The following is a 72,089-nucleotide window of genomic DNA, read 5'->3' on the forward strand; positions in this document are numbered from 1 at the left end:
AACACACCTAATGTAGTGTATTTGATCATGTGCACCAAATGTTCCACTGAAAATCTGTATGTTGGAGAGACCGGCCAGAAACTCAGAATGAAAATTAATTCACATCGCCATACAAATAAAAAACAAAGAATGGACCTTCCCGTGCCAAAACATTTCTGCCAGGAAGATCATAATATCACCGATCACATGAAGATTTTGATTTTAAGAGGGAATTTTAAATCAAGGAAACAGCGACTGAATCATGAATACAAGTGCATGACCCTATTTAACACTCTGGATAATGGAATGAATGCATCATATGGGTTCATGTCATTCTATACAAATCACTGAACTAAGACAGCCATAAAGATAAAGAACTTGGGAACTGTGAATTGTTTATATTTATATGTATATAGTAATGTAGTATGTATATAGCCTCTTCCCCCTCTCTCCTGAAATCCTATCCCTATGTGTCCAGTTGTACATAAATATGCAGCCTTCAGAAAGTGTTTTTAGATATATCTGAAGAAGAAGCCAGGAAGCTTTGAAACGTTATATTCTGTCATCATTATGAGTTAGCCATAAAAAAAAGGTATCACCTACTGAAGACTTGCAAGTTTTTTGTTTTTTTTATATTTCATACCCACTGGCTAACACGGTACAAAAACAAACATTTTCAATATACCAAATGTTAGGCTTTGGGGATACACAGTGTGGATAGCTGGATTGAGCGTGTATAGCCTGACAATTGCTGTGTATCCCTGTTAGATTTTGGGGGTACACAGCGTGAATAGCTGGATTGAGCGTGTATAGCCTGACAATTGCTGTGTATTCCTGTTAGGTTTTGGGGGTACACAGCGTGAATAGCTGGATTGAGCGTGTATAGCCTGACAATTGCTGTGTATTCCTGTTAGGTTTTGGGGGTACACAGCGTGAATAGCTGGATTGAGCGTCTATCGACTCCTCTCCCTGCAGTATAGCTCTGAAAAGAGCTGTTGTTGTTATTCAGTTTTTCCATGCCTAGCAGAATCTAATCCCTCTCTAGCCCTCAGCAGCACGTCTGTCCCTACCTCTCACCAAGCCGCAAAATGAGACGAAGATGGCCGACACTATTCTTATGTATCAGAGGTCACGTGTTTTCGTCAGCCAATGGGTTTTTCCAATTTTTTTTTCAATTCCTACGTTATCGTAGTTCCTGTCCCACCTCCCCTGCACAGTTATTGGTGCAAAAAAAGCACCAGGGAAGGTGGGAGGGGATACGAATTTTTACTGTGTTTGCCGCGTGGTATTCGATTGGAATTGAATGCCTTGAACAGCCTGATATACGATCGAATACCTATTCGAACGCCGTTCGCTCATCTCTAGTTTTTAATGGTAGAATCCCTTTAAAGGGTCAAACCCTTTATGGGGGCACAAATAAGGTATTATTAATTAAGGGGATACACAGGGGCTTTATTAATTTAAAGATACATGCAGGGGTATTATTCATTGACAGGGGATTGTCATATTATGTTGGTTCAGTCCAGATGGAAGAGACAGGAAATATGAACAATTAGTCAGAGATGTCACCTGTAAGCCACTACAAGTTTCCTGCATTTACTTAGATCAGGAGTGTCCAAACTTTTCCCAAGTACCTGCAAAGTCAATGTGATTCTGGCTAATCCCATTCATACAGAACAGAAAAATATCTGCTGCGGACATGCTGCAATTTTAAGAACCATTGCGTTTTTGTAGCTCACATGTTAATTATACAAACGGAAGCACTGGCGTTTTCCATATAGTTACAACGGAAGTAGAAAGTCTGCAGAAGAAAACTCAGTAGACTTTCTGTGAAAAGTCTTGTGGGAAAAACTGATGCCTTTCCGCCACGATTTTTCCTGCAGAAATATTTGGCAGTGGATTGCTACATGCTCAGCTCCACTTGGCCACTTCTCCTCAGGTCTGCAAAACCAGTGTTAACAACTGGATCGGCAAGGCCGTGGAAAACCAGGATGCATTCACTTACTGCTCCCCACTCTTTTTCCCTCTTCAGCCTTCAATGGGACCTTTGCTGTGCACATCAGATTGTGAGAACGTAATGTGTGGCTCATGCGTGCCGCCTGCTGGATAAAGAGAGAAGAGAAGGCCGTGAGCAGGAACGGAGATAGGTAAGTTAATAGGACATGAAAATGGGGTAGAGATGAGGGGTGCATGAAACTGGGAGTAGATGGAGGGAGGGCATGAAATGTCACGGGACATCCGTGCATTATTAAAGATGGCCAACACCACCAAAGACTGCAGCGGAGCCGGAGACAGGTAAGTAACTTTTTTTTTATGTCTGTATCTCCCCTCAGTCTCCGATTATTATACTCTGGGTCTGAAAATACCCCAGAGTATAATAATTGTTTGTGGGTGTTCATTATGGGGCATAATCCCGTGTGCAGGGGCCACAATAGGGTATAATACTGTGTGCAGGGGCCACAATGGGGTATAATACTGTGTGCAGGGGACACAATGGGGTATAATACTGTGTGCAGGGGCCACTATGTGGCGCTAATAGAGCGTGCAGGACTGCGGCGGGGGGGGGGGTTGGTCGGTCAAGGTCTTCGGGGTCGGTCAGGAAGGAAAGGGGGGGGCATGTCAAAAGCACGCCACAGGGCCCCGCCATTTCTAGTTACACCACTGGTCCATACATTATATAATGCCCCTTAGTAGCCCCTCACAGTATAATGCACCTAAGTGGCCCATATAGAGTATAATGAACCTTGGTGTCCCCCCAGACAGTATAATACCGCCTTCAAAGCCCCCCCCCCAGTATAATGCCCCTTTAGTAGCCCCTACACAGTATAATTCCTCTTAATGGCCTTAATAAAGTATAAAAACCCCTGAGTGGTCCTATACAATATAATGTCTCATTATTGGCCCCAACACAATAGTCTGCCCTTTTGTGGCCCCACACAATATAATACCCCTTAGTGAACCAATCACAGAAATAAGTGACTGCTAAAATGGCTGTGAGGTCCCCACACAGTAAAATGCCACCTTAGGCTAAGGGCCGGATAGAAGCAGACAGAGGGCCGGATGTGGCCCGGGGGTCCCACATTGCCCAGGTTTGAGATAGAAACTGAGATACACGGCAGATAAATTCTATAAGGGCTAGTAAACATGTGAAAACAGCGTGGCAAATTTTGGTCCGGAAAAAAATGCTTCCTAATTAGGAAGCAGGGTTTTTTACATTAAAGCGTTTTTTTTTTACATTGAAGCGTTTTTTGAAGCGTTTTTCTGGAGTGGGTTTTCCCCTCCCCTAAAGTGAATGAACCGTAAAAAAAAATGTGATGCGTTTTTTGCAAAAAAAACCCCCACAATGCGTTTTCCGCCTCCATTCACATGAAGAAAGGTCATGTCGCTTTATTTTTCTGCTAGCGGTGAAAAAACGCTAGCAGAAAAATGAACGCTAGCGGTCTCCATTGACCACCATTGTATGGAGGCAGATCTTGAGGCAAAGTCCACGGTCAAAATCCGCCTCATTGCCCCTGTGTGAACTAGCTCTAATACTGACTTCTTTATTTAAATTATACAAGGTGATAAATCTAGATGTTTCCAGATAAAGTCAGGATGGTGAGAACAGAGACTGAGCCCGGAATCTGTCTCCTGATGCAGCAGGAAATCCTCTTATTCAGTGAACGCGTCTGACTGCGGAAAGTTTGGTGAAGTATCAAGTTCGAGGGCGAGAGTAGAGACCAGCCGGTAATCTGCCTCCTGGTAATCTTCTCTGCTCCATGGTGTAGACAGCGACATCAACACTTGCTTGATATTTATTCTGAAAGAAAAGGTGAAAACAATGAAGGTCAGACCCCTCTCTATAATTGCAGTGACCCCTCCCTATAATAGCAGTGACCCCTCCCTATAATAGCAGTGACCCCTCCCTATAATAGCAGTGACCCCTCCCTATGATAGCAGTGACCCCTCTCTATAATAGCAGTGACCCCCCCCCCCCATATCATTTATTACAATCAGTACATTAATGAACTTAGATAAGTCAATGGCTACTTACCGGATAGAACAGGTTGGCATGCCGTGGTCAAGTACCAGGGTCACTGACAATTCTCAGGGTTTGGCAGTGACTACTGGGGAGGACCTGGGTCTGTCTTAGGTCTCTCTGAAGGTCAGGGCAATCGCTGTGCCCACCATGGACTCTACATGTCGGCCGACATGGAGTCATTACTTGACCATTTTGGGGAATCCTGTTATCCTGCCATTCTGCAGGCAGGATATAAGATGGTTTCTCATTTTCTTGTGGTCATACATGACTGTGGGGTCACCATCTTCTGCTAGGAACTCGTAGGCAAACGCTATAGCAAATACCCCACAGTCATAGTTATTCCTCTGCTGATCCACATTCAGAAATATCAGGTTCTTCAGGGGCTCGTGGACCACGTCACTGTAGATATTAATGATCTGCTCCCGGATTGATGGAGACAGATTTTTGGTCTTGATGCTGTCGGCCACTTGGATTTTGCCATCTCTGAAGCAGGTGGTCAGCCAGTGCACCCTGTCCTCATCGTAGTGGATTTGTACCGCTTTTTTTAGTACAATGTAGCCTGGAAAGAGAAGAACGGCGGAGGGCTGCAAGCCATCGAAGTCCTCATATTGGCGTTGTAGGATCTCCTGGGCTTTGTTGATGATGTCATCATCCAGCATTCCGTCTTCTCCTGTACTCCTCAGAATAGATAAGTGCTCTGGAGACAGCTTGTTCATGTTGTGCTGTCTCCAGGTCTCAGGCATCTCCACTTGGGGTGTTTTCTTCTCCGGGTTCCCTAGAACTTTTGCAGATGGATTAATAGTGTTTTCCTCTGCAGATTTTTTGGCTGGTGGGAAGGTCCCGGGCTGACTCTCCTTGGAGGTTGGTGCCTTTCTTTTACGGCTGACTCTTTGTCCTTCACCTGATGCGTTCACATTTTCATCAAGCATGACCATTCTTACTGGGTCTTGTTTTGGACGAGTCTTTACGTTGTGTCCTCTCTTTTGGGTCTTTCTTGTCCTTTTAGCAGGCGGTGGTTCTTGGACATGGAATGGCTCCTTGGCATCCTTGGATATAAGGGGCCCCTGATGTGTAGTTTTTAGATCAGCAGTTACAGCTCCACTTTTTGCAATAGTTGCAGTGGAGTCAATGTCCCCTACTATGTAGGTTGGTGTCTTCTCACCTGTGTCTTGGCTGATGGCACGAATGAAAGAGCCAATTGACTTGCAGGATGAGAGAACGGTGTCCAGCAGCCGCTGGGCATGACGATGGCGACGTCCATGAAGCCTCATGATGACGTCTGTCACGTTTTTTTCTCTCTATCAGTAGTTGCGAGTATCCGGTACGGAGTATCACACTGTTCTGATGAGTGGGCTCTGGGCTCAGTCCTTTATTGGCTGAGGTCATTGTGATGTCATCAGAACTCCAGGCCCCGAACATTCCGTGCAGATTTTGACATCACAGCTCAAGGCCCCCGAACATTTCATGCCATCACAAACCTCTTCCAGGATGGAGACCAAACTATTTTAACCCTTTAATGGCCTGAGATTTGTGTTCATGATATAAGATATTTGGATTTAATTAATTTATTGGATGCAGCTTTTCTATTTTTAAGGTTCCAGATCATTTTTACCTATTTTGTCATGACATATAACTCTTTGTCTCCACAGCAGAAAACACAAATCAGCTGCTGCGGAACCCCTTTTTAAAGAGTAAGACTGAATCCACGTAGTGGAACGTTTCAATGCAGATTTCTGCCAATTTGATTTGTACCTCTCACTTCTCATCTATGCATTAAAGTGATGAACCCCCCCACCCCCGTGATTCCCAGATCTCAGCATCAGAAAGAATACGAGGGCCCATTTCAAAATTCACAAGAACAACATGCTCATTTTTTTCTGCTGTTTTTTTTTTCTACTTTGTGTTTTCAAAACTCCATCCATGTTTTTTTCTATCTTTATACTATAATGTATTTTTAGACTATGCTTATTTATATTTTTATATCAAACCATATTATAACATGTATAATATAATATAAATTAAATGTAAAACATTTTTAAAAAATTACCTTATACTGTACTTTTCTGCAGAATTTAATACACAAGCTAAGGCTCAATTCACACAGTGTTGAAGGCCCTGGACCGTTCAGGAAGAGGGACAGGGACTGCATGGCAGAAGTTCAGTTTGGCTGGGATGTCTTAATGGAGCTGTAAGGTACCCACAGAGGAAGCCGTCTTACTGGACGTTACTGTTCTCTTGTTGATGGTGTTGCGGTTTAGGGGATGGTCGGCCAATGTGGCCATAAAACTTCTGGCTGGGGTGTCATTTATGGTCAAAATACTTAGTGTCAAAGGGGTGGTCCAAAGAGTCAGTACACTGAGCCATCAGGAGTCCGGTTTCCCTGTCGTTATTGAGTAGACTCATGTCCATGTTACCCGGAGTCTGCTCGGGCGCAGTGGTGGTGCGTTTGTTTTGCACACCATTTGCGTTGGCCTTTTTGGCAGCCCCTCAGTGAGTTGGTTAGCGCCAGCAGCAACAAGATCGGTGGGTGGTGGGCTTGATCCACATATGCATCCAAGGCTCTAAAACGGCTTTATTCAGTAGAGGTACCTGGTTAACCATTCAAACGTTAGGGGACTCCATATGTCCTGTTGCTTTAGTTCGGGATTACGTTGGTCACAAGCCCCCTGGTGATGATTTCCTGTTACAGGAATTGGGCAGCCCCTTGACATTAATTTATTTCCATATTTAAACATTGTCTCGGGGAACTAGGTCTGGATCCAAAGTCGTTTGGTTCCCATTCCTTCCGGATTGGGGCAGCTACTGTTGAGGACACATGTGGTGCAGATGCAGAAGGGATTAGGTGGCTGAAAAGGTGGAAGTTGGACTGTTCTAAGTCATACATCCGCCTTGATCTGCTCCCGCTTTACCCTCATGTCACCTGATTATCGCATAAGTCATAGTGCATGTCCCCCCCCCCCTCTTGTTATACTTTCTTCTCAGGTCCTGTGACCGTCTTCATTTTAGGACACTCCTACGTCTTCTGGGCCGAAAAGAGAGCTGCGGTATGCCCCTGCAGCCTAGATCTAGGCCTGGCCAATGTCCTGATCCAGTGGAGAGGGGTACTTGGGTTACGGTGGCAACAAATCTTGCCATTGGCTGTTCGTATCAGTCATCATTGCAAAGGCCCAGTCCTGCTCCTTATCCATGTGGGAGGCAATGACTTGGGCCATGTCAAACTGGGATGAACTTGTGTCCCTAATCAAGCAGGACTTGGCCAAGCTAGTGGATTTCTTTGTAGGGTGATCCTCAACTGGTCAGAGATTGTGCCACGGCGTTCCTGGTGGGGCGCTAGGGGCCCCCAAGTGATAGAGTGAACAAGGAGGGTTTTAAACGTAAGGGTTTCTAAATATATATGTTCCAGTGGCATAACTACCGCCATAGCAGCGGAGGCAGCTGCCACAGGGCCCGGGACATTAGGGGCCCGGTGACAGCCGCTACCGCTGCTATCATTATACTCGGGGGTCTTTTCGGACCCCCGAGTATAATGATTGGTGGACCGGGAGAGGTAAGAAACATAAAAAACATGTTACTTACCTCTCCACGATCCTGCCAGGCCTCCTTCCTGACGTCCTTTCTGACATTTGTTTCTAACAGTGTTTTTTTATGTTTTTATTCCCCCGGGTCTCCGATTATTATACCCTGGGGTCTGAAAAGACCCCAGAGTATAATAATTGTTTATGGGTGTCCACAGTGGGACATAATACTGTGTGCAGGGGCCACTAAGGGACATAATACTGTGTGCAGGGGCCACTATTGTTGATAATACTGTGTGCAGGGGCCACTATTGTTGATAATACTGTGTGCAGGGGACACTATGGGGAATAATACTGTGTGCAGGGGCCACTATGGGGGATAATACTGTGTGCAGGGGACACTATTGGGGATAATACTGTGTGCAGGGGACACTATGGGGGATAATACTGTGTGCAGGGGACACTATGGGGCATAATACTGTGTGCAGGGGCCACTAAGGGACACAATACTGTGTGCAGGGGCCACTATGGGAGATAATACTGTGTGCAGCAGCCACTATGGGGGATAATACTGTGTGCAGGGGACACTATAGGGTATAATACTGTATGCAGGAGCCACTATGGGGGATAATACTGTGTGCAGGGGCCACTATGGGGGATAATACTGTGTGCAGGGGTCAGTAAGGGACATAATACTGTGTGCAGGGGCCACTATGGGGCATAATACTGTGTGCAGGGGTCAGTAAGGGACATAATACTGTGTGCAGGGGCCACTATGGGAGATAATACTGTGTGCAGGGGCCACTATGGGGGATAATACTGTGTGCAGGGGCCACTAAGGGACATAATATTGTGTGCAGGGGCTACTATGGGGGATAATACTGTGTGCAGGGGCCACTATGGGGGATAATACTGTGTGCAGGGGTCAGTAAGGGACATAATACTGTGTGCAGGGGCCACTATGGGGCATAATACTGTGTGCAGGGGCCAGTAAGGGACATAATACTGTGTGCAGGGGCCGATAAGGGACATAATACTGTGTGCAGGGGCCACTATGGGAGATAATACTGTGTGCAGCAGCCACTATGGGGGATAATACTGTGTGCAGGGGACACTATAGGGCAGTGATGGCGAACCTTTTAGAGACCGAGTGCCCAAACTGCAACCCAAAACCCACAAAATTTTCGCGGAGTGCCAACACGACAATATAGACTTAATACTATGCGGATCCACAATTGCGGACAGTTACTGACCAAAAATTACAGTCATGTGGGGCTTTACAGAGCTTTCAATAATACAAACAACGTTGTACTGAAATGTAAAGGTCTCGGCATTTGGTACTTTGAACAATTAATTTTCACTATTTACATCGCACAGGATCTGTTTTATAGTTACCGTGTAATATTCTTACATCCTGTACTAATATCACGTCTGCTATAAAACAGATACTGTGTGATATAAATAGTGAGGGGACCCCAGACAGTATTATATGCTCTGCAGTGGGCCCACCACACAATATTATATTCTCCACAGTACCACAGTAGCCCCCCAGTGTTATATGCTCCGCAGTAGGTGTCCCCCCCCCCACAGGATTATATGCTCCACAGTGGCATCCACACACAGTATTGTGTGCTTATAAATAGGCCCCCCCCCAGTATTATATGCTCTTTAGTACACCCCCCAGTATTATAAGCCACCCCAGTATTATACACTCCCCACAGTATTATCAGCCCCCTCAGTATTATACACTCCCCCCAGTATTATACACTCCCCCCAGTATTATACACCCCACCCAGTATTATAAGCCCCCCCAGTATTATACACTCCCCCCAGTATTATACAACCCACCCAGTATTATAAGCCCCCCCAGTATTATACACTCCCCCCCAGTATCATACACCCCACCAAGTATTATAAGCGCTCCCCCCAACATCATATACACAGTGAGCCACTCTCATACTCACCCCTGAAGAGCCGCCGGCATCCACCTTCTTGTCACTGGCGGCGCTGATGACGTCATCGCGCCCGCGTCGGGGCAGAGGTCAAACTCTGCAGCCAGTGTAGGCCGCGGTCGCGCGATCCACGGCCTACCCTGACAGCTTTCAGCTGTATGTGCATTTGCACATACACCTGAAGGCAGTGATCGCTCATCAACGGGGAATCCTGTACCGGATTCCCTGTTGGCGAGCGATCCGGGCGACCGCACGCGTGCCAGCATGGAGGGCTCTGCGTGCCCTCTCTGGCACGCGTGCCATAGGTTCGCCATCACTGCTATAGGGTATAATACTGTATGCAGGAGCCACTATGGGGGATAATACTGTGTGCAGGGGCCACTATGGGGGATAATACTGTGTGCAGGGGTCAGTAAGGGACATAATACTGTGTGCAGGGGCCACTATGGGAGATAATACTGTGTGCAGGGGCCACTATGGGGGATAATACTGTGTGCAGGGGCCACTATGGGGGATAATACTGTGTGCAGGGGTCAGTAAGGGACATAATACTGTGTGCAGGGGCCACTATGGGAGATAATACTGTGTGCAGGGGCCACTAAGGGACATAATACTGTGTGCAGAGGTCAGTAAGGGACATAATACTGTGTGCAGGGGCCACTATAGGAGATAATACTGTGTGGAGGGGCCACTACGGGGCATAATACCGTGTGCAGGGGCCACTATGGGGGATAATACTGTGTGCAGGGGCCACTATGGGGGATAATACTGTGTGGAGGGGCCACTACGGGGCATAATAGAAAGTGCAGAAATGCGTAGGAGGGGGTCGGTCAAGGTCTTCGGCATCGGTGGGGGGGGGGCATGTCAAAAGTTTGCCACGGCCCCGCCATTCCTAGTTACGCCACTGCCATGAAGTAAACAGCACCTGTGCTGGACTCAGGGGACTGCTGTGTACTATAATGACAGGCTGCAAGCAACACTGACTGGCAGCCACATTTATGACACAATGAGTCAGTTAGCATTATTTTCTGCCTTTATTATGTTCACGGAGGAAGAATCATGAGAATGCCGACTACACCCACACTATTACTAAGAGCACATAGCAGTAGGCAGGCAGTCCGGCGGATCTCCGGATCTGTGTGCTCAGCAGTAACGCGGCCCTCTCATCAGCTGAGCGCTTTCGCGTTTGAACTCTTTTGGTCCTCTTCCGGCTCCGTATAGTTGTAGCGTATTGTCCCGTTTTGCTGTACACAGCGGATCTGTACTACTGCTATAGCGACCTCCTGTATACACAGCGGCTCAGGTAACCGGCCGCTGTTAATGACGCGGGCTCGGTGCTTGAATACGGATGAGCGGGCTGTGCGCTGCCGGGTCACAGCTTTTCCGTCGGGTACGGGTGAGTAACGAGCAGCCAGCAATGATTGTTTATCACATTCCATGTTCGCTTGGAGATCTATGCAAAACTAATGCAGAGGGGCCATGGCAACCAATCACAGCTCTGCTTTTAGTTAAGAAAAGACTGCCGTCTGAATAGTTACTAAGGGCAACTGCGGTATGTAGAAGCCAGTGGTGTCATCCCTGATATTCAGGATGTCTATGTGTGTATAAGATGCAGACATTGTGCATAGGGAGCAGTATGGCCTGCCTGACCATAGGGATACACTGTAACGCTAGTTACTACAGGCAACTGCACTATATACCCCAGGGCATTGGGATATATGGCGGACTACTGATCACTAAATTGCACCCACTCTTGGCCACCCAATGAGACAATAGGTGCTGTAGGACACGGAGTCTAAGGCCCCACGTTGCAGATATAGGCTACAGTCACACCTGTGTTGGGTGATCTTTCTGGGACTTTGGCCCCCTCTGCTCTTAAAATATGCAGAGAGAAAAGTCCTGCAAACAGGGCTCCTCTCCACCAATTCCGGCAGACTCCATTACAGTCTATGGTTTCCACAAGTAAGGGCACCTTCACACGGAGTTTACGCTCCATGTATTCTGTCCATTTTGCACATGTAAAAATACGCGTGTAACATGTAGTTAGCCATTCAGTTCAGTGGCTTTTTCGTATAACGCGTGTATTTTTACACGTGTAAAAGGGACAGAATACACGGAGCATAAGCAGAGAGGGTTTCCATTTTTTTCGGTCCCGAAGAACAGAAACCTAAACGCTAGCGTTGCCTGCATTTTTTTTTCTTTTTAACGCTAAAGCCAGGAGTAGCTACAAAACGAATGGGAGATATCTGGGAATTTCTTATCCTTTTCTTGTTTTCTCAATCCACTCTTGGGTTTGGCTCAAAAAAAACACAGCAAGAAATAAAGCTGCTTTTCTGCAACATCAGGCTTTAGCCTAAGGCTAGGTCCACATTTTCACAAGGGGTTAAAACACACACAAAAAATGACGTTACCTGTATTCTGTGGCTCAGTACTATCACAGCGATGCCAACTTTATATAGTGTTTTGAAATGTTTTGATACATTTTTTTAAAAAATGTTAAACTATGCAAAATAGGAAAAACTATTTGTGTTGCCATATTGTAACTTTTTTTATATTTATGTGCATGGAGCTGGGTATGGCGTATTTTTTATGTGGAACAAGATGGCGTTTTTATTAATACCACTTTGGGGAAGGTCTGATAGCTTGATCACATTTTATTCCATTTTTTTTTTTTTTTATGGGAGGCAAAAAGTCGAAAAAACAGCTAATTGGCCAGTTTTTATTTTTTTCCCCCCACTAAGCCATTCACCGTGTGGGATAAATATTGTAATAGTTTAGTAGTTCGGGCATTTTGGAGCGCCGGGATACCTAAATTGTTTGTCTAGGGAAATGGGAGGTGATTTAAACATATATTTCTTTATTTATTTTTTATACTTTTATGAGCAGACCCCCCAGGGACCTTGGATCCCTAGGGTGTCAGATCACTCATACCATTCATTGCAATACTAATGTATTAATGACAAGCCTGGGAGCCTTCAATAGGCTCCTAGCTGTCATAAAAACTGATCACTGCCCTCTGATGAAGTTCTGGAGGGCGGCGATCATGTAAAGATGGCGGTGCCCATCAAACATGACTGCAGCATCTAAGGTGTCAACAGCTGTGATCAGTGTATTATACAGCTATCACCCCCAATGTATGGAGAGAGCTCAGCTCCTAAGCTCTCTCCATACACCCCTTCATACCCAATCATACACTCACTGGCCACTTTATTAGGTACACCTGTCCAACTGCTCGTTAACACTTAATTTCTAATCAGCCAATCACATGGCGGCAACTCAGTGCATTTAGGCATGTAGACATGGTCAAGACAATCTCCTGCAGTTCAAACCGAGCATCAGTATGGGGAAGAAAGGTGATTTGAGTGCCTTTGAACGTGGCATGGTTGTTGGTGCCAGAAGGGCTGGTCTGAGTATTTCACAAACTGCTGATCTACTGGGATTTTCACGCACAACCATCTCTAGGGTTTACAGAGAATGGTCCAAAAAAGAAAAAACATCCAGTGAGCGGCAGTTCTGTGGGCGGAAATGCGTTGTTGATGCCAGAGGTCAGAGGAGAATGGCCAGACTGGTTCGAGCTGATAGAAAGGCAACAGTGACTCAAATAGCCACCCGTTACAACCAAGGTAGCCAGAAGAGCATCTCTGAACGCACAGTATGTCGAATTTTGAGGCAGATGGGCTACAGCAGCAGAAGACCACACCGGGTGCCACTCCTTTCAGCTAAGAACAGGAAACTGAGGCTACAATTTACACAAGCTCATCGAAATTGGACAATTGAAGATTGGAAAAACGTTGCCTGGTCTGATGAGTCTCGATTTCTGCTGCGACATTCGGATAGTAGGGTCAGAATTTGGCGTCAACAACATGAAAGCATGGATCCATCCTGCCTTGTATCAACGGTTCAGGCTGGTGGTGGTGGTGTCATGGTGTGGGGAATATTTTCTTGGCACTCTTTGGGCCCCTTGGTACCAATTGAGCATCGTTGCAACGCCAAAGCCTACCTGAGTATTGTTGCTGACCATGTCCATCCCTTTATGACCACAATGTACCCAACATCTGATGGCTACTTTCAGCAGGATAATGCGCCATGTCATAAAGCTGGAATCATCTCAGACTGGTTTCTTGAACATGACAATGAGTTCACTGTACTCCAATGGCCTCCACAGTCACCAGATCTCAATCCAATAGAGCATCTTTGGGATGTGGTGGAACGGGAGATTCGCATCATGGATGTGCAGCCGACAAATCTGCGGCAACTGTGTGATGCCATCATGTCAATATGGACCAAAATCTCTGAGGAATGCTTCCAGCACCTTGTTGAATCTATGCCACGAAGAATTGAGGCAGTTCTGAAGGCAAAAGGGGGTCCAACCCGTTACTAGCATGGTGTACCTAATAAAGTGGCCGGTGAGTGTATATATGTATGTGATTTTGCATGAAGTGGTGAAAGGGAGTCTGTCACCAGAAGCAGATAGATTAGGGTCACCTGAATCTGTTTTCCCTATTGCCCCTACTGGAATTTTACTCTCTGCTCCAGAAAACCACCCCTAACTGCTGCCTCCGTCCCCACACACACCATTGCTTGAGTACAGCTTCCACTTTGTCAGACCTTGGCTGCAATTAGGGGTTCAGCGCCATTTTTCTCCATGTGAATGCACCCTTACAGTTTTTCTGTCAGAGCTGTTAGGGTGCCTTAGACACGTATACACATGTCCGAGCGCGGCGCTTCAAAACAGAGCCCATTGATTTCAATGGGTGCCCATATACACTTGCTACCCATTGAAATCAATCGGAAGCTTTTTTACCTATTGATTTCAATGGATAGCGCACGTATATCGGCACCCATTGAAATCAATGGGCTCTGTTTTGAAGTGCCGCGCTCGGACACGTGTATACGTGTCTAAAGGAGCCGCGCGCTACGCCGTGTGAAGGCACCCTTACCAATACATGATGTCTGCTTGTGCCTTCTAATGGGGTCACCGCTGAAATCGGGTGTGACCTCTACACAAATGACATTTGACTTCCAGTGATTGGCTGAATGGAAACATTACAAGTATATGCCATCAGACTGAGCTTCTCGCTCAGGAACAGAGGGGCTATACTGTTACCTGCAACTGCAATAACTTGGGCTCAAGGTTAGTTATTTATTTTAAAGCCCAAAATGTTCTTTTTTCATGTGTCCATCTCAGAATCTTTCCTTTTTTTTTGTGTTGTTGCTTTGTCATGCACATGTATCGGATCTGTTCAGCAATGTACACTGTGATGTCTCTAGGGCCAACCCTGTAAACAGATTTTGCTGGTTCTCATCAGGTCACATAGAGACTGTACACAGAAACCTACATCGGCGGAGTTCACTGTAGGCAGCACTAACCTGTGGCTAACTTCATGCCGACCTTACAATAATATGTATATATAGACAAATTCATGTTCTTTATGTGCGACTCACCTGCGATGTTATTGACACCCTGGATATGACTATTCTAAACTCTTAATGCTATTGGGGATTGAATAAAGGGGCTTTTGGAAATCTCAGGACTGTTTCTACTGTCATATTATAGAGAGGATAAGCTATTATTTTCAGATCAGTATCGATCTAGTTCCCAGACCCACCAATTCTGAGAGTGAAGGAACCATAGCACTGGCTTAGTTCTGCAACCCCTTCCCAGATTTATCCTGCACGGTGGCGCCATTGGCCAAGACATAAGAGTGGGTCTCTTCCAATGAGAATATTATAGGAAAACTCCTTTTTTGGAGCGTAAAGATAAAATAATAATGTCTTCTAGATGTGTCAGTTATTGTACAATATAGAAGGGACTACTTATTCATTTGCATGTCTCTTAAAGGGGTTGCCTAGGGAGGAATGCTTTACTTACCTGGTCCCGGGATCACTGATTCCTGGGCAACTCCTTCAAGTGCTTAAAACATATGTCAAGCAATAAAGGACATATGGAAAAGCTGAGTTAGGCCGGGGCCGCACGGGATGTAAACGCCGCAATTTGTCCCCAGCGGAGATGCTGTGGGAAAAATCGCGGCGTTGTATAGTGCTGGCAAAGTGGATGGGATTCATGCGAGTCCCATCCCCACTTTGCAGAAAAGATTGCAGCGCGGACACGCTGCGATTTGTAAAGCCGTTGCAGCATGTCAATTATATCGACGGAAACGCCGGCGGCTTTCCCGTAGATATAATGGGAAGAGAAAGTCCGCGGAGGAAAACTCTGTGAACTTTCTCTTCTAAGTGCTGTGGAAAGAATCGCAATGCGATCACACAGCGGTTCTTCCCGCAGCGCTTTATCATTGCGTTTACGGCCCGTGGGGCCTTAGCCTTAAGGGGAACTCTGAATGGTGGTTGTTGCGTTTGTGAGCTCCTGTTTACAATAGGAAATTCAGTTTTCATTTAACACCTTCTGATAATTTCTTTTCTTTTATTCCTGTAGGTTTTCAGAAGCAGTAAAAGGGCTTCATTTCAGAAACTAGAGCCCAGCATGGGGGACAGGGAAAACGCCTTAATGTATATAGTCGGGGCCAGAACAAACGCTGTGAACTGTGGACGAGTAACCCTGCACTGAGGATAATGGATGTCATTACAGAGTAGACTCTTCCACTACCTTTTTATGGCACCTACCGGTTTTACCTTTATTATTTGCCATTATAAGTTACATATACTATAAACTGTTGCTGCTTCTGATATTCATGCATCATTATATCCAGAAAGGCCCCAATGCTTGTAAACCAGAATACTTCATTCTGGAAGAAATATCAGTAACTTATCTTTGGGTCACAAGCATCCTGCAGGCCCCCAACCACGCTGTTTCTGGTAAGTTCTTTTTTAGATAACACTCTGAATGTTTAGAATAAAGAAATTCCAATATATACTTTAAGATCAATGTCGGGGTAAATTTCCCAAATTATTTAATTTTTTTTTATAAATAACCTAAGGCTGGGTTCATGTAGAGTTTTTGGGTCAGGATTTTGACACAGAATCCACCTCAAAAAAACGCCTCACAATAGAGTCCTATGTAATCCGCTAGCATTTTTTTTTTCCGCGAGCTGACCTTTGCTCAGGCAGATTGAAAAACCCAACGGGAGTCAATGGGAGGCGGAAAAACCACGTCAAAAAACGTTAGCTTTTTTTTCAAGGTCCAAACACTGTGCTAGAGGGGAAAAAAAAAAAAATGCTACAAAAAACACCATGTAATAAACGGCTTCAAAAAACCTTTTCCTAATTCCTGAAGCTGATTTTTTTTCCTCTCCAAAATCCTGCCCAAAAACCTTGAGAACCCAGCCTTAAGCCAAGACTGGCTACAAAAGGAAGTAGAAATATATAGGAAGATCTTAGGGTTAGTTCACACGGGCCTAGTGTCCGCGTATTTTGGTCCTGATTTTGACAAGGGAAGCGCGTCAAAATCAGGACCAAAATGCGACTGCTGCGGCTAGCGGCTTCCCACTCCGGAGTAGGCCCAAATGAATGAGCCTAGTCCAGAGGGATTGTCTTGACGCAGACGCATTGAGGCGATTTCTGCCGTGGCGTTTGCCTCAAGAAAGGGCACCTCGCTTCTTAATTTTTCCACAAGCGGGAACAAACCGCTAGCGGAAAAAGATCGCTAGTGGTCTACATAGACCTTTATTGTGAGGGAACGGATTTTGAGGTAGATTCCGTGCCAAAATCCGGCCCCTCTTGCCCCATGTGAACTACCCCTTATAGCCTAGCCCTATATCCTACCTTCTGCTCAATCCACTCCTACGTGTGGCCTCATCCTAATTGTATGTTTGGTAAGTTCCAAAAGTCTTCAAAAAAGCTTAAGGTTCCATTTACATGGGAAGTCAATTAGTGTTTGTTTTCATGCAGCGATCAATATCAGCAAGGGAAAGGTCACAGTATTTTGCAGGCTCAATTTGAGGCAGAATCTATCTCAAGTCTCAAAAAATGCTTCCTAGTTCTCCCATTCATTTAATTGGGAGTCGGGAGCAGATTTATGTTTTTTTCTTTTAGTGGATTTTTAAGTGAATTCCAGCTCAAAAATCCACCTACAAAAAAAACTTTGTGAATCTACCCTAAGAAAGAAATATGTTAAATAACAGCACCTTTCCTTTTACCTAGATGACCATCTGCAGAAAACCATCTGGTAAGACAGTGCCCGACAAAGAGGGGGAGGGCACCGTAACTGAGCCCCCTCAACATTTTCGGAAAAATGGTTGGAGTTGGCCTCCACATGCATTGCAGTTTGTGGCCTGGTTCACTTATCTGCTGTTCACTATCATCGGATTTGGCATTCTTGTTCCGCTCTTGCCTCGGCATTGGGTGGCTGCTGGTTATGTTGTATCCTTTTAATACAGAAGACTATCATTCAGATTATCATTCATCAGATTTGGGTATTCTGGAATCCAGGTTGACAGGTTATAGGTTGCTGTGTAGTCTGCTGACAGGTCAGTAGGACATTGCTCCCTATTATTATCTGGAAGCTAAAGGGAGTGCCTTATAATTACAATCTATTATACAATTACAGAGAGAACACAATGCGTGGTGTAAAACTGTAACATAATATTGTGTGTGAAACCTAATTACAGAAGTATTTTCACAAGTCCGGAGTAAAGCTAATCTAAGCATCTTTATAAAGTCCTAGTCACCTCTTAGATCTCCTGCCGCTACTCCCTGGATTCCCTGCTGATCTCCTTACTACTCCAGCCATGATGTAACAGACTTGTAACCATAGCAGTCAGTTTCTATGTGCAATGGTCTGTCTCAAAAGGAAGTAGGAAACTGCAAGGGTCAAGACCAAGAAAATGTTGGAACCAGAGCTACAGGGCATCAGTGAGGCATGTAAATATTTGGGCTGACTTTAGAACCCGAGCTAGGCTGCTGATGCCAAGGCAAATAAAATCATGGGATACATCAAGATAGGCCTTATCATAAGGATATAGTTTGGCCTCTATGCAAATCACTAGTTAGACTTTACATGGAACACAGTACAGTTTTGGCCACCTGTATATAGGAAGGAGCTATCTGAATTGGAGCAGGTGCAGAGAAGGGCAACCAAGGTAGTTAAAGGGATGGGCGGATTTGAGTCCAAAGACAGGTTATTCAATATGGAAAGTAATGATTTAGGTGCAACCTAATTACAATGTACTAATATATGAATGGACAATGGATGGATCCGTATACCCCTAGGCACGTAACGGGAAAGCCGACAGTGTGTTGAATTCGGCGCACTGACAGCTTTCTAGTGATATAAAAAAATTCAGGTGCCCGAGGACATGAATGGTCCTCTTTAAGCACTAATACCAGTGATGTCATCAGAACCCCTATAATGTTCTGTTGGTGACGTTGTACAGTTGGTGTGAGGGTACAAAACATGATTTCAATGGGATGCTGATTTTTTTTCCTAGTAGAAAAAAATAATCATCGTTCTCAGTCTTCAGGTGGATTCCGCTTGATAAGTCTCATTGAAGTGAAAGGGAGGTGTAAAAATAGCACCTATCAAGGCTGAAATTGGATGGGAAATTTGGTCAAGTTCATAAAGCTGAATTTTTCAGCTATGTGAACACATGATAAAAATTTTCCTAGCTGAAAAATTCAGCGTCAGAAACCTAGTTTGACATGTGATTGGCTTAATAGAAACCACCTCAAGAAGAGTTAGGACTGAAAGAGGAGATGTCCACTATGGCAGAAGGCATAGGAACGGAGAGAGGAAGATGAGTGGTGATGGAATAACAATCTATCCAACGGGATTGCATTTTAAGGAATTTTTCATGTTTATCTGACTATATTCATAAAATTTCCTCATAACTATGTACCAGTTTAGTCTACATTTCACCATGGAGGAGTCACAGGTGAGGTTTTCGGGGGGTTTTGCACACAGAGGGTGTAGTTTGTTTTGTGCCTAAGGGGGCATTCACACTACGTAACGCCGGCGTTACAGCAGGGCTGCCGAACACTTCCCATTCATTTCTATAGGAGCCGGCATACGAGCAGGGCTGCTTCTTTCACTCCGAGCAGTCCCATTGAAGTGAATGGGAAGTGCCGGCGTGTACGGCTCGGCATGAGCAGAGCTTGCCGTATACGCCAGCACTAACCATTCACTTCAATGGGACTGCTCGCAGTGAAAGAAGCAGCCCATTCATTTCTATGGGGAGTGCTCGCATGCCGGCTCCCATAGAAATGAATGGGAAGTGTTCGGCAGCCCTGCTGTAACGCCGGCATGTACGGCTGTGATACACGCTGGCGTTACGTAGTGTGAATGCACCCTAACAAAGAAGAGGGGAATCCGTTTCTGAGAGTCAATCCAATTACTCAATAGGGCATCCTAGGGATTCTTTCCAACATTGTGACCACTCATTGACTGGATAAGATGATAGACTATAACAATGAGCAGCGGCATACTGTGTTTTATATTCTGATACATAGCTTTGACATTATTCTTCCTTAATCCTCTATATTCAGTGTATGGGAGTTTTGTTCACTTTACATTGTATTGTCCATTTTCTGGCTGTTACTATCGATCCAGCAGATGAGAATGTACGTGCCAAGAGCTCCCCTGGTCCACTTCCTGTGTTCGATAGGACAAAGCATGCTCATGTCATTGAAAACATGCATTGTTACATCTGTGAGGTGGATGTGTAAGTAGAAGTTATTGTGTCTTGTATGTGTATTAGCCTTACAGGTGAGTGGACCTGTCAACACCACTACTCCTACAGGTGAATTCTGTGTACCTCTCCAAGAACACTTACATGTACATCACAGTAAAAAATACCACAAAAGTAGTCATCTGCAGTAGGTGTTATTGGGGGACATTAGTCATTAAGTAAGCCATGATTTACTGAAAAAATCTGTGCCTGAAAGTGAGAATCTGTCCCAAAGACGGCTGTAGATATATGTTAGGGCTACACTGCGACTATTTGTGGCACTACTGATTGATTTTAATTGACAGCTATAGCCCATAAAATTTGTATACATCAAAACACTGACTTACACTCACCGGCCACTTTATTAGGTACACCTTTCCAACTGCTCGTTAACACTTAATTTCTAATCAGCCAATCACATGGCGGCAACTCAGTGCATTTAGGCATGTAGACATGGTCAAGACAATCTCCTGCAGTTCAAACCGAGCATCAGTATGGGGAAGAAAGGTGATTTGAGTGCCTTTGAACGTGGCATGGTTGTTGGTGCCAGAAGGGCTGGTCTGAGTATTTCAGAAACTGCTGATCTACTGGGATTTTCACGCACAACCATCTCTAGGGTTTACAGAGAATGGTCCGAAAAAGAAAAAACATCCAGTGAGCAGCAGTTCTGTGGGCGGAAATGCGTTGTTGATGCCAGAGGTCAGAGGAGAATGGCCAGACTGGTTCGAGCTGATAGAAAGGCAACAGTGACTCAAATAGCCACCCGTTACAACCAAGGTAGCCAGAAGAGCATCTCTGAACGCACAGTACGTCGAACTTTGAGGCAGATGGGCTACAGCAGCAGAAGACCACACCGGGTGCCACTCCTTTCAGCTAAGAACAGGAAACTGAGGCTACAATTTGCACAAGCTCATCGAAATTGGACAATTGAAGATTGGAAAAACGTTGCCTGGTCTGATGAGTCTCGATTTCTGCTGCGACATTCGGATGGTAGGGTCAGAATTTGGTGTCAACAACATGAAAGCATGGATCCATCCTGCCTTGTATCAACGGTTCAGGCTGGTGGTGGTGGTGTCATGGTGTGGGGAATATTTTCTTGGCACTCTTTGGGCACCTTGGTACCAATTGAGCATCGTTGCAACGCCAAAGCCTACCTGAGTATTGTTGCTGACCATGTCCATCCCGTTATGACCACAATGTACCCAACATCTGATGGCTACTTTCAGCAGGATAATGCGCCATGTCATAAAGCTGGAATCATCTCAGACTGGTTTCTTGAACATGACAATGAGTTCACTGTACTCCAATGGCCTCCACAGTCACCAGATCTCAATCCAATAGAGCATCTTTGGGATGTGGTGGAACGGGAGATTCGCATCATGGATGTGCAGCCGACAAATCTGCGGCAACTGTGTGATGCCATCATGTCAATATGGACCAAAATCTCTGAGGAATGCTTCCAGCACCTTGTTGAATCTATGCCACGAAGAATTGAGGCAGTTCTGAAGGCAAAAGGGGGTCCAACCCGTTACTAGCATGGTGTACCTAATAAAGTGGCCGGTGAGTGTATATACACGTGGACAAAATTCTTGGTACCCCTTGTTTAATGAAGGAAAAATCCACAATGGTCACAGAAATAAGTTGAATCTGACAAAAGTAATAATAAAAATTCACACAAAGCCACAAAGCTTCTTGGAGAATGCCCTATGGACAGATGTGCCAAAAATCAAACTTTTTTGGCAAGGCACATCAGTTCTATGTTCAGACGGAAAAATGAAACATATCTTGAAAAATTATTGTCCCTACTGTGAAACATGGACGAGGCTCTGTTAGGTTCTGGGGCTGCTTTGCTGCATCTGGCACAGGGTGTCTTGAATCTGTGCAGGGTACAATGAAATCTCAAGACTATTAAGGGATTCTAGAGAGAAATGTGCTGCCTAGTGTCAGAAAGCTTGGTCTCAGTCGTAGGTCATGGGTCTTGCAACAGGATAATGACTAAAAACGCCCAAGAATGGCTAAAACATTGGACTATTCTGAAGTGGCCTTCTATGAGCCCTGGATTGCAGTGATTGCCTCAAAAGGTTGTGCAACCAAATATTAAGGGAATCATTTCTGTCCAGGCCTGTTTCATGAGTTTTATTAAAAAAAAAAAAAAACCTTTTGAAGGAAAAAAGCAGTGTCTGACTTTCATTTATTTATTTTCATAGAATTTTTGTTAATTATTACTTTTGTCAGATTCAAGTTATTTCTGTGACCATTGGGGTTTTTTCGGTCATTAAACGAGGTGTACCAAAAATTGTGTCCACGAGTGTAAGTAAGGTCTTATTCACACATCAACGTTTCGGTCAGTGATTTTCATCAGTGGTTTATGAGCCAAAGGCAGGTGCGGGTTGAAAACACGGAACAGGTGCAAATCTTTCTATTGTGTATATACCTTACTTCTCTGCAGTCTCCATTCCTGCCATTGGCAGACAATCATTGTTGTAAATTACTGACCAAAGCACTGATGTGTGAATAAATCCTAAGGCCTCTAGCTATAGTAACATGTAGCAATACAGTCAGAATATAGAAAAATACAACCTCTCATCTCTGAAGCAATCCTGATAGGGTCTTTCTTTTTAGTGGTTGGTGGCAGTCCCAGTGCGCCCCCACCAGTATAGCATTTTGTCTATGTAAACCTGATCTGTTCATGCGTTACATGGAGAGCTATTCATTTAAGTGGCCAGATGAGGCTTCCAATGGCAGTAGCATCTGATTGCTGGGGGTTATAGTATTGAGATCTGGAAGAATGATCACATGACTGAGCTTACAGGATATCATTCTTTTATTCTGGATAGTTGCATTACTGTATTATTTCCTTTAATAAGTTAACCAGAAACGTGTTATGTTTATCTACATTGAACATCCATTTGTGTCCTAAGTGTTGGCTGACTTTCATGTGCATGAATTGTATGTCATTGTATCTAGAGTCTTTCTATTACAGGTTAAGCATATTTTTCTATTCTGTTTCCACAGGGGCGCCAAGTCGAAGCACTGCAGTTTATGCAATAAATGTGTCAGTAATTTTGATCACCACTGCAAATGGCTTAATAACTGCGTGGGAGGGAAAAATTACTGGTGAGATATCTAAGTCAACTCTCAAGGCACTCCACAGAAGCAATTTTAGGATTTGGTACTATGTATTACTTATAGATCAAAGCAGGACTGCTTACGTAGGAGGCCGTATCTTCAGCCATATCTTATTGGACGATAGAGATGAGGGAGGAAATATAGGGAGGTGCAGCATTATGGAGAGCCTTGTGGATGAGGGTGATAAGTTTATATTGTATACTGCATTGAATCGGCAGCCAATGAAGTGCCTGACAGACTGAAGGCATCGCTGTAGTGTCTAGGCTGATAGATGAGCCTGGCCGATGCATTCAGAATAGATTGTAGAGGGGAGAGTTTAGTAAAGGGAAGACCGATTAGAAGGGTGTTACAGTAGTCAAGGCGAGAGTGAATCAGGCCAACAGTGATGGGGTGTCTTTTACCCATATAGAGACTCACTACGCGTACCCCGCACATCAGACAGCTGCTTTAGCTCATAGCTGGGTGGTAAATAGTATTCTCCCCTACAATGAAATCACAGGTAATAAGTCCCTCCCACATCCGAGGATGCACGCTGCTGAGATGTTTCATTTGCTGCTCATAGGGAGGGGTAGTGAACTTGCAAACCCAATGTCACTCTGAGGTCAATGACCTGAAAATAAATCTGATCAATGGTGCTGAATTTAAACAGGATATATATTAAGAAGTGTTTTGGTGCATTTTGCTTTTTTGGCTCATGTTTTTAAAAAATTAGATAACCCCTTTAATGTCCATAGCTGTTAATAATTATGGATAACAGTAGCAGATATTAATAATAGTGTGAATGTAGCCTTTTTTTAGGTTGTCATTTCTTTTGTATAATAATATGGTTTAGATAAAATAAGTGATAAGATAATGTTTGGAATATTACATTGCTCCTCTTTTATCAACATTTTAGGCTGTTTTTCAACTGTCTTATATCTGCATTCCTGGGCACTGTATTGCTGAGCATAATATCATCCTACGTATTTGTTGCATACTTCGTTAATCCAACAGCATTGAGAAGCGACCAGCACTTTCAAGGTGACTCCCCCCCCCCCCCCCCCCCTTCTTCCTCTTCTTCTCTGGGGCCTGACTCGTGGGACACCCAGTGATTATAAGAACCATGTGTCAATGGAGTGGTGATACCCAATCGTGCCACTGGTACGTTTCCTTTTATGGGACTGATGAGATGCAATCTCCCACAGCCCACGTAGAAGTGAATGAAGTGGTGGCCACACATGGGCCAACTGCTCAGTTAACGTGGACACTTAGGGAAAGTTGCAGAACTCAGTTCTTCTGGTTGCTGGGGGTTTCCAATGGTCAGGCCTCCAGTGACCAGACAACGATTATCCACTGTACTACGGAAGGTGAGAAAACATCCATTGAGGATTTTGTTGCTTTTTTTTTATTTTTTCTTGGTGCAGATTCATTCCTGGCTTTGGCTCAATATAATACATCAAATTTGCATCGGTAAAAGCAACAAAAACTTAATGTGCATCTTAAGCCACTTAGCACAGTGGCTCAGTTGTTAGCAATGCCTCAGCTTCCGGACTAAAAACCGGGTAGCCGTGACTGAAAGCTGATGCACTGCAGCGGCATCCATTCGCGCACTCCGCTCCAGATTAGGCCCAATGAAAGGAGGGAATGTCTTCAGGCCGAATCACGAGGCGAAATGGCCTGGAGAATGAACATCTCACTTCTTTTTCTAGGAGCTGGAAAAAAACGGCTCCCAAAAAAAAGACCTGAGCGGCTCCCAATGGGAGCCGTCTTTTTAGTCAGGATTTTGAGGCGGATACGGCCTCAAAATCCTGACCAAAAATCCCCGTGTGAACTTACCCTTTAAGGGGTTATATATTTATAATTTGGTGTAACCAAAGTTAATTTCTTGTAATGTAGCATACAGTATATCTGAGCGCACCTCAGAGTGATCAGGGTAAGCAAGTAACAGACATTCTGCTCCAAACAAAATCTTGCCTGCAGCTTTCTTGATGAAGCTGTTTGCATGTAATTTAACTCTATCCTGAAAGGGACCCCATCAGCCGATATACTTTTGGAGTTTAGGGTCCCAAACCTTTGGATATGACAGCTGCCTGTCCTGGCAAAGTTATATCCTACCCAGGAAATGAGTCCCGTAACCTGCTTTGGAGCACGCAAATGCACACATCCTAGGTTAGGATACCTTGCTTTCCTGCATATTCCCTGCACCAATGTACCGAACCATACTCCTGGACTTTTCTCCCAGGTTAAATATAATTTCATTTCCTAAAGATTGCAAGGTTGGGAAGCTGTCATATACAGTTATGGTACTCCAGTTTCATAATAGTATGCTGATGGTTTAGTGGCACCAAACCAGCTGCCGAGTTCCCTTTAAAGCTGCGAGTATAAATGTTGCTAAGAACAGAATCCATACAGCCTTCTCAACACTTGGAGCAGAGTACAGCACCCTTTAACTTAAAATGTGTGTCACTTGATCACCAAAAGGAAACTAGTTTTTTTTGTGTAACCCCTCTAGTATCCTCAAGCATCCAATAATTTTTTACAAAGCCTGAAGTGGAAGACTTAAGGGTGCAACAGAAATCCTATTCACAGTGGGTCAGTGACCGCATGATGTTGGGGTCATACCTGTTTTATCCACAATACTGTGTGTCTATTGGTCTGCCAGGTTGGCAGAGTTTCCATTGCATGCTGTCACTGTACAGCTGCCAGTACGTGAGTTATTTCCACTCAGGCTGTCTACCTATCAGGATTCTATAAGATGCGGCCAAGTCACGGTAACCGCACATGGAGGATGAAAACGGCAGATACCTGGTAGACCTTGTTATAGTCAATGGTGTACAGAACTACGGGGAGGCCGTCGCCGTAGCCTTACTGAATTTAAGCTCCATTTACCGCACTTGGCTTTTATGTTTATTACCCCAGACAATAACTACGTTCAAGGGAGGCACTTTTCCCTTTACTCTTTAAAGCAGGAATGGCTCCACTGGTTTCCTATGGCCTTTGATGGGCATAGAATGGCAGGGTAGGCCAAAAGTTAGACATGGATGCAGTGTGAATGACGACCACGTAGTGTAAACTCCTACACAAGGGATTGCACCTGTTGTGAGCTGATATATCTGGTTTTGTTTTCATATTCATGTTTTCCAGGTATCCAGAACCTATCAGATGTCTGGTATGTGTTCTTACCTGCAGCCCCAGTGGAAACTCAAGCATCTGTCATTTTGGGCCTGGCCGCTCTTGTTTCAGTGATGGGACTTATTACTATACTGCTGATAGGACAGCTGCTCTGCTTTCACATCTACCTCTGTAAGTATCATTCTCTTCAGACTCCACCCTTCAGTATAGAAGATTCCATTCATTTTCATACAATAAGAGGGTTGTCAAATTTACTAAATAATAAAAAATGAAAATATTCAGGCACATACACATCTTAAAGGGAGTCTGTCGGTGAATCCAGCATATCAATGCATCCCACAGTTGGGTTAGGGTCACCTGAATCAAACAGTTTCCCCTGTAAATTGATCCAAATATTGCTGTTTTTGTGAATATACAAATGAGTTAATAAACAATTTTTCATGAATAGTACAGATTAAAATAAGGAACTTTAATATACTGTACCTTATTAATGAAATACCGTATATACTCGAGTATAAGCCGACCCGAATATAAGCCGAAGCCCCTAATTTTGCCACAAAAAACTGGGAAAACTTATTGACTCGAGTATAAGCCTAGGGGGGAAATGCAGCAGCTACTGGAAAATTTCAATAATTAAAATGGTTGGTGTTTTTGGGTGCAGTAGTTGCTGAGTGCTGGGGAAGGGGAAGGGATGTTTTGGTTGTCTGTCTGCCCGTTCCCTGAGCTTGAGGACTGAGGTTTTTTTCCTCCACTTGGAATTCAGCCTGGCTGAATATAGCGTATCTGCAGTGCTCCTGTTAACCCTTTCCCAACAGAAGAGGAGCACTGCAGATACCCTATATTCAGTAGACACAGGGATACCTAATGTGTTTGTGTTTCACAGTCATTTTCTACTTTTATATGTATTCTAGGGAAAGGAGGGATTTAGAACTTTTGTTTACTTTATTTTTTTATTTTAATTTTTTTTTTAAAGCTTCTTTTTTTTCACTATTTTATGAGAGATTCTATACAATACTATTGCGGCTGGTCATAGACCCAAAAAACTGCTGAAAAATTCGGCTTATACTCAAGTATATACGGTATGTTTCCTTCTCCACTTTTCAGGCTGAGTTACTTTCTACATACTAATGAAGGGAGGAGGAGACTGCTGGAATAGACACACAGATGACTGCTGCTGCTACTATGTGAATGAGACAGATCTCATTTCAGATAAGGCTTTATGACTCCACAGAATGAAGCAATAAATCAATTAACCAGCCAACAGCAGCCTCCTCCTCCTCCTCTTCCTCCCATTATAGAGCTCTGTATGAGAAGTTGAATATGAATCAGATTTCTCTGTAAACCACAGTGTGAGTGAAGAGACGGAGGAGGAAACAAATCCCTTAAGATATATTACAAAGTTTCTTATATTCATGTGTACTGTTCATTTCTGAAAAGTTGCTTATAACTGCAGCTACACTGTAAGTAATCCCCAGTGTATGATTTTCTTGAATTTTATAATTCGCTGGGGATCCATGCAATGTTTCATTAGTAGTTCCCATAACCAAAGTGAACAACATTATGTATCATAAAAGTGATATAAACGGCATGATAACCCCATCATGAATTCACTTATTGTACATTTCTAAAAGTGACTGTAATTGTGTTTGTCTATTTATTCCAGTGTGGAATAAACTTAGCACTTATGAATATATAATGCACCAGCGGCAGAAGCAGGAAATGAAGTCAAACTGCAGAGAACCAGAGGCTGGCGGGACCCCACCTACAGGCCGGGCTCAAGTAAAAAAAAAAAAAAAAAAAAAAAAATGATTTAGTAATTGATACTTGCATTTTTCTAACTCCCCAAAGTATTTTATTTTTCTTATCACTTTTTTCTTTTTTCTCTACATCTGTTTTCCTCCTTAGAATGAGAGCTATGGTGGAAGTCTCATTTACACTAATCCTGATGTTCTAATTGAAGGTCCTTCTTCTGGATCTCTTAACACAGAGTGAGTCTACACCTTTATTGCACCGTAAAGAGGCATATCTAAACAATTTACATTGCAGAAGGGGGCCTGAAGTCTTGTTCCTCTGTCTTGTGACCAACTCTGCACTACTATGGGTTTTGTTTTATTCTAACAAGTCAAAATTAAGTCATGTAATAAAATAATACAGGGTTGGATATTAAATGTAAATGTACATCCCTTAAAGCACCACACATTTATAGCACAGCAGTAGCGCAGGTGCAGCAGGATGACGTATGAATGGAAAACATCGGATACAGCTTTGGTAACGTCCTTTAAAGGGGCTCTATCAGCAAAATCATGCTGATAGAGCCCCACATATGTGTGAATAGCCTTTAAAAAGGCTATTCAGGCACCGCTAAAGTTATATTAAACTACCCCCCTCAGTTTAAAAAAAAACCCCTAAAAAAGAATGTGATTTACTTACCCATCGTGCACGGTGGGTGGGCATTCAGGATGCGCCGTCTTCTTCATCCACGCCTCCTCTTCCTCCGATGTCCTCGGGTCCCATCCTCCTCCGGCGCTCGCGAACTGACATTGATAAAAAAAAAAATGGCCTGGGGGCGCATGCGCAGTAGCATGCGGCTTCTACTACGGCTACTGCGCATGCGCCCAGGCCATTTTTTTTTTTATCAGTGTTAGTTTGCGAGCGCCGGAGGAAGACGGGACCCGAGAACATTGCAGGAAGAGGAGGCGTGGATGAAGAAGACAGCGCACCCTGAATGCCCGCCCAGCGTGCACGATGCGTAAATAGATCACATTCTTTTTTAGGGTATTATTTTAAAACTGGGGGGTAGTTTAACATAACATTTATGGTGCCTGAATAGCCTTTTTAAAGGCTATTCGTGCATATGTGGGGCTCTAGCAGCATGATTTTGCTGATAGAGCCCCTTGTGAAATAGCTGTCACCAGCAACTGCTGCATCAACAAAAGATGAAGACAGAAAAAGAAAAGATATAGCTCATAAAATGAGATGAAGCAAAAACGACAAAAATTAGCCACTTTTTAGACATCGTTAAAGTTAGGGGGTTGTGTCCACTGATATACTGCTGTGTTTATGCGTTTTTTTCTTTTGTGTCATGTGACTTGTATTTTTTGTAAAAGTTGAAATTTAAGAAAATAAATAGATAAAAGGGAAAGCTGTACAAGAATTAAATTCATATCTGCTATATCTTTGTCGTATACGTCTACTAGATGATAACTATATTCTGTGTCTGTGTGCAGCTCACCAGTGCCCATGAATGCTGACCATAGGAACAGAGAACCTGAATTTGAGCCTAAGACATCACCAGCAGGAGAGAAGAAACCAAAGAAGGTTGGTTACAAGATCAAATTGAGATTTCTCCTTGAGATCAGTAAAGCTGAACCTATAAATGAACTCTGTGTATAAGTGTCACACTCTGTAATACATGAAATTTGTGACTTTTGTTTCTGATTTCTACATCCAGTTGAAACTAAAAATACCATTTATTAAATACTATTAATACCAGGGCAGAATTAGTCAACAGAGCTAGCAGGAGAGGCCACCCAGTTACACTTCTGTCACAAGATTGACTTGCCCTGGCCAAGACACCACTATTAAATCAATGTATTATCCTGTGAAGCCATACCCCACAAGATAGATCATCAGTATGTCATCTGTGGGGTCTTACAATCCAACGCTGCACAGACTAGCTATTCCTCCAAACCTCCAGGCACCTGAACCTGTTGTGGACATGGAGCCCGTGACGGCTGCTCCTGTTTACGTAGTAGAAGTGGAGCTGCAGTCCTGTCCACTGGATGGCAGTGGTTCTGGGGAATCCTGTGGATATGTCATCTGTTTGAAAAAATCCATTTAAGGCTAGAAAACCCCTTCCTGACATATGCTGTAATAATTAAAGCGAGTGTCACTCATTACATATGCAACTAAGAATTTGCAGATGGCACCAAAAGATTTTAATCTTAGACATTTGTGACTATCCCTGCCTCTGTGCTGCCGCTTTAATAAAAAGAAGCTACTTATACATCTATCAGACAGTCATGGTATATAGAATAGAATGTAATATTCATTTTCATGGCCCAATTCTTTGAAAGACATGCGGGACCAAATTACACATTATAACACTAACACACACATAAACACACGCGCGCACACACACACATATATATATGTATCTATATGTATCTATATGTATAAAGGAGCCACTAGAATTTTGTTGCACATACTGCAGATTTCGTGTATGCATTTTGATTAGCCAAAAGTATAACTAAAAATATAAAATGCCCTGTATGACTTAGGCCTACAATAAGCCTTCCCCAAATGGAAATGGATGATAACAGGGAACAATAGAATGTATTTATATACACAGAAAATCTAGAGGCTGTCTGTTTTCCAAAAATAATACTACCATTTCATAGACTGTATCTAGCATTTCAACTCTGTCTATAAGCATACGTAAACCATTAAAAACAGCCTTTCATGTCCTCTAAGATAGGGAATGTTATGCACATGAAAGGCAAATCTGATGCTTTTGGGTTTGCTGGTATCTGCCCCGGTTGCAGGGGAGTTCACTGCACTGTCAGAGAGGTCGGTGTCACAGCTCAGCATCTTTGCTGGGCATTAAATAACTAATCTGTCTTCTATTGTGGATAGAGGTGCACGGTCAGCTTTGTAACAGGATATAACACTCCCGATCTTACATATCATAGGTTCTATTTAATAGTTTTATGGCTATTCCTCTTGACCATATATATATATTGGTATTTGATATTACACAGGCTGCATATCCACAAAAAGTTCATATCCACATCAGAGTTGAAAAAGTCCTGCAAGTACAGCTTTTTCTCATTCACCATTTTCAGACTAAAAACAAGGGATCCCACTATAGCCGATGATGTCTGTCTGCTCCATGTGTCCATTGTTCTGGTCTGACTGACAGCCCAGTTCAGATGCGAATGTAGCCGAAAATGTGCAGTGCGTTTTTTTTATTACTGAATTATTTCCTAAGACTTGTCAAATCTCCCCCAGTAAATGCAATTGTTAATAAAAAAATATATATAATTTCACACAGTTCTGCAATTCTTTAAAAAAAAATTTACCAGGCGATTCCATGAAGTCATTCTGATGTTTAAAGTCAATTGTATATGTGATTTTTTTTATTTTTTATTTTTTTTTCTCATACCAGAAAAAGAAAAAGAAAAGGACAAAAAGCAACAAAATCTCCCCAGAAGACTCAAATAAGCATTCTGGGGATATACCGGGTGTTTGTGTCTTTCCTCCATCCAATGGAGAAAATGGTGAGACATTGAAGTGTATAATTCTGATGATGTACTTATGACTTGTAAAGGGAATATAATGTCTGTGTATTATGGATTGTTTTAAGTATACTTAGGGCTAGTTCACACGGAGTCAAATGGGCCAGATTTTGACGCGGAATCCGCGTCAGAATCCAGCTCAAAAAAACGCCTCTCATTGAAATCCAATGGGAGCCGGTCATTTCCTTTTTCCTCAAGCAGTTTGTTCCCGCTTGCTGAAAAAAGAAGCGAGCTGCCCTTTCTTCAGACGGATTCCGTGGCTGATTCAGCTGCGGACATCCACCTCGTGACTCCTCCCTCCCGACTAGGACCATTCATTTGTGACCATTCATTGTGTGTGGGGTCAGTAAAGTGCGGATTTACAGAATGGAGATAATAAAGGGGACAATTACTGTGTCGGGGGCAGTATACTGATTGGGGTCCAATTAAGGGGGCAATATACTGTTCAGGGGGCCAGTAAGATGGGTTTTATACCATGTGTGGACCAATAGAGGGGGCTGTATACCACAAGCAGTCAGTAAAGGGGGTGTTATTCCAGGGAAGGGGGAGGGGTAGCTTCACCTAGTTACGCCCTTTGCTGTGCTTATCTTATTTATACTTGAAGATTTAAAATACTTGTCTGAATACAGACATAAAAAGCATACAGGGAAGGAAATAAGTATTTGATCCCTTGCTGATTTTGGAAGTTTGCCCACTGATAAAGGCATGAACAGTCTATAATTTTAAGGGTAGCCTAATTTTAGCAGTAAGAGATAAAATATCAAAAATAAAATCCAGAAAATCACTTTGTAAACATTTTTATAAATTTATTTTGCATAGAGAAATAAGTATTTGATCCCTCTGACTAGACTTTAATACTTGGTGGCAAAACCCTTGTTAGCGCGCACAGCAGTCAGACATTTTTTGTAGTTGATGATGAGGTTTGCACACGTGAGAAGGAATTTTGGTCCACTTGTTTTTGCAGATCATCTCTAAGTCACTAAGATTTTGAGGCTGTCACTTGGCAACTCAGAGCTTCAGCTCCCTCCATAAGTTTTCTAAAGGATTAAGGTTTGGAGACTGGCTAGGCCACTCCATGACCGTAATGTGCTTCTTTTTGAGAAACTCCTTTGTTGCCTTGGCTGTATGTTTTGGGTCATTGTCCTGCTGATAGACACAGCCATGACCCATTTTTAATGTCCTGGCGGAGGGAAGGAGGTTGTCACTCAGGATGTTATGGTACATGGCTCCATCCATTCTCCCACTGATGCAGTGAAGTAGTCCTGTACCCATAGCAGAGAAACACCCCAAAATATAATGTTTCCACCTCCATGCTTGACAGTGGGGACGGTGTTCTTTGGTTATAGGCAGCATTTTTCTTCCTCCAAACACGGCGAGTTGAGTTAATGCCAACTCGATCAAATAATTATTTCCTTCACTGTATATGTTTGCAGTTTTGTAGGAATTCATGTCACCTTCTCCATTAACATCCAAACGTAATAAATAGCAACATTGATCAACTTTGTATGTAGTTTAAAACTGTAAAAAGACAATACATTTTGTGTTTTCTCTTTCTAGAAGGGTCTCCGGCACCTCCAGGTCTGGTCATCCATTCTCCAAACTTCCCATCAAGGTCTTTACCTGTTTTGGCTCCCATAAACTTGCATCCAGTTCAGGCTGCTGGACCACCTGCAGAGTATCACTCTGATTCTGCAGAGTCCATGGAAGAAATTCCAGTAGCCCAAACACATCTTGGCAGCTCTTCTATGAGTGAAAACCTGTTTCTCACACCAAGGAGTCCCAAAGACATAGTAAGAGAGTGTGAGCATGGACCAAAACAAAGTTACTTCTGGCCTGTCACATCACAAAAGTTTGAACTGCTTCCAAAGACTCCATCTGTATTTGTCAGTGAGAGCAGTGGAAAACCTATGTCCAATGGACTGGTCAATGATCCCAAAGCACAGGACAGTCACAAGGCACGGTACAAAAAGATGTGGGTGGCGAAGGGCATGGAAGGAGAGCAGGTTCTTTCCATCTCTAATGCAGAAAATTTGCCGCCCTCCATCAATTCTATTAAGTAGTTATACTATTATTTTCTATGAAGACTTGTAAGCATTTATTCTTTAATAAATTCTTTTTATATTGATAGTTTTGTGTTTCACTCTTATCATGTTTCTCGGATAATTGATAGTTGTTGTATAGTGAGGGAAGAAATAAGGATGCGTGATAATTAGAGATGAGCGAACACTAAAATGTTCGAGGTTCGAAATTCGATTCGAACAGCCGCTCACTGTTCGAGTGTTCGAATGGGTTTCGAACCCCATTATAGTCTATGGGGAACATAAACTCGTTAAGGGGGAAACCCAAATTCGTGTCTGGAGGGTCACCAAGTCCACTATGACACCCCAGGAAATGATACCAACACCCTGGAATGACACTGGGACAGCAGGGGAAGCATGTCTGGGGGCATAAAAGTCACTTTATTTCATGGAAATCCCTGTCAGTTTGCGATTTTCGCAAGCTAACTTTTCCCCATAGAAATGCATTGGCCAGTGCTGATTGGCCAGAGTACGGAACTCGACCAATCAGCGCTGGCTCTGCTGGAGGAGGCGGAGTCTAAGATCGCTCCACACCAGTCTCCATTCAGGTCCGACCTTAGACTCCGCCTCCTCCAGCAGAGCCAGCGCTGATTGGCCGAATTCCGTACTCTGGCCAATCAGCGCTGGCCAATGCATTCTATTAGCCCGATGAAGTAGAGCTGAATGTGTGTGCTAAGCACACACATTCAGCACTGCTTCATCACGCCAATACAATGCATTAGCCAGTGCTGATTGGCCAGAGTACGGAATTCGGCCAATCAGCGCTGGCTCTGCTGGAGGAGGCGGAGTCTAAGATCGCTCCACACCAGTCTTCATTCAGGTCCGACCTTAGACTCCGCCTCCTCCGGCAGAGCCAGCGCTGATTGGCCGAAGGCTGGCCAATGCATTCCTATGCGAATGCAGAGACTTAGTAGTGCTGAGTCAGTTTTGCTCAACTACACATCTGATGCACACTCGGCACTGCTACATCAGATGTAGCAATCTGATGTAGCAGAGCCGAGGGTGCACTAGAACCCCTGTGCAAACTCAGTTCACGCTAATAGAATGCATTGGCCAGCGCTGATTGGCCAATGCATTCTATTAGCCCGATGAAGCAGAGCTGAATGTGTGTGCTAAGCACACACATTCAGCACTGCTTCATCATGCCAATACAATGCATTAGCCAGTGCTGATTGGCCAGAGTACGGAATTCGGCCAATCAGCGCTGGCTCTGCTGGAGGAGGCGGAGTCTAAGGTCGGACCTGAATGGAGACTGGTGTGGAGCGATCTTAGACTCCGCCTCCTCCAGCAGAGCCAGCGCTGATTGGCCGAATTCCGTACTCTGGCCAATCAGCGCTGGCCAATGCATTCTATTAGCCCGATGAAGTAGAGCTGAATGTGTGTGCTAAGCACACACATTCAGCACTGCTTCATCACGCCAATACAATGCATTAGCCAGTGCTGATTGGCCAGAGTACGGAATTCGGCCAATCAGCGCTGGCCAATGCATTCTATTAGCCCGATGAAGCAGAGCTGAATGTGTGTGCTAAGCACACACATTCAGCACTGCTTCATCACGCCAATACAATGCATTAGCCAGTGCTGATTGGCCAGAGTACGGAATTCGGCCAATCAGCGCTGGCCAATGCATCCCTATGGGAAAAAGTTTATCTCACAAAAATCACAATTACACACCCGATAGAGCCCCAAAAAGTTATTTTTAATAACATTCCCCCCTAAATAAAGGTTATCCCTAGCTATCCCTGCCTGTACAGCTATCCCTGTCTCATAGTCACAAAGTTCACAGTCTCATATGACCCGGATTTGAAATCCACTATTCGTCTAAAATGGAGGTCACCTGATTTCGGCAGCCAATGACTTTTTCCAATTTTTTTCAATGCCCCCGGTGTCGTAGTTCCTGTCCCACCTCCCCTGCGCTGTTATTGGTGCAAAAAAGGCGCCAGGGAAGGTGGGAGGGGAATCGAATTTTGGCGCACTTTACCACGCGGTGTTCGATTCGATTCGAACATGGCGAACACCCTGATATCCGATCGAACATGTGTTCGATAGAACACTGTTCGCTCATCTCTAGTGATAATCCAAAAATAGTTATCTTAAAACTACCCAATCATTATTGATCATCTAAAAAGATCCAAAGTGCAAATGGCTAAAACCAAAACTAGAGATATATGCGGGGATATGAGAAGATGACCGATACAATATAGGGTCAATAATCAATCTTCCTAAAAATACAGTAAAGTTCTACTACCCCCCTTCTCATCAATGGGAAGGTAATATTAAAGGGATTCTATAATTAGAATCCCTTTTTTCAGGCCTACCACATCGGAATAGCCTTAAGAAAGGCTATTCTTCCCCTACCTTTAGAAATCTTCTCCGCGCCACTGTTCCAGTGATATTCCCAGTTTTCACCGTATGCAAATAAGTCTCCAGACAGCACTGGGGGCGGTCCCTCTGTGCTCCAACAGCATTGGGGGCTGCCTGCAGACTCTTCAGTGATGCCCTCCATCTTCTCGAGACCGCTTCTTCTCCGCGTCTTCAGTTGAAAGCGCCAACTGTGCATGTGCGTCGGCCATTTTCCTATGGCCTCTTACGTGATTGTCCGTTCGGCCATAGGCAAATGGCCGACGCACTTGCACAGTCGGCACTTTCGATTGAAGACGCGGAGAAGAAGCAGTATTGAGAAGAAGATGGAGGACGTCAATGGAGAGTCTGCAGGCAGCACAGGGGACGCCCCTAGTGCTGTCTAGAGACTCATTTGCATATGGTGAAAACTGGGAATATCATCGGCATGGAGAAGATTTCTAAATGTAGGAGAACAATAGCCTTTCATAAGGTTATTTCGACGTGGTAGGTATGAAAAAAGGGATTCTAATGATAGAATCCCTTTAAGAGGTAAACTTTAGCTTTGGTTTTAGCTATTTGTACTTTAGATCTTTTTAGACAACTATATAAGTAAAGATTGTGTCGTTTTAAAATGCCTATTTTTGGATTTTCACACATCCTTGTTTTTTTCCTATTTTGGTTCTTTATGGATACTCGCAAATATATATTTTGTTTAATTTTTCGCTGTACAGCGCAGTGAAGAACAGGTGTAAAGCTTCCTCCACTGTAGAATGCATTTCTATTTGTCATTATTACTAGGGATCACTACCTGCTATGATTCCAAACCCCCCCAACCACACACATACAGGAACACACCCAACCCCATAAGCCAAATTTCCATGCCTGTTCATATTGTGAATCAGAACAAGATTGACCACCAGTTGGCTGAAGGGGCTGTATCATACAGAACAATTTGGGTCCCAGGAGTCAGACACCGATGACCTGATACTGATAGCTTATCCTCAAAGTCTCAGAGAATCCCTTCTCACTCCCACAACACTTTGATCAGTCGTCTGTTTCTCCAGAAGGCAGCCCTCTTCTCTCTGAACAAGTGCTGATCAATAGACAATGTCAGCGCTCATTTACATCGAACTATTACACTGACTGGTACACAGTACATGGGGAAGAAGCAATTTCTACTGCAATGGCCCCTCCCCCATTTACCTGTATGGGCAGCACATCCCCGGACACACAGGTGATGTGCCTCTGATAATCTGCATGTGTTGTGCTGCATAAAACATGCAGTCAGCTGCTAAACGGCGTCAGCACAATACATGCGGCAATTACTGGGAATGGGCATTCATGGTCGTATTGTTTGCCAACTGATCAAGACAAAGGATTGTGCCCATGATGATTTGAGAAAATCATTGAAACGTACAAAATTTTTAATTACTTACCGGTAAATTTAAAAAAAACAACAACTTTTAATGGCTTACAAATTTAAATGTGGATACGTTAATGAGAAACCCCCTTTAATTCTGTGGTGACTCTGGATCTGCTTGACACATATTATCATGTCCCCCTTGAAGTAGATGTCTCAGGTGATGAATGATGATGTCCTGAATTAGCAAGTTTTTCATCAGATTACATACACCAGAACAGAAAACCTGACCAAAGAGCTGGTGGCTCTTCTGGCTCCAGAAGCTTTCAATTGGGAGTTGCCAGAGAGGGTATATCTTCTATCTCAGGGCCCAGTTCTATACCCAGTGGGGAGGAATCTATATCTGACTGGCTGGCTATTGAGAGTCAGATGATAGAAAGTAAAGTCTTTTTCTTATTTGCTAATAATCCTAGTGCTAATGCCTCGATTTCCTTCAGGCAGGGTTGTCAAAAAAACTTCAGGCCGTGTCCACAAGTGGTTTTTTTGGACTGGATTTTGACGTGGAGGCTGCCTCAGAATCCGGTCCAAAAAACGGCTAGCTGCTACTGGATGCCGCTGCAGTGCATACAGTGCACCGGCATCCAGTCGCAGCATTTCGTTCCAGATTAGGCCCAAATGAATGGGCCTAGTCGTGAGGGAGTGTTGCAAGGCGGACGTTCGCACCTGAATGAGCTACGGAATCCGCCTGAAGAAAGGGTATGTTGCTTCTGTTTTCTGCGAGCGGGAACAAACCACACACGGAAAAAGGAAATGACTGGTTCCCGTTGATTTCAATGTGAGGCGTTTTTTTGAGCCAGATTCTGATGCGGATTCTGGACAAAAACAAACCCCATTTGAACCCGGCCTTAAAGGAAACTTGTTGCCAGACAACAATCTATTATGGGTCTAAAGCAGGGGTAGGGAACCTTTGGCTCTCCAGCTGCTGTGAAACTACAACTCCCAGCATGCTCCATTCACTTCCATGGGGGTTCCAAGAACAGCAGAGTAAGTATGCATGCTGGGAGTTGTAGTTTTGCAACAGCTGGAGAGCCGTAGGTTCCCTACCCCTGGTCTAAAGGATCCCACCAAAGTCAGGAAGATCACTTGGCATATAGTAAAGGCAGGCCTGGGAGCCTTGAAAAGGTTCTCATGACACCCAAATGTTATCTTGCTGTGCAGGAGCTGAATCGGTAAAATAACTGGAAGAGGCAGAGGGGGCAGTATAGGCGGGGTCATTTTTTTAAGTTTGGAAAGCCTCTGATCGCAGATATTACCAATGAGTCTCTGAAGTATTGATATAGATACATAAGTAAATCGCATAGCAACCAAAGAGCATTTCGCTTAGAATCCAAAAATGCAGTAAGGATATAGTCGCTATCACCTCTTATATGACCAATATATCCCCAACAGTGCAGTCAGATCACAAAAGTAGATACATCTTACCCATAGTGGATCATATGCCAAAGGAGGGCAAGAGAGCCTGGGCACGTGCTGACTGCACCTGTCGCGCGTTTCGGCAATGCTTGACTTCATCAGGGGATGATGAAGGTGAGCTCTTTTGGAGATATATTGGTCATACATAAGGTGATAGCGACTATATCCTTACTGCATTTTGGGATTCTAAGCAAAATACTCTTTGGTTATGTGATTTACTTATGTATCTACTCGTTTTCACCTTAAATGGACAATATACTTTATGGTTCCCATAAACCTTACTAGGAACCTTGTCCAAATAATGTATGTAGTGATGATAGCCAACATGATGGTAATGCTTCTGTATGTATATTGGAGGTGCATTTGAGTTAGGATCGCAATGTGCAATTCTGCTGACATGGTATTTTTCCTGTACAGTTCTATCGTTCATAGGAAGTCCTTTTTGTATTAATTTTATGCATTCTGTATTTTCAATAAAATATTTTTGTATTTTTTGTAAAAATGTATCTATTTTTTTTATATTTGTTGTGGTACGTTGAGTGTTACACTTACCTTTGTTAAACCTTTACCTTGATCTTGTTGTTGGGTTGGGACACATCTTTTTGAGGACCATTTGGAATTGTTGGGGGATTATCCACATGGTAGTTTATTTTTCCCCCGGTGTGCTAGGTTCTCTTTCTTGTCTCTGAAGTATAATGCAGCGGAGACCCAGCACATATTTAAATAACTTTTCCAACAACAGATAGAAGGATCTGCATCACTTGGGTGTTTTTAATACGTAACTTTTAATCCATCAGAAAAGGTTAAAAATAGCCATAGACAGCAACTCAAACAATATAAGGATAACACATGGTGAAAGAAAGAAAAAAAATGTGCAATTAAAAACGCAGTAACTGATGCGTTTTGGGACCCTAAGGACCCTTATTCATAGCGAGACCTGGTCCTTAGGGTCCCGAAACGCGTCAGTTACTGCGTTTTTCATGGTAAGTGGTAGAGCATTCCTTGGCCACACAGCGTTCATTTAACCGCCATGTCCTCCTTCAAGTGGATGATCAAGAGAACAGAGGCTGCCGAAACAGTATCAAAGGGGTTGTCCCATCACAAGGATCCTATCTATACTGCTTGTTAATGTGGATGTAAGACTTTTCCTAAATACATTGCTTCAGCAAAACTGCTTTGTTTGTCCACTATCTTACTTTATTCAATTCTTTGTGGCCACAGCCCTGACTTAGCTGCTCAAGAGTCAAGTGATGTATCTGCCTGCTCTCAGGGGGGAGGGAGGAGGGGCTAAGTGCGCGGGAGCGAGCCTGTGTTTCTAGCTATTCCTGTGTCTACACTACATGACCTAGCTCCCTGTTAGCAGATAGAGGAGAGGAGCTGCTTTCATTTCTTCTGTTCTCCCAGTTATCAGGCTAGCTAATTCAGTTGTGTTCATTATGGCAGAGACAGGCAGTCTCTGTATGTAACAGAATAGAGTTGCTGCTGCCTGTACTTCATAGTCCAATATGGGTGGGCGGAGCTACACATGAATTTGGGGGCGGAGCTAAACGACAGGTTGCATGTGAAATCCCACCCACCAAATGATGCAAGAAACCAGGAAGAAAGAAGATTTTACAGCAGTAAAGACTGGTGAGTATGCGACGTGGGAATACCCCTTTAAGCTCTGGGGCATTCCTGACTCGGCTCTGGCTGCTGAGCTTCGTGCTGTTGACACCTCCATTTTTAACACTGTCCTCTTTCGCCCCATGGACACTGAGATAAATATTGACAGGATTCACCATGTACTCTGCTTCCGACGCACCACTACTACAGAGCCATGTGACGTCCTTTGCAGTATGCACTTCTACAGGGAGAAGGAGGACATTCTCCAGGCTGCCTGAAAGCATGGCCCGGTATCGTTTCTGGATAATCAGATTCATTTGCTTCCCGATGTCTCTCATCGCACACTGGCCATGCGCCGTCTCCTTAAACCGACCTTGCAGATGATTCTGGACTCTGGAGCCATCTACCGCTGGGGACATCCTTTTCATCTCCAGATCCACCATAATGTGGCGGTGTTTGCCCTTCATTCTCCCGATCAAGCTTCTCTGTTAGCACAGTTTCTGGACCTACCTGATCTTCATCTGCCGGACTGGTTGGAGTATCCGCTGCTGCCTCCCATCCCATCCCGAAAGGATGTACCTTTGCAGAATGTCTTCTTGCAGGCTTCTACATGATAATGGATATACTGTGACAGTTTTCTTTCCTAGGGCTGGTTTTGCCTGCTGGCTCTGACTGTGACTTACCCTTGATATATTTTGTATGCTTCTCTGTTGATTTAGGTTCAAGTGTCCTGCCCCGCTAGGTGTAGCCGTAGTCTTTGGCCCCTGGCGGTGTAACCTGCCTCCTCCCCTCTCCCTTTGTGGTCTGGAGCTCGTCATGGTCATTTATGCCCTTTTGTCCCCCTCGGCCTCCGTTTAGTGGCCGTCATGGTGGGTTGCTCTGATGCTGCATTCTCTCTTATATTTGGCTGCCATAGCATGGTTTGACTGGTCTGTGTGCAGGGTTTCGGACGCCTTAATGGTCGCCTGGAACAGCTTCTGATTCTTGTCTCTGACCCCCTCCTTTCAGTTTGTTATGCATTTTGGGCATCCAGTTTTGCTGCTTGGGGTTCGGGTAGCAAACCCGAAGTAGTGTGTGTCCCCCCCCCCCCCCCCCCCCCCAATTGGTTAGGTTTGGCAGCTCTCTGAGCGCATACTGCGGTGTGCCTCTGACACCTGCATTGGTGGGTTCCTTCCCACTGTTTTGTGTTGCCCGCTCCAGGGTTAGCTTGGTGCGGATTTGCTGATTCGTCTTGCTGTTTATTTTGTTACCCTCTTTCCTGTTTGTTTCCTTCCCCCTCCTTCTTCCTTCTGTTTCTTCCCCCCCCCCCTTTTTTTCTCCTTTCTTTCCGCCCTTTGCAGGGTCCCGGACTCCTGCCATGGACTCCATTGATTTCACCCCCATTAACATGTTTGGTTTTAACTCTACGGGGAAGTGATCATCTTTGCTCTGCATGCCCTGAGATGGAAAGACTCATGTTGTCTTTATCCGAGTGATGCTTTTTTGGGAGAGGGTACCCTACTGCGTACGGTGGCTATTACTCTGAATCCAAATCCAGAGGGGTTGGTGTCCTCACTGGCTGTTCCGTTTCTTGGCAGTTTTCCTCCTCCCTTACGTTCCCTGCCCTGAGTATCCCAACCTTCTTTGCAGATCTCTTCCCTGGGACGTTTAGGTCTTGACAGGAGGTGGGCCTGCAATGGGCTATTCACTTTTGCGCTAGTGGTGCATTACGGTAGCGCCGGGACCTTCTTGTTCCCTCCTTTTTTTACTTGCCTGTTTTTGTTTTGCCAGCCCGTCTGTACGGGCCCGGCCATGTTGTGTTTGTGCCTGTTGTTTGCTTATTTGTAATCTTGTGTTTTATAAATAACTAGCAAGAGGACCCGGCTTCACACGGGTATATTACATTTTGTTTGTGTAGTGGCCCCATAAGAATTGTCCAATTTTGCATTGGTGTATTTTGTATGTGGTTTGTGTGTATGTCCATAAGCGTCATGTGATTATGTGTATTTCATGTTGGGTATCGTGAAAAACCTGTGATCAGTTGTTATGGATACCTGGAGTAAAGCTGTATCTAATCCTTCCCCGTGTAGTACTGTGTTTAGATGCAAGTATCTAATCCTTGTTGGTGTGGTACTGTGTGCAGATGCATGTATCTAATCCTTCCCTGTGTGGTATTGTGTGAAGAGGCGCGTATCTAATCCTCTGGCAGTGAAACTGTGTGCAGACGTGCATATCTAATCTTACGGCATGTGGTACTGTATGCAGACGCGCGTATCTAATCCTCTGGCATGTGGTACTGTGTGCAGACGCGCGTATCTAATCCTCTGGCATGTGGTACTGTGTGCAGACACGAGTATCTAATCCTCCCCCGTGTGGTACTGTGTGCTGAGATGCATATGTAATTCTCTGGCGTGTGGTATTGTGTGCAGAGGCATGTATCTAAACCTGCCCCATGTTGTACTGTGTGCAGACGCAGGTATCGAATCCTCACCTATGTGGTACTGTGTGCAGTGACGTGTATCTAATCCTCCGGCATTTGGTATTGTGTGGAGAGGCGCGTATTTAATACTCTGGCATGTGGTACTGTGTGCAGAGGCATATCTCTAATCCTCCCCCGTGTGGTATTGTGTGCAGTGGCGTGTATCTAATCCTCTGGTGTGTGGTATTGTGTGAAGATGCATGTATCTAATCCTCTGGCGTGTGGTACTGTGTGCAGATGCACAAAACTAATCCTCCCCCGTGTGGTACTGTGTGCTGAGGCGCGTATCTAATTCTCTGACATGTGGTACTGTGTGCAGAGGCATATATCTAATCCTCCCCTGTGTGGTATTGTGTGAAGAGGCGCGTATCTAATCCTACGGCATGTGGAACTGTAAGCAGACGTGCGTATCTAATCCTGTGCAGACGTGCTTATCTAATCCTCTGGAGTGTGGAACTGTGTGTAGACGCCTGTATCTAATCCTTCGGTATGTGGAACCGTGTGCAGATGTACGTATCAAATCCTTCAGTGTGTAGAACTGTGTGCAGAAGCGCGTATTTAATTCTCTGGTTTGTGGGACTGTGTGCAGACCCATGTATCTAATCCTCTGGTGTGTGATACTGTGTGCTGATCTGTGTATCTAATCCTCTGATGCGTGTATCTCGGTTTGGATATCAGTGTTGTATTGTGCATGTGGAGTGACCGTGTGTATTGCAGTTGGAATATGAGTGAAAGTCTTGCAGGTTTGTATTGGCTAAGGGGGGGGCACTGTGTTTGAAATGCTGTATCTCAGCAACGGTACGTCCGAGCGAGTTGGAGTCTCGTCTTAAACCTTCCCGGATACCTGAAGTATCTCTGTACCAAATTTGGTGAAGATCGGTTCAGTCGTTTGGTTCGCATTAGAGCACAGACAGACAGACAGACAGACAGACAGACAGACAGAAATTCATTTTTATAATATAGGGAGATTTATAAAAAAAAAAACAAAAAAAAAACAAACAAAAACCCCCACAAATTTAAAGCTAAAGAAACATTAGCATGCACCCCTTTAAATCACATCATTGCCCATGACAACCATAGATGGCATAGGCAGTGGGAAATCCACCAGCCTCCACCCTTTACTGTCATTGTGTGTGTGATGTGGTGAGACCTCCAAAAATTACTTTTCTGGCCCTTCACGTGAGCCCTTCCAAATTAAATTAGAGGCCCTTAAACTGAGATTAAGGCCCTTGAGGTGACTTGAGCCTTCTACCAGCATAGTTTTAGGCCCAGTGGTGTAACTAGGAATGGCGGGGCCCTGTGGCGAAATTTTGACATAAACGCCAACGCCGAAGACCTCAACCGCTCCCCTCCTCCGCATTCCTGGGCGCTCTATTGTGTCCCTTAGTGGCCCCTGCACACACTATTATGTCCCTTAGGGGCCCCTGCACACAGTATTATGTCCCTCAGTGGCCCCTGCACATAGTATTATGTCCCTTAGTGGCCCCTGCACACAGTATTATGCTCCACTGTGGACACCCATAAACAATTATAATCGGAGACCCAGGGGGAATAAAAACATAAAAAACTACTGTTATTTACCTGTCCCCCGGCTCCTACGCTGTCAGCCTCTGCCGTCGTCCTTCTTCAAAGACGTCGGACGTCACATGACCTGGGAAGCAGGCCATGGGACGTCAGAGATGTCAGACAACTAGGCCGAAGCCTGCCTGGAGAGGGAAGTAACACAGTTTTTTTTGTTTCTTACCTCTCCCGGGCCTCCGATCATTATACTTGGGGGTCTGCAAAGTCCCCTGAGTATAATAATAGTCTTTGCGGGGCCCGCGGTGTCACTTACCGATCCCGGCCCGATCTCACCATCTTATTAAAGAACTGTATGTCCGATGCCTAGCTGCATCGGGAGCGCGCAGGCAAGGCCAGCGGCATAGAAGCGACATCATCTCGCCGCTGGCTTTGCATATGAAACCCCGCCCACCAATTGACGCCGAAAACCAGGAAGAAAGAAGTCTTTACAGCAGCGAAGACTGGTGAGCAAGGGACATCGGAATATCCCTTTAAGATTCCCTACAGACCTATTACGTTTTTCAGAGCAAATACAGATCCCAGAACAAGCCTCAGAATAGTTCCCCTAAATACATCCCCCCAACCAAAAAGACAGCTCCCATTGAAATCAATGGGAGCCAGTCAGGTCTTTTTTCCGGGAGCCGTTTCTTCCGGCTCCCGGAGAAAAGAAGCGAGATGTTCATTCCGACTCAGCCTGAAGAAATTCCCTCCTCCGGACTAGGCCCATTCATTGGCAATCCGGAGCAGAGTGCGAGGCTGGATGTCAGTGCAGTGCACCGGCTTTCAGTCACGGCTACCCGGTTTTTGGATCGGAACCTGAGGCCGACCGGCAAGCAGGAAGGGACAGTGGGGGTTTCAGACCAGGGCTAACTGTGTCTTATTCCCCTTCCTCCAAGGTTCATCAACAGCACTGGGGAACTGCTGTCTGGCCCTTCCCTGAGATACAACCCCATAGCGTTATCCCTCCTTGCTCAAACTTTACAGTTAGTGTAATGCAGTCAGGGAAGTAACGTTCTCCTGGCATCACCAAACCTACTTCCAGTGGAGGCTTTACTGCTTTAGGCTAAGGCCCCACGTTGCAGAAACGCAGCTTTTTTGTTGCAGATTTTGTTGTGTTTTTTTGAACCAAAGCAAGGAGTGGATTTAGCAGAATTAAGACGTATAAGAGCTTACTATATATTTTCCATTCCTTTAGTAGCCATTCTTGGCTTAGGCTCAAAAAAACGCAGCAAAATTTGCAAGAAAAAAAATGTGTTTCCGCAACGTTGGGGCTCAGCCTTAGGCTCCATTCCCACGGAGTAACGCGCCGCTCATTTAGACACGTAAACATGTGTCAGAGTGAGGAGCTTCAAAACAGATCCCATTGACTTCAATGGGTGCCAGCTTACGCGCGCTACACATTGAAATCAATAGGTTATAAAGCCTCCCATTGATTTCAATGTGTAGCACACACAAGCTGGCACCCATTGAAGTCAATGGGATCTGTTTTGAAGCACCTCGCTCTGACATGTGTTTACGTGTCTAAAGGAACAGAGCCTCACTCCACTCAGTCTGATGCTTGGCATTGTGTTAGGTGATGTAGGTCTTGCATGTAGCAGCTCAGCCATGGACACTCATGCCACTAAGCTCCCTGGGCACATGTTACTGTGCTGATGTTGATGCCAGAGGAGGTTTGGGGCTCTGCAGTTATTTAGTCAGCAGAGCACTGGCAACTTTTTATGCAATCCCCATTCTAGTTTTGTAAGTGGGGAAAAAATGTCAGATTTCATTTGTGTGACCATGTATGTGGTCTTATAGATGGATTAAAATTATATTATGGAAGTCATTTTCTATCTTGCAAGCAGTTCCTGCAATGGACGCCCGAGGATTTTTACAGTGGCCTATACAAACTGGTGTCCAAGTAGAAAACTAATATTTCTCCTAGGACAGAGAGAGTGATATCAAAATTACACCAATAATGGAGAAAATGTGATCCACCAAATCAGAGATCAGGGTTTGCTGGCTGTAGGAACCAGGGCCACACAGCTTTAGGGGATCCAGAGGTAGCAATGTCTATTGGGCTTAGGAGCCAGAGGGAGCCCAAAGACCAGACATAAGAAGACGCCAGTGTCACAGATGACACATGATAATTGGGCGGGGGGGGGGGTTACATATTTTGCAATGGGGCCCAGGAGCTTGAAGTTACACCTCTGACAGCGGTTACTATTCTTCAATGTTCCTATTCTTTTTTCCCAGTTCTTATTTTTTCGTTCCTTATTTCTTTTTCTATCTTTTCTGCTATTTTTGTTGTTATATTTTCGACGTTTTCTTTTTCCTTTCTTCTTTATTTCTTCTGCTGGAAATGCAAATAATAAATACTATTACCAAGTTATTGTAATCGTGTTATGTCACCCATTCTTGATATATTGCTTTGTAGGCCCATATGGGTTGTATAATACTACATAGATGTGTGTTATTGTTTGTAGTGATGGCACACTATTGTTCTAACCTTCCTTTAGAGAATTCACTGGAAATAATATTATGCTGAGACATTTTCTTGCATTGGAGAATGTATGTCCCATCCCACGTGGTGTACTGTATATCTAGTTTAGTGATCTAACAGCTGAGACCCCCAGCATTCACGAGAACAGCATTTATCCTCTATCCAAAGAAATAATGAGAAGAGGGGTCATTGAGTCCCATGCGTACATGTATAACCACTGCTCCATTCCTTTCTATTGGACTGATGGAGCGCTGTACTCCTTTCCATCCCCATGTCCCACTTATGAATAGAGTGGTTTGCATGTGTGACCACCACTATATTCACTTCTATGGGAATGATATTAATAGCCAAGTACAGCGCTCCATCAGTCCTATAGATAGAAATGAAGCAATAAAACACTGCAGCAAAAAAAAAAAAAAAAAACACTGCATTTTACAGTCCCTGCACAGTAGATGGGATTCTGGCTAATCCCATCCACACATTGCAGAAATAAAATCTGCAGCGGAAAAGCTGTCATCTCATAAATGCATGTGTTTTTGCAAATCGCAGCATGTCATTATATCTATGGAAAGGCTGGAGTTCTCTGTATAAGCATAATAGGGGCAGGAAGTCCGCAGAGGACGCTGAATTTGAAGAAGAGTGCCACTATATTTTGCCTTTATTGGGCAGGACCAAATACCAAATTCTGATGGTAAAGGTGTATTTTCCACCTCCCAATTCATTTCAATGCGAGTTCTCAGATGGATTCCGCCTGAAGAGCGATCAGGACGCTTAGCATACGGCGAGGGAGCGGAGGAGAAGGTAAGTTTAATGTGGAGGTGGAACGTGAATCTGGGGGCAGATGAAGGAGAGGACGGCATGACACTGTGGGGACATGAATCTGGGGGCAGAGATGGAGGGACATGAATCTGGGGGCAGAGATGGAGGGACATGAATCTGGGGGCAGAGATGGGGGACATGAATCTGGGGGCAGAGATGGAGGGACATGAATCTGGGGGCAGAGATGGAGGGACATGAATCTGGGGGCAGAGATGGAGGGACATGAATCTGGGGGCAGAGATGGGGGGACATGAATCTGGGGGCAGAGATGTGGGGACATGAATCTGGGGGCAGAGATGGAGAGGACATGAATCTGGGGGCAGAGATGGAGGGGACATGAATCTGGGGGCAGAGATGGAAGAGGGACATGAATCTGGGGGCAGAGATGGAGGGGACATGAATCTGGGGGCAGAGATGGAAGAGGGACATGAATCTGGGGGCTGAGATGGAGGGACATGAATCTGGGGGCAGAGATGGAAGAGGGACATGAAACTGGGGGCAGATGAAGGGTGTATATGAAACTGGGGGAAAGATAGAGGGGGGACATATAATTTACGGGTGACTGTAGGAGGATTATACTGTGTGCGGGCACGTGAAAAATTAACGAGTGGGCGGGGTCAACACAAAAGTGGGCGGGGCTAAATTTGCCGCGGCGCGCGTAGCGCGCCGCACATTTTGTCCCTCTTTCGGTTCTTCAAAAGTTGGGAGGTATGCGCTTAGTGTTTCAGCTAGCTGAGAAAATCAGCTAGTGATTCCCATTGAAATGAATGGGAGCCTGATATGAGGTGGAATTTCAGGTGGGTTGTGTAAAACTCTTATGGCTGGGAGGACACCAGAGCATCAGGACAGGGGGGTATGCTATACTGGACAACCTTTTTAAAGTGTGAGGCGTTAGGGAGTATATTAAATAAGTTGCCCAGGCATTATTTTTATGGTTTATCCTCAGGACAAGTCATAAATACCTGATCTGTAGGGGGCAGATACCCGGCCCCCCAGACCAATCAGCTGTATGGAGCCACTTCCGGCGCCCATTCTGTACACAATACAGGGCCGGAAGCAGAAAGCTCTGTCCACTGTATATTAGCCAGTACCATCACTGCATCTCAGCACTCAGTGAAGTCAGTGAGATCTGAGCTGCAGTGAAGGTTCTGGGCTACAATACAGTGGACGAAGCTTTCTACCTCTGGCCCTCTGTTGTGGACAGAACGTGCGCCGGAAATGGTTCCATACAGCTGATGGGCCCCTTGTGTCAGCCCCCCCAGCGCCCCCCCCCCCCCCCCCCACACACACACACACACACACACACACCACCACCAATCAGGTATTTATGGTCTATCCTGAGCATAGGCCATAAAAATCATTAAACCTGGACAACCCCTTTAATATGTCCCACACAGATTAATGTCCTCCCATAGGATATTGGCCCCCATATCTGCCACTACATTATATAATGGCCCCATCACTATTCCCCATACAGTATGGGACCAATGAAGAGGCCACTGTATGTGGGGGACCAGTGAAGTGGCCCAGACAACCCCTTTAAAGATGTTATCCATACATTGGAGTGACCCCTGTGGCTGCCCCAGAGGTGTAAATATTAAAAAAAAAAAAAAAAAAAACAACATACTCACCTGTTCCCAGCACCCTGTTGTCCTCCGCCTCTGTCTATTTGGTCTCATGGTGATACCTCATTTCTGGAAATCCTGTAGACACCCCAGTCCGACCCTGCCTGCCACAACAGGACACAGTAGATTTTTGATGTTGAGGATTTATTCTGATTGACAGATTGGAGTCAAGATGGAGTTTTCCCCTAAAATGAAAAAAATTGTCTTCAGCCGGTTTAATGGCCTGCAACACTACCAGCTACTACTAGAGTCCCCTAGAGAGGCGAAATAAAAAGCAAGGAGTTTTTAAATATTAAAAATATATAAAGCCAGAAAAATAAAGACATTTATTAATAATTTTATCTCTCTCTATAATATATATATATATATATATATATATATATATATATAAATTCTATATCTATCCTTGCCATTGGAATACTCGCACACCACCTGGATACATTGTTCCTGTGACTGGCATGTGACTGGCATGCGGCTGATCAGCTACGGCACCTGCACTGACTGTTATCACACCACCTGGATACATTGTTCCTGTGACTGGCATGTGACTGGCATGCGGCTGTTCAGCTGCGGCACCTGCACTGACTGTTATGACTTGTTATGATTTGAATTCTCGGCTCACTTGTTACTGAGCTGTCAGACAGAGCGGTAGCAGGATTTTGCGTCTCGTGTTCTATGAGGAGCGATTTTGGATTGAGTTGGATTGCGGAGCCACCTAGGCACTTTATTGTTCTCTGTATTGTATTGTCTGCTGTTCTGTGTGTGTCTGTTAGTGGTTTTGTGTCTTTGTGTTATTTTTTTTTTTCAGGTACCATCTTCACCACCGATTGGTAAGTCCTAATCCACACACTATATACACTACACACAGGGTAATACATCCATAGCACACAGTGTATATACGCAGAGGTGAGCTGTAACCAGTTTGGCCTCTTTAGACCCATCCATCACACTATAGATAACTAGCACATATACAGCACCATGCACAGGGTTATTCAATAGAGGGCGCTGATGGACAGATCCGGGTATATACTCCTCCATAAGGGGTCATTTTGTAACTGAATAACAGGGAAGCTGTCTGTATTCCTCAAGGGGGCAGCACTGCTCAGTGGGGACAACCACAATGCCGAGCTTATTACAGTATATTATTAGTAAATGCTCAGTGATGTTTCTAGCACATTTGTTACAGTTAGGCTAAAATGGCCGAGATGTTTTACACATCTGTTTTTTTGCTCCAATTTTCCATGTGTCTGGGATATTAAATAGTTACAATGAAGAGTTCATGTGACTGGTATGTGATGGGCATGTACTGGGCACTACCTGGCACATCTATGGTACTGGCAAATTGTAATGTGAAATGGATCTTAAAGAGGTTTCTCCACAATTCCCCCTTATTCCCTATCCACAGGGGGGTTACAACTATCTGATCACTGGGGGTCTCACCACTGGGGGGGTCATTGTTTTTTTTTTTTTGTTTGTTTGTTTGTTTGTTTTTTGGGGGGGGGTGCGCTGTCTGTTGACCATGTGTTATAAATAACCTGTCCCCTTTATTCTATGGTTTGGCACGATTACATTGAAACCCCAGACCTGTAGCTTTTCTATGTTTTTTACTTTTGTGCAATAAAAACCGTTTTTTAAATAAAATTGTTATGTTTTGTGTCGCCGCATTACCAGAGAAATAACATCTTTATTTCCTAGCGCAGCTGCAGGTCGGCTTGTTGTGGAACAAGTCACATGATCAGGGCCGATTTTAGACAAAGTGGGGCCCTGGGCAAAATTAAAAGTGGGGCCTCAAATGTTTAAATATTGTACCTACTGCATAATAATATTGTTAATTTGATGTACTGCTCTGCCTATCACTGCTGTCTACTAGAGTGTTCCTAAGGTCTTTAAAGGGATTCTACCATTAAAACTGTTTTTTTTTTTTGTGGATAAGATGTCGGAATAGCCTTTAGAAAGTGCTCTTCACTGTCAGAAGGCGTTTCTGACTGTCAGTCAGGAACACCATTCCTCACAGCAGCGTCTATAGCGCTGTACTGTGAGAGGGGGCATTGCTTGCCGCCCAGTGATGACACTGATGAACGCCCCCCCACCCCTGTCTATGGACGAGTACTATCAGGAGCGGAGGGAGACGTTCCTCACCGCTCTCACAGTACAGCGATATAGACGCTGCTGTAAGGAATGATGTTCCTGACTGACTGTGAGAAATGCCCTTCTGACAGTGCAGAGCTACAGTACCGGCACAGATGGCTCTTCACCTGGGGCACAGAACGAATTTAGCGCACTGTCAGCTTTCTAACAGTATATAAAACCGCATGTGCCCCAGGTAGTGAAAAGTCCTCTTTAAGGCCAGGGTCCCACATTGCAAAAATGCTGTGTTTTGGTCACAGCAAAACACTGCAACAAAAACGCTGCGTTTTACAGTGCCTGCAAAGTGGAGGAAATTCTGGCTAATCCCATACACACATTGCACAAAAAATGCAGCAAAATCTGCAACAAAAAATCTGATTTTCCGTAATGTGACAAACAGCGTTTATGGCGGCTGCAGAAAGTGCCAGCAAAGTGAACAAAATGTAATCATTAAAGGGATGCTAGCTTTCAAACATTTTTTTCTGAGTAACACATCGGAATAGCCTTAAGAGACACTACAATAGAGACACGTGGCCACATTATCATCACACATAGACAATCTGAGAAGAAGAGAGAAAAAACTATGTAAAGCAACACTTTATACATCACATTATACAATCCTACTCTCTAACATACTGCGAGGTCATTTACTTCCAATGTGAACAGCAAAGGGAAATGATGGGTTAAGACTCTGTTCACATTGGAAGTAAATAAACTCGCCAGTGTTTCATGTTATTTTCATTTCTATATTTTTCCAGGCAATGCTCATCGGAATCCGGACCTTCGAGCTCTATGTAAGTGATATTAGCAAATCATTACAACATAGGACATAACATCATATAATATTCATATTTGTCACATACATTTCCATATCTGATTAGAGATGAGCGAACACTAAAATGTTCGAGGTTCGAAATTCGATTCGAACAGCCGCTCAATGTTCGTGTGTTCGAACGGGTTTCGAACCCCATTATAGTCTATGGGGAACAGATACTCGTTAAGGGGGAAACCCAAATCCGTGTCTGGAGGGTCACCAATTCCACTATGACACCCCAGGAAATGATGCCAACACCTCTGGAATGACACTGGGACAGCAGGGGAAGCATGTCTGGGGGCATCTAACACACCAAAGACCCTCTATTACCCCAACATCACAGCCTAACAACTACACACTTTACACACTCAATACCACCTCTCTGACAGTAGGAAAACACCTTGAAACATGTGTATTTGGCACTTGCAGTGAGGAGAGCTTGTCACCAGCAGTGAATTTGGCCCTTGTAGTAAGTTGAGGTTGGCACCAACATTTGTTTTGAAAATCAGGGTGGATTGAGCCTCTAACCAGCAGAGTTTGGGCAAATTCATGGTGGAGGGAGCCTCTAAACACCCCAGTTTGGGCAAATTCATGGTGGAGGGAGCCTCTAAAAACCCCAGTTTGGACCAATTCATGGTGGAGGGAGCCTCTAACCAGCCCAGTTTGGGCAAATTCATGGTGGAGGGAGCCTCTAACCAGCCCAGTTTGGACCAATTAATGGTGGAGGGAGCCTCTAACCAGCCCAGTTTGGACCAATTAATGGTGGAGGGAGCCTCTAACCAGCCCAGTTTGGACCAATTAATGGTGGAGGGAGCCTCTAACCAGCCCAGTTTGGACCAATTAATGGTGGAGGGAGCCTCTAACCACCCCAGTTTGGACCAATTCATGGTGGAGGGAGCCTCTAAACAGCCAAGTTTGGACCAATTCATGGTGGAGGGAGCCTCTAAAAACCCCAGTTTGGACCAATTCATGGTGGAGGGAGCCTCTAACCAGCCCAGTTTGGGCAAATTCATGGTGGAGGGAGCCTCTAAACAGCCCAGTTTGGGCAAATTCATGGTGGAGGGAGCCTCTAACCAGCCCAGTTTGGACCAATTAATGGTGGAGGGAGCCGCTAAACAGCCCAGTTTGGGCAAATTCATGGTGGAGGGAGCCTCTAAACAGCCCAGTTTGGACCAATTCATGGTGGAGGGAGCCTCTAAAAAACCCAGTTTGGACCAATTCATGGTGGAGGGAGCCTCTAAACAGCCCAGTTTGGGCAAATTCATGGTGGAGGGAGCCTCTAAACAGCCCAGTTTGGGCAAATTCATGGTGGAGGGAGCCTCTAACCAGCCCAGTTTGGACCAATTAATGGTGGAGGGAGCCTCTAAACAGCCAAGTTTTGGGAAATTCATGGTGGAGGGAGCCTCTAACCAGCCCAGTTTGGACCAATTCATGGTGGAGGGAGCCTCTAAACAGCCCAGTTTGGGCAAATTCATGGTGGAGGGAGCCTCTAAAAAACCCAGTTTGGACCAATTCATGGTGGAGGGAGCCTCTAACCAGCCCAGTTTGGACCAATTAATGGTGGAGGGAGCCTCTAAACAGCCAAGTTTGGACCAATTCATGGTGGAGGGAGCCTCTAAAAAACCCAGTTTGGACCAATTCATGGTGGAGGGAGCCTCTAACCAGCCCAGTTTGGACCAATTAATGGTGGAGGGAGCCTCTAAACAGCCCAGTTTGGGCAAATTCATGGTGGAGGGAGCCTCTAAACAGCCCAGTTTGGACCAATTCATGGTGGAGGGAGCCTCTAAAAAACCCAGTTTGGACCAATTCATGGTGGAGGGAGCCTCTAAACAGCCCAGTTTGGGCAAATTCATGGTGGAGGGAGCCTCTAACCAGCCCAGTTTGGACCAATTAATGGTGGAGGGAGCCTCTAAACAGCCAAGTTTTGGGAAATTCATGGTGGAGGGAGCCTCTAACCAGCCCAGTTTGGACCAATTAATGGTGGAGGGAGCCTCTAAACAGCCCAGTTTGGACCAATTCATGGTGGAGGGAGCCTTTAAACAGCCCAGTTTGGGCAAATTCATGGTGGAGGGAGCCTCTAAAAAACCCAGTTTGGACCAATTCATGGTGGAGGGAGCCTCTAACCAGCCCAGTTTGGGCAAATTCATGGTGGAGGGAGCCTCTAAACAGCCCAGTTTGGGCAAATTCATGGTGGAGGGAGCCTCTAACCAGCCCAGTTTGGACCAATTAATGGTGGAGGGAGCCGCTAAACAGCCCAGTTTGGGCAAATTCATGGTGGAGGGAGCCTCTAAACAGCCCAGTTTGGACCAATTCATGGTGGAGGGAGCCTCTAAAAAACCCAGTTTGGACCAATTCATGGTGGAGGGAGCCTCTAAACAGCCCAGTTTGGGCAAATTCATGGTGGAGGGAGCCTCTAACCAGCAGAGTTGTGGGAAAGCAGGGTGGAGGGAGCCTCTAACCAGCAGAGTTGGTGGAAATCAGGGTGGAGGGAGCCTCTAACCAGCAGAGTTGGGGGAAATCATGTTGGAGGGAGCCTAGTATTAGCAGAATTGTGCAACGCTTATGGTGGATGAGTATGAGGATGCGGAGGAATTGGAGAGGTTGAGTACAGACATGGAGTTTCATGTTGGGGTGCTTTACACAGGTGGGCACAAAAATGAAGGCTCTATCCAGTGGTGGTTCATTTTTATCAAAGTGAGCCGGTCGGCACTCTCAGCTGACAGACGGGTGCGCTTGTCAGTGATGATGCCACCGGCTGCACTGAACACCCTCTCAGATAGGACGCTGGCGGCAGGACAGGACAGCACCTCCAAGGCATATAGGGCAAGTTCAAGCCACAGGTCCAACTTCGACACCCAATACGTGTAGGGCGCAGAGGGGTCGGAGAGGACAGGGCTGTGGTCGGAAAGGTATTCCCGCAACATGCGCCTATACTTCTCACGCCTGGTGACACTAGGACCCTCCGTGGCGGCACTTTGGCGAGGGGGTGCCATCAAGGTGTCCCAGACCTTAGACAGTGTGCCCCTCGTTTGTGTGGACCGGTGAGAACTTGGTTGCCTACTGGAGGAACTGCCCTCCCTGCCGCCAACGTCACATGCTGGAAACATCTCCATCATATTCTGCACCAATTGCCTGTGGCAAGCATTGATGCGATTGGCCCTCCCCTCTACCGGAATAAAAGACGAGATGTTGTTTTTATACCGGGGGTCAAGGATAGCAAAGATCCAGTACTGGTTGTCCTCCATGATTTTGACAATACGCTTGTCGGTTGTAAAGCACCCCAACATGAACTCAGCCATGTCTGCCACAGTGTTAGTTGGCATGACTCCTCTGGCCCCACCGGAAAGTTCAATCTCCATTTCCTCCTCATCCTCCATGTCTACCCATCCGCGCTGCAACAATGGGACGATTCGAAGTTGCCCGGAAGCCTCCTGTATCACCATCACATCATCGGACAACTCTTCTTCCTCCTCCTCCTCCTCCTCCTCCTCCATTAAACGCAGTGAAGCGGACAGATGTGTGGACCTACTCTCCAGCTGTGACGGATCGGATGCTATCCCTAACTCCTCTGTGTGATCTGAGTTATCCCTGATGTCAATCAGGGATTCTCTCAGAACACACAAGAGCGGGATTGTAAGGCTCACCATCGCATCCTCAGAGCTCACCCTCCTTGTGGACTCCTCAAAGACCTGTAGGATGTCACAAAGGTCTCTCATCCATGGCCACTCATGGATGTGAAACTGAGGCAGCTGACTTTGTGGCACCCTAGGGTTTTGTAGCTGGTATTCCATCAAAGGTCTCTGCTGCTCAACCACTCTATTCAACATCTGAAACGTTGAGTTCCAGCGTGTGGGGACGTCGCACAAAAGCCGGTGTTGTGGCACATGCAGGCGTTGCTGGAGAGATTTTAAGCTAGCAGCGGCTACTGTCGACTTGCGAAAGTGGGCGCACATGCGCCGCACTTTCACCAGTAGCTCTGGAACATTGGGGTAGCTCTTTAGGAAACGTTGCACCACTAGGTTGAAGACGTGGGCCAGGCATGGAACATGTTGGAGTCCGGCAAGCTCCAGAGCTGCTACCAGGTTCCGGCCGTTATCACAAACGACCATGCCTGGGCCCAGGTGCAGCGGCTCAAACCATATTGCCGTCTCATCGAGGAGGGCATCCCTCACCTTGGAGGCAGTGTGCTGTCTGTCCCCCAAGCTGATCAGCTTCAGCACAGCCTGCTGACGTCTACCAACGCCAGTGCTGCAACGTTTCCAACTCGTAGCTGGGGTCAATCTAACAGCGGAGGAGGAGGCGGTGGCGGAGGAGGAGGCGGTGGCGGAGGAGGAGGCGGTAGAGGAGGAGGAGGAGGGGGGTGTTCTTCTCGTGTTCCTGCCAGGAATGTTAGGCGGGGAGATGAGGTACACCGGGCCAGTTTGGGAAGCAGTCCCAGCCTCAACTACATTCACCCAGTGTGCCGTCAGTGAAATGTAGCGTCCCTGTCCGCATGCACTTGTCCACGCGTCGGTGGTCAAGTGGACCTTTGTGCAAAGCGCGGAACTAAGGGCCCGCCTGATGTTGAGTGACACGTGCTGGTGCAAGGCGGGGACGGCACACCGGGAGAAGTAGTGACGGCTAGGGACGGCATAGCGAGGTGCCGCAGTTGCCATCAGGTCCAGGAAGGCGGGAGTTTCAACAAGCCGGAACGCCAACATCTCCTGGGCCAGCAGTTTAGCGATGTTGGCGTTCAAGGCTTGCGCGTGTGGGTGGTTAGCAGTGTATTTCTGCCGCCGCTCCAATGTCTGAGAGATGGTGGGTTGTTGTAAAGAAACGCCTGATGGTGCCTTTGATGGTGCAGGAGAAGGAGATAAGACAGGACCAGGGGAGGATGAGGTAGAAGTCAACAAAGTGGCGGAGGCAGATGAAGTGGTGTCCTGGCTCGTCCTCTGGAGTGCATCGCCAGCACAGTCAGCAGTGGCAGTGGCAGAGGCAGAGGCAGTGGCAGAGGCAGTGGCAGTGGCGTGAACGGCAGGCGGCCTTTGTCCTGCCGTTGCTGCCTGCCACTGATTCCAGTGCTTGGATTCCAAATGACGGCGAATTGAAGTGGTGGACAGGTTGCTCTTCTCAGAGCCCCTAATCAATTTCGAGAGGCAAATTGTGCAGACAACAATATATCTGTCCTCGGCGCATTCCTTGAAAAAACTCCACACCTTCGAGAAACGTGCCCTCGAGGTGGGAGTTTTTCGGGGCTGGGTACGAACTGGAACATCTTGGGAGATTCCGGGTGTGGCCTGGCTTCGCCTAAGCTGCTGACCTCTGCCTCTGCCTCTAGCTACCCTTTTTGGTGCTGCACCTGCCTCAACATCCACACTACTTTCCCCGCTTGACATCCCCCCTGTCCAGGTCGGGTCAGTGTCCTCATCATCCACCACTTCCTCTTCCAACTCCTGTCTCATCTCCTCCTCCCGCACAATGCGCCGGTCAACTGGATGCCCTGACGGCAACTGCGTCACATCATCGTCGATGAGGGTGGGTTGCTGGTCATCCACCACCAAATCGAACGGAGATGGAGGAGACTCTAGTGTTTGAGCATCTGGACACAGATGCTCCTCTGTTAGGTTCGTGGAATCGTGACGTGGAGAGGCAGGTTGAGGGACAATGAAAGGAGCGGAGAACAGCTCTGGGGAGCAGGGACAGTTTGGGTTATTGTTCTGTAAAGCTTCGGAATTTTGGGAGGAAGGAAGACAAGACTGTTGGGTAATAGGAGGAGAGGAGGCAGAGTCTGACTGGCTGCTGGACAATGTGCTGTAAGCGTTCTCTGACAGCCATTGCAAGACCTGTTCCTGGTTCTCGGGCCTACTAAGGTTTGTACCCTGCAGTTTAGTTAATGTGGTAAGCAACCCTGGCACTGTGGAGTGGCGCAATGCTTGCTGCCCCACAGGAGTAGGCACGGGACGCCCTGTGGCTTCACTGCTACCTTGCTCCCCAGAACCATTCCCCCGACCTCGCCCACGGCCTCGTCCACGTCCCTTTCCGGGAGCCTTGCGCATTTTGAATTCCTAGTTAGAAATTGGCACTGTATACCAGTAGTAAAAATTGTGGGTGCACGTAACCCCAATATATTCTTTGAATTCCCAGTCAGACACTGGCACTATATGGCAGTAGCAAGAAATGAGGGTATTTGTATTCCCAATATATTCTTTGAATTCCCAGTCAGACAACGGCACTGTATACCAGTAGTAAAAATTGTGGGTGCACGTAACCCCAATATATTCTTTGAATTACCAGTCAGAAACTGGCACTATATGGCAGTAGCAAGAAAGGAGGGTATTTATAACCCCAATATATTCTTTGAATTCCCAGTCAGACAATGGCACTGTATACCAGTAGTAAAAATTGTGGGTGCACGTAACCCCAATATATTCTTTGAATTCCCAGTCAGACACTGGCACTATATGGCAGTAGCAAGAAATGAGGGTATTTGTATTCCCAATATACTCTTTGAATTCCCAGTCAGACAATGGCACTGTATACCAGTAGTAAAAATTGTGGGTGCACGTAACCCCAATATATTCTTTGAATTACCAGTCAGAAACTGGCACTATATGGCAGTAGCAAGAAATGAGGGTATTTATAACCCCAATATATTCTTTGAATTCCCAGTCAGACAATGGCACTGTATACCAGTAGTAAAAATTGTGGGTGCACGTAACCCCAATATATTCTTTGAATTCCCAGTCAGAAACTGGCACTATATGGCAGTAGCAAGAAATGAGGGTATTTGTATTCCCAATATATTCTTTGAATTCCCAGTCAGACAATGGCACTGTATACCAGTAGTAAAAATTGTGAGTGCACGTAACCCCAATATATTCTTTGAATTCCCAGTCAGACACTGGCACTATATGGCAGTAGCAAGAAATGAGGGTATTTGTATTCCCAATATATTCTTTGAATTCCCAGTCAGACAATGGCACTGTATACCAGTAGTAAAAATTGTGGGTGCATGTAACCCCAATATATTCTTTGAATTCCCAGTCAGACACTGGCACTATATGGCAGTAGCAAGAAATGAGGGTATTTGTATTCCCAATATATTCTTTGAATTCCCAGTCAGACAATGGCACTGTATACCAGTAGTAAAAATTGTGGGTGCACGTAACCCCAATATATTCTTTGAATTACCAGTCAGACACTGGCACTATATGGCAGTAGCAAGAAATGAGGGTATTTGTATTCCCAATATATTCTTTGAATTCCCAGTCAGACAATGGCACTGTATACCAGTAGTAAAAATTGTGGGTGTATATAGCCCCAATTCTATTGCTAGGGGACTTGCAGGGTATTTCTGGGGCGAAGGTGGGGGGGCACACCGTTGGAACGGGTATCGGGGTATATATCGGGTATACGGGAATACACTGACAGTGTATTCCATTCAGGATCCTGGGAAAGCTGGGTTGCGGCGATTGAGCCCGTCAGTGCCCTGGAATTTAGCTCTTACAAGAGCTGTTGGTTGTCTTCTCCTTCCTATCCTAGCCTGTCCCTGCCTACCCAGAATCTAAGCCCTAGCTAGCTGGACGGAAACCTCCGTCCTCGGTGAATTGCAAGCTCAGAATGACGCGAACCTGGGCGGCGCTGTTCTTTTAAATTAGAGGTCACATGTTTTCGGCAGCCAATGGGTTTTGCCTACTTTTCTCAACGTCACCGGTGTCGTAGTTCCTGTCCCACCTACCCTGCGCTGTTATTGGAGCAAAAAAGGCGCCAGGGAAGGTGGGAGGGGAATCGAGTAATGGCGCACTTTACCACGCGGTGTTCGATTCGATTCGAACATGCCGAACAGCCTAATATCCGATCGAACATGAGTTCGATAGAACACTGTTCGCTCATCTCTATATCTGATATTAGAAATTCCACCTCACTGCCCCCTCCCCACATAAGACAATATCATACAATTGTGTTAGTTATTGTGCTGTATTGTAGCGCTCTATAGAAATTGTCATCATACACATCAGTCACTGCCCACAATGGGGCTCACTATATAATGTCCCTATATCACACACATATACAGTAGGGTCAGTTTTATAGGAATATCAGTATATTATAGAGTGTAGAGGAAACTCATGTAAAGACCAGAGAACAGACAAACTCTATGCACATGTTGTTCTTGGTTGGATTCAGATCCAGAACTCTATATTTAATAAGATATTTTATCTCTTTACTTCTCCAAGGATGAAAATGACGAAGGTGAAGACTCTGAGGACGGGGTAAGAGCCTTGTAAAGAATAGACTGTAATACATACATGTGACCACAGCCCAGAAGACCTCAGAGTCTATAATTCTGCAGATTCTTCTTATTCTGTGATTCCACATGTTACTGACTGATCACATCCAGATCCTGACACATGACATGTCATTCCATTACACCAGCACCAGAGATCCTCTATAGAGCGGGATCTTCTCACCATTTCTTATAGATTCACTAGATTACTACACATGGTAATAAAATGACATGGAAAACTAACCATTACCTGATCTATTGCAGTGGATCTACGTGAATGAGGACGACGGCCTCAGGACCCCCGAGGAGGACGATGTAAGTGATGTCTCCACATAGTCATATTATCATAGAGATCCATATCTTATCCTTACCTTCATCTGAAATAAAAGGATTTATACTCATTTGTGACTTCATCTTATTTATAGGAACCAGCGTTGGAATCATATGAAGAGACTCCAGAAGAAGAAACATCACAAGAAGAGGCCTTGGAGTCAACTGAAGATGCGGAGGAAGAAGAAACACCAGAAGAAGAGGCCTCAGAAGAAGAGGAGGAGGAGGAAACAACTTGCTGCGCCTGGTCCTGCATCCCAGTAAGACGGCTCCTCCGCAACGTCAGGGCCAGGATTGCCTCCTTCCTACATAGACGTTAGGTAAGTATAGGTAAGTATAGTCACAATAACATTAAAAACAAAAATTTTAAAAAAAAGTCAGATAGAAGATAATAATAAGAGTGATAGCAGTCATATAGGATATAAACTAGACAAGATAGGAATAATTATAAATATAAAGTTGTAGTAAAAAAAAACAAAACTGAAAAAACACATAACTATAATATAGAATAGCAATTCAGAATGTAAGGTAAAGGGGTTGTCCAGGAATTGGGCCAATGTTTATGGAGGCCAGAGGAGGCGTAACATATAAATACCCATCTCCCTATACCCAGCACTCTGTATCCACCGCCTGTGTCTGTTCAGTCTTTGCTGGTACCTGGATGCTGTAAGTCCTGAGTCCCATGTGACCGCTGCAGTCGCTGGTAAGTAACCGGTGATGGTGTGAGTCATGTCACCAGTTCCCTCTCCAGCGGCCACTGAAGCCACTGATTGATCTCAGCAGTCACATGGGGCGCAGGACTTACAGCATCCAGGTACCAGCAAAGACTGAACAGACACAGGCGGCGGGTGACAGTGTGCCAGAGATAGGGGCGGGTGAGGCTTTTCTTTTTTATTATCCCTGGCCTTTACAAGAGTTGGTCCAATTCCTAGACAACACCTTTAAGATAACAGTATGATAAGGATAATCTAAGTAAAATAATAAAAATAAAAATGGTAAAAAAACTAACATAGAAATAGGCATAAAATATCGTAAGTATGATATAAATATATAAGCTAGAAATTTTAGGCTAAGACAGAAATAAGATAAAAATATTATAGATAGGCTAATAGTAGAAAATAGTAAAAAAAAAAAAAGAAGTATAAAACAAGAAAATAAATAAATATAAGAATAACTGATATTATATATTAGATAAGATATAAACTAGAGGAATAAGTGTAATAACACATTATAGTATAAAAATAAAATCTAAAAAAACAAACAAAAAAAATAAGTGTATAAGATGAGATATAGAGTGATAGTTTAGTGTAAGTGTAGTATAATAAGATACGAGTGTAAGTGTAATAGTACTATATAGTATAAAAATAATAAAATAAATATAAAAAAAGAAAAAAAAAATGTGTATCATAAGATTATATATAGAAATAATAATAAACTATAGGTGTATAATATTAGATGTTAGACTTTATATATAAGATAACCTAGATATAACAGGAATACGATTAGCATAGGAATAGTATTGAAAAATAGTATAAAAATTGGAAAAAAAAATTAGAATGCTAGAGATTATATATAGAATAGGATTATATACCGCAGGAATAGGATTATCATAGGTATAATAAGGACAAAATAAAAAATAAAAATAAAAATTCAAAAAAATGTGTAAGCCTAGTATAATATAGACTTGTGCATAGGTATAGGTCCACTTAGTGATAGCCATAACATATAGCACAGTATAAATCAGATAATATATACGTATTGTGTAGATATAATATATACATGTGACAGGGCCCCATCCAGTGTCATCACTGCAGTGAACCAGGGAGTAGCCGATCGCCAGGACTTGGGGTCAGGAAGGAATTTTTTCCCCCTTATATGGGGGTTCTTTTCGCCTTCCTCTGGTTCACACTATTTTATGCAGTAAATCCTATAAATTATACTGGATGGTTTCTAAATATTTTAGATTTATTATAGTAATAAAATTTAGATTAATTTAATTTAATCATTGTGTCTGTGGCTTCTTTATTGTGTGGTGTCGCCTTTTATAAAATCCTCTGAACACTCTGGTGGTTGGGAGCCAGATAAAGGGGGTCATATACCGAGTGAGGGGCAAGAAAAGGGGTCAGGTATCATGTTGTGGTAAAAAAAAAAGGGTTGTATATTGTGTGGGGCCAAATAAAGGAGGTGTGGGGGCCAAATAAGCGGATTTGTTGATCTGCCAGTGGGGGGGGGGGGGGGTGACTAAAGATAGCTGGGTGGCTATTTATTTTTTATTTTTGGGGGGGATGCCGTTCTATTGCTTCACCTCAGGCAGCAGAGAGGATAGGATCACCCCTCTTCTTCGGATCATGCCATTTGTAGCAGGGTCAAAATATGACTGTTATACTGGAGAGGTATCGGTGGGTATTGAGGCAGAGAACGTAAAGACAAGTCATGTGTAATAGGCATCCAGGTGGGAACAACAATGGGATCAAGCCAAGAATATCCCAAGCACTTTCCAGATCTGCCAGTAGTGTAAGGGGAGAGATGTGGGGTGCATGGTGTAGCGTGAGGGGAGAAATGTGGGGTGCATGGTGTAGCGTGAGGGGAGAGATGTGGGGTGCATGGTGTAGTGTGAGGGGACAAATGTGGGGTGCATGGTGTTGTGTGAGGGGACAAATGTGGGGTGCATGGTGTTGTGTGAGGGGACAAATGTGGGGTGCATGGTGTAGTGTGGTGGGGAGATATGGGGGTGCAGATATTCTCTCTGCAGACTTTCTGCTTCAGTTATTCCTATAGGGCAACCCCCGGTGTTTCCATAGGAATAATTGACATGTTGCAAATTCCAAAAACGCCCACATTAGGCTTCAGCCTTAAAAGACACATGGGGAGCTGTGTGATACTTGTTTGGGGTGCTCTGAGCTGTGGAGTGCTTATTAACACTATGGGGGTGCACTAAAGAGATGTAGAATGCTTGTGAGAGGGTGCACAGAAAATACATGGCTATTGGTGGAATAATTGCCTGCATTGTGGGGATTCACTTACAGAGGGTAGCACAAGTTACCCCATCCCCGTGGGTATCATGCATGGGGGTCATAAAAATTTTGTTTGTTTTGCACATCAGTCTGAATGGAATGACTTCTCTCCATCCATTTCAGTGATTTCAGACCACCGGACAAAGCCAAAGTATATAACTCTGAATACCAGGTAACACTTGCTGTGACTGGGCAACCCCTTTAAGGTTCATGGGGATAGTAAAAGTGTGGGGGTACACTGGAGGGATATGGGGGATAATAGCATTATACTGGGGACAGAGACGGAAGGGGAACATTATACTGGGGACAGAGATGGAAGGGGAACATTATACTGGGGACAGAGATGGAAGGGAGACATGAAACTAGGGCCACAGATGGAAGGGAAATATTATACTGGGGGTAGAGATGGAGGCGAGGACATGAAACTGGGGGCAGACATGAGGGGGGGGGGAATGAAACTGGGATCAGATGGAGGGGGTCATGAAACTGGGGGCAGATGAAGGGGAGATATGAAACTGGGGAGAAATGGAGGTGCGAGATGAAACTGGGAGCAGAAGTGGAGGGGGGACATGAAGCTGGGGGTAGATGAAAGGGGACACTTAAACTGGGGGGACATTAAGAGGGACATTAAACTGGGGAAAACTAGATGGGGGAATTAAACCGCAGGAGTAGCTGGAGGGTACCTGTCTGCCTCTAGTTTAATGTCACCCTCCAGCTACCCCTACGGTTTAATGTCTGCTTCTAGCTGCCCAAGTTTAATGTCCCCCTCTAGTTGCCCCCAGTTTAATGTCCCACTTCAGCTGCCATTAATGTATTGCCCCTCCCAAATACCCCCACTGTTTAATGTCCCCCTCCAGCTGCCCCAGTTTCATGTCCCCTCTAGTTTCCACCAGTTTAAACTGGGGCACCAGGAGAGGGACTTAATACTGTGGGACAGTTGAAGGGGAACATTATAATGTGGGGCATATAATGTATGGGTGACTGTAGGAGGATTAGGGCCCGTTCACACGGGCACAGAGGGGGTGGATTATGGCGCGGAATCCACGTCATAATCCGCCCCCTCTCAATGGTGGTCTATGGAGACCTCTAGCGTTCTTTTGTCCGCTAGCGGCAACATAACCTTTCTTGAGGCTTATTCCACCTCAAAAGGTCAATCGAGGTGAACGGGAGGTGGAAACCGCATCGCGTTTTTTTTGCCAAAAACTGTGACGCGTTTTTTTAGGGTCCATTCACAGCCCAGCAGGGAAAAACCACCTGGCGTTTTCTGAAGCGGTATTTACTAAAAACTGCTCCAGAAAATGCTCCAAAAAACACTTCAAGGTCCAAAAACCGCTTCCTAATTAGGAAGCGGTTTTTTTTCCGGACCAAATTTCGCAAACACGTAATTCACGTGTCAACTTAGCCTTATACTGTGTGGGGGCACAAGAAAAATGAATGAGAATGGGTGGAGTCAACATAAAAGTGGGCGTAGCTAAATTTGCCGTTGCGCACTATGCTCACCGCACAATTTGTCCCTCTTTCTGTTCTTCAAAAGTTGGGAGGTATGCGTCTGTACAGTCTCCCCTTCTCCTTCTGTCTCTACCCCCCTTCCCTCATAGAGTGTAAGCCCTTGCGGGCAGGGCCCTCTACCCCACTGTGTATTGTATGTAAACCCCCAAATGTAAAGCACCATGGAGTTAATGGTGCTATATAAATAAACAATAATAATAATAATAGTCTAGTTTTTTTGTTTTTCATTTCATGTCACAATGTTGCTTTATTAATTCTAGGGTAATGCAAACAAATTCCACTAGATGGCAGTGTTTAGCAACTTATAATTAGTTTATACTGTATATGCATAAACTATTCATAGGAAAAGAAAAAACATCAGTGCAATATTTGCAATCTATAATGCTTTCTATGTATGCTTCCAATTAAAAAAGAGTAATTCTGTAATTATTGTTCACATGATATGTATGTTAGTGATACCGGCCCCTACAGGCTAGTATCATAAACCAGTGGTCATGCCAAGCAATCCTACTAATCCTACTGTGAAAGTTTGTGTGTTTGGATGTTTGTTCCTCAATCACGCAAAAACGGCTGAACGAATTTGGATGAAATTTGGCACATACATAGATTGTAACCTTGATTAAAACATAGGCTATCCCCGTAAATGACATGGACTGTTATGAATTTTTGTTCACATACTATATTACACTGCTCTTATCTCACCTACTGAGAAAGCTAGATGATTGGAGGACCCGAGATATAAAAGGGATCACCGCACTCAATTAGTTTGAATAATGGGTATTCTTTATTTTGATAGACCTCACACAACGCGTTTGGGGCTTATGCCCTTCCTCAAGTGTATAGACTACATCACAAAAAAAATAAAACCAGTACATAAAACTCTAATGCATCCTAATCAACACCCACAAGCAAATACACGTGCTTTGCTGCTAGTAAATTACCAGATTTTGAAAACAATAAATAAGCTAGATCTTAAAAACAAGTATGTATTATATCTAAAAAGAAACATCACTTTCGAATTATAAATAGGGTTAATTCCATTTATATATTCATGTGTCCCCAGATTAGGGGTGCAAAAGATAGTGAGTTTAGTATAACCAGACATCAGTTATTCAGTTGAGATATATAGTTAAACGATGAATAAACCACAATATGTTCCTCAGTAATAGAGGTGAAACAGTAGGAGCTTCTAATTCTAGTAAAAACCACTAAGGGTCATTCTAAAAGCATAAAGGTTCCAAATACATAGAGAATAGCTGGGGAAAAGAGCTAGATAAGCAAGCGATTGTATCTTACCTGTTGTACGTCAGCTGGATGCTTACCCAGCCGACGCAAGCAGGCACTTTATATCTCATTGGTGGTGGTGGCCGTCTGCGCTCCCTTTCTCCGGGGTGCATGCGCAGTATTAAGCACGTGGAGAGATGTCCCGGCGTCTACCTAAAGATGATCATGCATGCGTCAGGATTGATCGCTGCGCGCATGCGTGTTGGGGATTTTTACTGAGGCTGAAAATAAACCATGTTCGCGCATGTCAGATCAGAAGACCGCACATGCGCGCTGGCTATTAGGTCCGATTCTATTAATAGAATAGGAAGAGCGCTCGGCGGTTGTGATTCGTATTGCTGAGGGGCATACAATCTTTTTGGAACCAGTTACAATGTTATAATATGTTTCAGTATGTTACATCTTCTTTATATTTGGGCCAATGTTTTAAAAGCAATATATATAAGTCTAAGCCCAAAGGTAATTGAAAAATGACTTAATGACCAATACAGACTTAATATTTGGAATGTCCATACGGTGATGGAGATTGGCACATTACCATTCCACATTACATTTCATAGTGAACTAAATCATACAATAAATTAACAAATAACAATAATAATTTAAATGTCCAATTGATTAGATGTCCATAAAAATGATTATAAGGCAATTCATACCATGATACATGTATGTTAAAAATATAAATAAATATAAATAAATATACAACCATAAATACTGAGAAAGCAGTATACTGAGCAGTATACTGACCCATACTGCGGGCTCCTGTGCATCACCTACTATGGGTAAGAGATGTCATTTCCTCCCATAGATACACTGTTTTTTGGACAGACTTTTAGTAGGAGAATGTTTCTCATACAGTATTTACTTGCATTGAGCAGCATTGTATTGTGTTTATCTCCCTGTTATCATTGCATACATTCTGTAGAACAGGGTATTTTCTCTGGCTTTCAGTGGAGATTGTGTCCCCCTTCCTTCTCCTGTTTCCCATTTTATTTTTGATATGCTTCAATATGTGATTGGAAGGATTTGGGACATTCACATATATATACATATAAAAACCACTATATTTCCAGTGCTGCTCTTTCTCTGTATATGTCTGTTCTGGTGGTTGATAAGCACAGTTTATTGCCTCAGTGGGTTGCCCCATTTTTGTACTGTTTTGAATAATAGTTTTCTGTGTGTTATATTTATGTGTATTTTTAGACATGTAATGCTTCATTAATAAAAGATATAATGAATTTTTATAAAGTACGTGCATGTTGAGTATCTCAATTTGTTTTTTGTTTTTTTTAAATCCTATTTGTTTCTATTTGCTATTTTTTGAATTGAGATATGCCTTTTATGATTGGGCTGATTTATGAGAGTCGGTTACTCTGGATTTGATGATATTTAGACTCCCGTGTGCTATGCTTCTTTTGTACGCTCATTATATGGTGTCCCAGCGAGCTGCTGAGAAGCCGGAACAATCACAGGCACGGTGTGAGGAACAAGGTCAGCAGCAGGACAGCTTTAGAGCTGCCAAAATGCCGGAGCAGGCAAACCATCGACGGCAGCAATTTGCTGAATATAGGTGGATCAACGACACCAACAACCCACAGTCGAAGTCGCGGGCAGAAGCTAATACTATATAATATTAGAAGTATGGGTGCATACAAAGCGAATCTGTAATACAGTCATGTGCATTAGGCCTAAAGAATATTTCTTATTTTAAGGCTCAGGCAGAAACGCTGCTTATTTAGATTACAAACTTTGCTGCGTTTTTTGAGCCAAACTTAGTAGTGGCTACAGATGGAATAGTAAGTATATAGGAAGCTCTTATTCTTCTACCTTTTGCTCAATGCCTTCTTGGCTTTGGGTCCAAAAAAACACAGCAAATTCTGCAACAAAAAAAGCCACTTTTCTGCAATGTGTGGCCTTAACCTTACTACATTCACATGACAGTGAATACTGGCTGTGTGAAATCCGTTTTTTTTATAATGGACATCACATGGTAGCATTCATTTCACTGTAGGTCATGTCCTATTTTTGGCTACTTTCATGCTATACACTGGATGTATGGGGGATCCGTAAAAACGGGTGCTTCATGGGTCCAAGATGGCTGTGAAATACGGATGTTTGTCAAAGTCATTTTGCATCTGTTTTGTGTGAAGAGATCAGGTATGAAAGCCTTTGCTTGATCTGTTTAGAGGTCTGAGAAGAAATATTGACCTGGAGCCTGAGAAGACTCTTATTAAACATAAGAGATAGCGCTTTCCTCCTTCTCCATGGCAAGATGGAGCCGCACCACTCTAGTCCCTTCCTTTCTCACATCATCCAGTTTCTTCTCACCAGGCCCATAGCCAGAGATGCCCTTTATATACAATGGGGCTGATAAAGGAAGAACTGTCCTAGTTGCCCATAACAACCAATCACAATGCAGCTTTCACTTAGCTGGATCAGAATATAAAATGAAATCTGCGCTGTGATTGGTTGCTATGGGCGACTACTACAATTTTGCTTTTAGGCACTTTTAATGCATGTATGTTTCTATGCTATTGAGCCCAATGGTCTCTTCTACACATTTTTATAGTTGATTCACTTGAGAAATATCCAACATAAATGAAACCTCACACAAATAAATATATTTTACTATTTTTCCTGCAGCATAAAATACTGTCTTGAAAACTTCTTGACTTTTATCTGATTCCAGATGATCTTATTACTCAGATCAGTATAAACTGAGATAAATCTGTATTTTCCGACGCACATTCAAAAGCTTATGAAGGAAAATGAGATTAAATTAGAACTAGAGACCGTGTGTTAGTGCGCATGACATTGTACAGTATCGTATATTGCAGAATTTATTCTGTATTTGCTTCTAACCCACCGGCATGAGAGATATTCCTCCAAGACAATGGGCTAGGGAATGCAAAAAATTCAGAGGTACATAGGCTCAGTGATAGGTTACAAGTAGAGATGAGCGAACACTAAAATGTTCAAGGTTCGAAATTCGATTCGAACAGCCGCTCAATGTTCGTGTGTTCGAACGGGTTTCGAACCCCATTATAGTCTATGGGGAACAGATACTCGTTAAGGGGGAAACCCAAATCCGTGTCTGGAGGGTCACCAAGTCCACTATGACACCCCAGGAAATGATGCCAACACCTCTGGAATGACACTGGGACAGCAGGGGAAGCATGTCTGGGGGCATCTAACACACCAAAGACCCTCTTACCCCAACATCACAGCCTAACAACTACACACTTTACACACTCAATACCACCTCTCTGACAGTAGGAAAACACCTTGAAACATGTGTATTTGGCACTTGCAGTGAGGAGAGCTTGTCACCAGCAGTGAATTTGGCCCTTGTAGTAAGTTGAGGTTGGCACCAACATTTGTTTTGAAAATCAGGGTGGATTGAGCCTCTAACCAGCAGAGTTTGGGCAAATTCATGGTGGAGGGAGCCTCTAAACACCCCAGTTTGGGCAAATTCATGGTGGAGGGAGCCTCTAAAAACCCCAGTTTGGACCAATTCATGGTGGAGGGAGCCTCTAACCAGCCCAGTTTGGGCAAATTCATGGTGGAGGGAGCCTCAAAAAACCCCAGTTTGGACCAATTCATGATGGAGGGGGCCTCTAAAAACCCCAGTTTGGACCAATTCATGGTGGAGGGAGCCTCTAAAAAACCCAGTTTAGACCAATTCATGGTGGAGGGAGCCTCTAAACAGCCCAGTTTGGACCAATTCATGGTGGAGGGAGCCTCTAAAAAACCCAGTTTGGACCAATTCATGGTGGAGGGAGCCTCTAAAAACCCCAGTTTGGACCAATTCATGGTGGAGGGAGCCTCTAAAAACCCCAGTTTGGACCAATTCATGGTGGAGGGAGCCTCTAACCAGCAGAGTTTGGGCAAATTCATGGTGGAGGGAGCCTCTAAAAACCCCAGTTTGGACCAATTCATGGTGGAGGGAGCCTCTAAAAACCCCAGTTTGGACCAATTCATGGTGGAGGGAGCCTCTAAAAACCCCAGTTTGGACCAATTCATGGTGGAGGGAGCCTCTAAAAACCCCAGTTTGGACCAATTCATGATGGAGGGAGCCTCTAAACAGCCCAGTTTGGGCAAATTCATGGTGGAGGGAGCCTCTAAACAGCCCAGTTTGGACCAATTCATGATGGAGGGAGCCTCTAAACAGCCCAGTTTGGGCAAATTCATGGTGGAGGGAGCCTCTAAAAACCCCCAGGTTGGACCAATTCATGGTGGAGGGAGCCTCTAAACAGCCCAGTTTGGGCAAATTCATGGTGGAGGGAGCCTCTAAACAGCCCAGTTTGGGCAAATTCATGGTGGAGGGAGCCTCTAAAAACCCCAGTTTGGACCAATTCATGGTGGAGGGAGCCTCTAAAAACCCCAGTTTGGACCAATTCATGGTGGAGGGAGCCTCTAAAAACCCCAGTTTGGACCAATTCATGATGGAGGGAGCCTCTAAACAGCCCAGTTTGGGCAAATTCATGGTGGAGGGAGCCTCTAAAACCCCCCAGTTTGGACCAATTCATGGTGGAGGGAGCCTCTAAAAACCCCAGTTTGGACCAATTCATGGTGGAGGGAGCCTCTAAACAGCTCAGTTTGGGCAAATTCATGGTGGAGGGAGCCTCTAAACAGCCCAGTTTGGGCAAATTCATGGTGGAGGGAGCCTCTAAAAACCCCAGTTTGGACCAATTCATGGTGGAGGGAGCCTCTAAAAACCCCAGTTTGGACCAATTCATGGTGGAGGGAGCCTCTAAAAACCCCAGTTTGGACCAATTCATGATGGAGGGAGCCTCTAAACAGCCCAGTTTGGACCAATTCATGGTGGAGGGAGCCTCTAAAAACCCCAGTTTGGACCAATTCATGGTGGAGGGAGCCTCTAAACAGCCCAGTTTGGGCAAATTCATGGTGGAGGGAGCCTCTAACCAGCCCAGTTTGGACCAATTCATGGTGGAGGGAGCCTCTAAAAACCCCAGTTTGGACCAATTCATGGTGGAGGGAGCCTATAAACAGCCCAGTTTGGACCAATTCATGGTGGAGGGAGCCTCTAAAAACCCCAGTTTGGACCAATTCATGGTGGAGGGAGCCTCTAAACAGCCCAGTTTGGGCAAATTCATGGTGGAGGGAGCCTCTAAACAGCCCAGTTTGGGCAAATTCATGGTGGAGGGAGCCTCTAACCAGCCCAGTTTGGACCAATTCATGGTGGAGGGAGCCTCTAAAAACCCCAGTTTGGACCAATTCATGGTGGAGGGAGCCTCTAAACAGCCCAGTTTGGACCAATTCATGGTGGAGGGAGCCTCTAAAAACCCCAGTTTGGACCAATTC

At 44.7% G+C, this 72,089-nt stretch overlaps 1 protein-coding gene and 1 long non-coding RNA gene across 3 annotated transcripts; both read left to right on the top strand.

The window, feature by feature from the left end:
- Positions 1–10,674: 10,674 nt before the first annotated feature.
- On the top strand, positions 10,675–33,709 carry ZDHHC1 (zDHHC palmitoyltransferase 1). 2 transcript variants are annotated; one of them, XM_075281800.1, is made up of 12 exons: positions 10,675–10,863; positions 15,901–16,280; positions 17,565–17,783; positions 19,905–20,080; positions 23,102–23,203; positions 24,111–24,235; positions 26,339–26,497; positions 27,990–28,105; positions 28,232–28,314; positions 29,554–29,644; positions 31,494–31,605; positions 33,181–33,709. In XM_075281800.1, exons 3-12 carry the CDS (start codon positions 17,565–17,567, stop codon positions 33,681–33,683), a joined length of 1,686 nt encoding a protein of 561 aa, XP_075137901.1. In that variant the 5' UTR covers positions 10,675–10,863; positions 15,901–16,280; the 3' UTR covers positions 33,684–33,709. The 2 variants fall into 2 exon arrangements, with proteins under 2 accessions (XP_075137901.1, XP_075137902.1); XM_075281801.1 differs by having other exon boundaries at positions 10,675–10,857.
- An 18,602-nt stretch (positions 33,710–52,311) lies between these two features.
- Positions 52,312–60,923, top strand: LOC142213473 (uncharacterized). Its single transcript, XR_012717233.1, has 3 exons — positions 52,312–52,344; positions 60,578–60,613; positions 60,892–60,923. It is a non-coding gene; the product is annotated as an uncharacterized LOC142213473 (long non-coding RNA).
- Positions 60,924–72,089: the final 11,166 nt, after the last annotated feature.

This window comes from Leptodactylus fuscus, chromosome 7, assembly GCF_031893055.1.
Source record: "Leptodactylus fuscus isolate aLepFus1 chromosome 7, aLepFus1.hap2, whole genome shotgun sequence".
Lineage (NCBI taxonomy): Eukaryota > Metazoa > Chordata > Amphibia > Anura > Leptodactylidae > Leptodactylus > Leptodactylus fuscus.

Coding starts and splice junctions, on each gene's coding strand:
- ZDHHC1 (XM_075281800.1), top strand. CDS start 17,565: ATGACCATCTGCAGAAAACCATCTGGTAAGACAGTGCCCGACAAAGAG. Junction 29,645..31,493: donor GAGAGAAGAAACCAAAGAAG/GTTGGTTACAAG, acceptor TTCTCATACCAG/AAAAAGAAAAAGAAAAGGAC. Junction 31,606..33,180: donor TCCATCCAATGGAGAAAATG/GTGAGACATTGA, acceptor TTCTCTTTCTAG/AAGGGTCTCCGGCACCTCCA.